The sequence below is a fragment of the Pleurodeles waltl genome, chromosome 3_1 (genome assembly GCF_031143425.1).
Source record: "Pleurodeles waltl isolate 20211129_DDA chromosome 3_1, aPleWal1.hap1.20221129, whole genome shotgun sequence".
NCBI lineage: Eukaryota > Metazoa > Chordata > Amphibia > Caudata > Salamandridae > Pleurodeles > Pleurodeles waltl.
The window spans coordinates 1,954,960,341-1,955,032,429 of NC_090440.1; positions in this window are offsets into that span (position 1 = coordinate 1,954,960,341).

Consider the following 72,089-nt stretch of genomic DNA (forward strand, 5'->3'; position numbering starts at 1 on the left):
CCTCTCCCACCTGCAGTAGCTGTCGACATTACTGTGGCCATGGACTGGGTGGCTGAGGTGCTTGCCTCAGTTCTGATCACCCTGGACCAACGTGAAGGACCGGGGGGAGGAGTAGGGAAGAGGTCAACGGAGGAGAGGAAAAGCTTCTTAGGGACATTTAGACGGGAAGAGGGTGAAGGTTTGGGAGTGGAGGAAGAGGGAGTGGTTGTAGGAGGTGTCTGTCTGCTGATTTTAGGTGCAGGTGCATGGGCTGGATGCTGTTGTGAGGTGGATGGTTGTTGGGTGTCTGAGTGCTTGCGTTTGTGTACTGTGGGGGGACGGGGCACAGACACAGTGGGAGAGGACACAGGGGACGTGTGCATGGATGTGGGGGTGGTGACTGCCAGTGAGGGGTGTGTAGTGATAGGCGTGATGGAGGTAGTGGATGAGGATGTAGTGCATGCAGGTGTGAGTGGAGACGCTACTGGGATGGAGGTGATGGACGAGGAGGAGGGGGACACAGTGGTGGCAGTGGATGTTGGCATGTCTGCATCTGGATGGTGTTTGTGTGAGTGCCTGTGGGATGATGTGTGGTGCTTGTGTTTGCCTGAACCACTCCTGTGTGTTGTCTTGTGTGCATGCTGGTCTGCCTGTGTGCTTGGGATAGTTTGGGGTTGAGTGGAATGGGACTGAGTAGAGGAAGTTGGAGGGGGGGAGGCCAGAGCCTGGATTGATCTCTGTTGGGCCGCCATGCCAGAGTGAATGCCCTCCAGGAATGCATTTGTTTGTTGCAAATGGGCTGCCAGCCCCTGGACGGCATTCACTATGGTTGACTGCCCGACAGAGATGGATCGCAGGAGGTCAATAGCCTCCTCACTCAGGGCAGCAGGGCTAACTGGGGCCGGGCCTGAGGTGTCTGGGGCGAAGGAGATGCCCACCCTCCTGGGTGAGCGGGTGCGAGAAACTCACTGACGGGCTGCTGGGAGGGTGGTGCTGGTACAGGGGTGGCGGCTGCACCTGTAGTTGGGGTGGGAACAGAGGTGTCCACCACCACCAGGGAGCTTCCATCGGAGGAGGTATCACTGTCAGAACTGTCCCCTCCTGTCTCCGCCGTGATGCTCCCCTCGTTCTCCATCCCACTGGTGCCCTCACCGTCGGTGGATTCGGCTTCCTGGGTCCTGTGGGATGCAGCTCCCTCTGTTGCTGGTGCCTCTGCTTCTCCGTCAGATGATGCTAATGCACATAAGGACAGGGTGAGAAAACAAAAAGGGGGGGGAGACAAAGGATACATTTGGTCAATGGCTGATCCAACACCACCGTTGGCGTACACAACACACACACACACACAGGGAACAGACCTACGCATTAGGCAATGCACTACCAGTCACAATGCTAGTCACCAGGCCATGGACAGGAATACCTAACGCCAATAGCAGCATACCTGGCACCCACAGACCCCTGCCCAGTAGTGGATGCCTACTAGCTTGGTAGGAGGTGGTGTTCATCAGCTCCTGGACAACATGGGACCTACCCTGCAACGTAGAGGCACCCACAGGCCCACATCCCCCACCTGGAGACCACCCCACCACGCGCAAGTAGTATATAGGGAAACTCTACTCACCCCATTGTGGCTGCTGTGATGCTCTCAAGCACCCATCTAGCTCTGGATAGGCCACCGCCAGTATGCAGACCATCAGGGGGGTCAGGGTTCGACGGGCACCCCTTTCTTGTTGAGAGGCTATCCCCAGCTGGGCCTCCCACAGTTTGCAACAGTGGGTGCTCTGCCTGCCATAGACCCTCAGAGTCTGCACGTCCTTGGCGATGGCACGCCATATACCCTTTTTTCTGATGGGTACTGACCTGCAGAAAAATAAACATAGGAAAAGGTATCAGTCAGACTGTCTCGCCTGTTACACTCATGGCCCACCATAGCCCTCACATCCCCTTACCGACAGACATTGCCCACCATACATGCATCACGCTGCCCTGAACCCTTCCACCAACCCCCCACACAAGGCCCTCACACACAGCACTCCATGCATTCATGCCCCTTGCATTGTGCTCACAGTGTACTCACCTGTTGGTCTGGAGGCCCAGACAGCATTTGGTACTGGGGTAGTACCCCATCCACCAGTCTCTCCAACTCTGCAGCAGTGAAGGCAGGGGCCCTTTCCCCAGTGACACGAGCCATGGTTGGTTCCAGACACAGGTCACAGCCGCACTTGCAGTGTAGGTCCTCTCGTGTTGAAGGTCAGGTAGCAAGTGAGTGAACAGATAGGAAATGGCAGTCACGTCCACAGCGGTGCGTACCGTCACTGCCAGCGTACATCACCATTGGCCACTGTAACCCATAGGGCCCAATGACAACCAATGAGGAGTTGCACTGCGGTACTCAACCGCTTCCCGCAACTCCACACAACGTCAGCGGCATTACCTCATTTCCACATGTCCATCCACACAGGACATGTGGACGCCATTTTGGGGGGGGCAGGCTATGGCACCTAACTGCATCACAGTACACATAGGCCCCATTGGGCATATCCAACAAAATAGTGTTACAGTCACAACATGGAATGCAATGTAGTGTTTGGAAATGTGGAATACTGACCAGCTGTTCCCCGTCTTTCCCCCTAGATTACAACCGCTGTGAATGAATAGGAGATGGAGACATCCCCCTGTGTACAGACCCCTGGCAACAATGGAGGACAGGCACATTATCCTCACCTATAGACTGGACAGGGTCACAATCACAGAGCTGTGTGCCCATTTGGAGCGAGACATGATATCTGCTATCTGTCAACCCACTGGGATCCCCCCTCTTCTGCAAGTCCTACCTGTGCTCCATTTCTTGGCAACTGGTTCCTTCCAAGTGACAGTGGGCTTGGCAGCAGGAATGTCACAGCCAATGTTCTCAATAGTGCTTACCAGAGTGTTGTCTGCCCTGATTAAACACATGCACAGCTACATTGTTTTTGAAAGAGCTTTCACTCCATGAATGTACAGATAGTGTGCCTGGGGAACCAGTACATCTCCCACATTAATGCAAAGTTTCCTGGGTCTGTGCATGATGCCTTTATCCTGAGGAATAGCAGCATCCCATATGTGATGGCTTAACCCAGAGGCACCGGGTGTGGCTAATAGGTGAGCCCTGGTTCGCACCCAGTGGATGTTGGTGTATGGGTATGATGTTGGGCTTAAGGGTTAGTGTGTGGCTAACAGGGATCCCTCGATAATTGCAGGTGACTCTGGGTACCCCAACCTCTCATGGCTACTGACCCCTGTGAGGAATCCCAGGACAAGAGCAGAAGAACATTACAATGAGGAACATGGGCGAACAAGAAGAATAATAGAAAGGACATTCGGGCTCCTGAAGGCCAGGTTTCGTTGCCTCCATCTAACTGGTGGATCCCTGTACTACTCACCAAAGAAGGTCTGCCAGATAATCGTGGCATGCTGCATGTTGCATAACCTTGCCTTGAGACGCAAGGTGCCTTTTCTACAGGAGGATGAGGCTGGAGATGGGCATGTGGCAGCAGTGGACCCTGTGGACAGTGAAGATGAGAAGGTAGAGGATGAGGACAACAGAACAGCAATCATACAACAGTACTTCCAGTGACACACAGGTAAGACACTGTAACTTTACTTTACACTGACAGTTTTGTGTTTGACATTGTATATGGCAGGCAAATTCTCCAAATTCTATGGCCACTTACTGTACCCTTTGGTATCTCTATTTTCAGATATCTGTGCCCCACTCTGGCACCTGGTGTGTTGACTGCAGCCTACTACAGGTCATTCCAATGTATTTATTCCTGTACAGTTGTATTGCAGTGTTTAAAGCTTGTTAAACTAATACTTTGTTCAATGCTTTGACAGACTCCATACTTGCATTTTTAAATGGTGTTTATTTAAGTGCTAAGAAGTAGAGGGGGTAGTGGAATGGGCTGGGTTGATGGTCGAGGAAAGTCCAGGATAGAGTCCAGTCTATTTGTATCACAGATGCATTGTCCAAGGGGGCATAGGAAGGTGAGCAGAGGCAGTTTAAGGTGGACAGGGTGACAGAATGGGACACAAGGGTGACAATCTGGAGAGTCTTATTTCCTGGTGGGGGACTTGGCAATGTTCTCTGGCTTCTGCCTGGATCACAGGGATCGTTTGTGGGGTGGTTCTCCTTCTGCAGGAGGGGGGCTGGTGGCCTGTTGTTCCTGTGGCAGGGCCTCACTGACCTTTGGGCTGGCGGACTTGTGTGTATGGCTGTATAGTGACGGATTGCTATGTGTGTGTCATAATATGGGTAGCAGTAAACCGCTGTGCCGGTACTATGTTGGCGGCAGTCAGCATGGCGGTAAGTGGGATTTACCGCCAATGTCATGATGGGGGCCAAAGTGTCTGTGTATTTCTTAGGAAATCATTTAGCAGAATAAAAAATACACTCAGGTTTTTTAATCCGGTGCTATGCTGTCTTAATTCCTTTCAGCCAGTCAGTGCTTTATTGTGAGTCATATGTGGGTAGATTCATGTCCCTGTGACTCTCATAATCACATAAAAAATGCCAATAGCTTTAGGGGACCAGCAATGTACTGCTATTGTGCCACTATATAATTTTAAACAAGTGTTTGCACGGAGCATTGATTACAATTTGTCTTTACTTTTTTTCTTTCCTGAAATAGCTACTCCTGCTGGTCCACCACCACCACCACCGACATGGCAAGAGACAGCAGCCAGAAGTCTGTGGCGGCAGAAGTTGGAGTCTACCTGGGCAGAGTATCAACAACTGGAGGAGTAGGAGGGTGAGGCACTTGCCCCGCCCCCAGTTGCTCCAGCAATCCCCTGGTGCCTCCATTCTCCAAGCCACATCAACACCATCACTGCCCACACCTGTACCACCATTGCTGTCCCCCCTCCAGACCGCCTGTTACATCGCTGCATGCTGCCTGAGCTGGTGCTCCTGGGCCCTCGGATGGCACGCCTCGAGACCCAGCTACCAGAACTGCGCACCCTCATATAGAATGCCCCTTTTTTTTTTTTTTTTTTTTTATTGGGAGGGAGTTTTGTTGTGGGTGGGAAGGATGGTAATTGGGCAGGGCAATTTCTTTTGGACTTTATTTTTTACTTTTCCTTGAGCATTTACTTTTGGACATTGGTTAGTGTGATATTATTTGGGGAGAGGGGTGGGCCTGTTGTGGGTGGAGAGGTTGGGTTTACTTTTGTTGGTTGTTGTTGTTGAGTAAAGAGAAAAACTTATATTAAACGTTATGCCTGAATATGTTTTTTTGTGTTTTACTGTAAGTTTGTACTGATGCCTTTTCACACAGCCTGCTTTTTTAAATCCACTGTTCAAAGTGTTTACCAGTTAGTTATAGTTAGTTATAACCTTGTCCTACTGCCCTGTGTAATGATATTAACTATTATGGGGGTATTCTGCCATTCTCTGTATTGCCAACAGCACCCTAGATAAACAATTACTTATCTGCAATAAAAGTTAGTTACTTACTAACTTAACTAGTTCAATTCACTCCATAGTTCTCTTACCTGAATAGATGGCTTCTACCTCCTGAAATCTTCCAAAACTTTACTGGAGGGTTTCCTAAGGTGCCTTCTTAATGGGGGTTGTGGTGTGCTAACAGGAAAGGCATCACAAGCGAGGTCCCACTCCCACCAAGTTGAGCTCCAACTGTAGGATTAATCAAAAGGATTATTCATCACAGTCAACTAAACTAAAAAAAAAACACAGAGTTTAGTGGGTTATACATTTATATCATAGCTTTAGAAAGACTGATACCAGACTATTACGGCCATGACACACAACAAAGAATACCATATATTATATCAAAAACTAGCAATAATAAATTATTCTGAGCAATGGGGAGCCTGGAATTCTTTTTTTTTCCATTTTCTTTACTTTAATTTAATTTTTTCATTTTTTGACACACAGTAGTATACAATTTCATCAAAAAGAAGAATCATAATGAATACATAGGTAAACAGATATCAGTTGCTGATGCTTTCATACAATGGGTAAAGAATTCATTGATCGCTTAGATTTTAGTCTGTCCACTCGGGCCCTGAAGCCATGATAACAGAGTTGCCCAAATTCTAGAGGCTCTTTTTCTGGATGAGGCACTCTTTATCCTATATAAACAATATTCCAAGTGATATACGGATAAAAGCCTTGTCATCCATTGATTCCAGGAAGGGGGCTCAGGTTCCCGCCAATCAGATGCCACACACCCGCGTAGCACAGACATTGCCAAAAACAGAAAGTATTGCGATTGATTCTTGCAAACAGTCTCATCAACCCCCAGCAACACCAGCTGGGGTGTTAGATTAATATCCTGTTTCAGCAGTTTTTTCAAGAATTCCGAAATATCATTAATAAGCCTAGACAATTTCCCACAATTAACAAATATATGGCAGAGATCTGCCTCCGGACTCTCACACCGGGGACAGGTACTGCCCTCTGTCCTACCCCAGCTAGCAATCTTAGAGGTGTATAATATAAGTTATATAAAACCTTATAATGCTGGACTTGCGGTCCCGCTGACAATATGACCCCATGATTAGCCCATTTTATACAATGCCTGTCTTTAAAAATCTCTGGAATCATTGGCGTGTTCCAGAGCGGCGTATAGTAACAAACCCGTCCCATACCCATCTTGCACTTAATCTGCGCTCATATTTTAAAAGCGGCTCTAAGCGTTTTAAATTTGACTTTCTTAAAGTTGTGGGGTTCTAATATTCGTAAAAAAAACCTGTGTCAGCCTCCTTTCCCCAGATCAATGTATAAATAAAGGGAAGGGTATCTTGTGTGGTTCTATCCAAAAAACACAGGGGGTCATTACAACATTGGCGGTAAAAGCCGCTTACCGCCGTGCAGAAGACCTCCAATACACCGCCGCGGCCGCGGAATTCTGCCACAGCTATTATGACACACATCTCGGAATCCGCAGAAATTCAGACACCCACACAAGTCCGCCACACCAAAGGTCAGTGTTAAACTGGCAAAAACAATTCCTCCACGGTCACGCCAACAGAAACACGCCCATGCTATCACGACCCATGAATCCACGCAGCGGTCTTTCAACCGCAGTATTCCATTGGCGGTACACACTGCCGCGCTCAAAATACACACACATCTCCAAAACACCGCCACATTGGACAATTCAAAATACACACACCTGATACACATACAAACACCACTCCCACACACCCAACACAATATAAAACACACACCCACAAACCCCTACAACCAGAAATTTTGAGGAAGCCGAGAGACAGAGAGCACAGCAATTGAGAACCCCACCACACAGAGGCACACAACACCATCACCCATACAACATTCCACGCACAAAACACCACACACCACTACACATCACCTCACACATCAACACATACACCACCCCACACATCACCCACACCACCCCATGTCACGCCAAAGACACCCCAGGTTTTCCGAGGAGGATCTCAGGGTCATGGTGGAGGAAATCCTCCGGGTAGAGCCACAGCTATTTGGCTCACAGGTGCAGCACACATCCATAGCCAGGAAGATGGAGCTATGGCAAAGAATAGTGGACAGGGTCAACGCTGTGGGACAGCATCCAAGAAATCGGGAGGACATCAGGAAGAGGTGGAACGGCTTACGAGGGAAGGTGCTTTCTGTGGTCTCCAGGCACAACATCGCGGTACAACGGACTGGCGGCGGACCCCCACCTCCTCCCCCACAACTAACAACATGGGAGGAGCAAGTCTTGACCATCATGCATCCAGAGGGCCTCGGAGGAGTCGGTGGAGGAATGGACACTGGTACGTCAAATCTTAACTATCATATCCCCCACCCTACCTGCATGCTATCACACACCCCCACCCTCACCCCCTCCCCTATCACTCCAACTCCCCACTAATGTACTAATAACACAAACCACCCATCCCAACACCAAGCCCTGCATGACACAACTAAGCATGGTCACCCCTCACTAAAGCATGCTCACTGCACATACCCATAACAACCCCCTAACCATCATCACACAAACCCCCACACAGGAATGCTTGCACTGGGGTACACGCACACCCACCCATTGCACACCATGACACACACACATGCAATAATCATGCTCTTATACCCCTGCAGGACCACTACGGAACGTCACCACACAGGAGGGTCCAGACATCTCCACTCCACCCACAGAAGAGGCCCACAGTGACGACAGCAGCTCTGGCCAACTGGATCCAGATGACCAGCCCGGACAATCGTGGGCCTCGGGACAGTCGGTTCCCCTCGCACAGGCAGAGCCCAACACTGACCTTCCACCCTCTGGTAATACCAGCACAGCACCCACCCAGCGGGCCCATACCTCCGTCCCCAGGACACGTCAATCAGCGGTGTGTCCACCACTACAGGGAACCCAGGCTAACCCACCACCCCAACAACAACAGGGACCTGGGGGCAGTGGTAGTGGGCACACGGTCCAGGGTATGTAGGCACAGGAACACAGGGGAACTGGGAGGGCTGCTGTGCGACAGGGGGCGGACAGGCCAAGGGAACCCACTCTCCACGAGGCCCTCTCCTCCATCATGGGAGCATACCACCACTCCCAGGAGACGATGGCGACGGTCCTGGCCAAGTTTCAGGAGACCCAGCGCCTGCAGGAGGAGCAGTATTTGGGGTTCAGGGAGGAGCTCAGAACCATCAGCTCCGCCCTGTGCACCATCATAGGGGTGCTGAAGGACATGCAAAAGACCATGAGGGACACCGTGGCGCTCCAAGGGGCCCCTGACACTAGCATGGACGATGAACTGCCCACCACCTCCGCCGGCGCTGGTGGACAGAACGCCCCACCACAGGACCAGCACCCCACCCCCTGAAGATGGAGAACCACCCCGCAAGTGGTCCCTGAGATCCAGGAACAGGACAGAGCAAGATGGCAAGACCCCCGCCAGGAAATGAGACCACCCTGATTGTCCTCCCACTGTCCCACTTTGTTACCCTGTCCAGATTGGAACTGCCCCAGCTCCACTTCCTATGCCCATATGGGCAAAGCACCTGTGAGACGAATAGACTGGACTCTGCCATAGACATTCCTCCACCATCCCCCATCACCATATTACAACCCCCCTCCATTTTTGAGCACTTAAATAAACACCCTTGAAGCACAAAACAATCTGGAGTCAGTCTGTGATTTGGTAAATTTGTATTATCAATGACCGTGTCAAAATGCGTTTCAAAATGCGTTTCCAATTGTAATTGTAATACCTATGTCACACATCACAAGTCCATGAAGGATGCAAGCAGATGACACACGTTGGTAACCACACCTGTGAAACCGAAATGGAAAGGTACAACTCAGTTACCAAATACTGCTACTAAATGACAGACAGGATTGAGGTTGAAGTGTGAAAGTGAATGTAATAGTAAAAAAAAATGTTCTCACCTGTGTGTCACTGGAAATATTGCTGTATGACTGACTCCCTGTTGTCTATGTCTTCTTCCTCAGCTTCCTCCTCATCACTGTCCACAGGCTCCACAGCTGCCACAACACCGCCATCTGAACCATCCTCCTGCAGAAAAGGCACCTGGCGTCGCAAAGCAAGATTGTGAAGCATTGAGCAGGCGATGATGATCTGGCACACCTTCTTTGGTGAGTAGAATAGGGAACCACCTGTCATATGGAGGCACCTGAACCTGGCCTTCAGGAGGCCGAAGGTGCGTTCGATCACCCTCCTAGTCCGCCCATGGGCATCATTGTAGCGTTCCTCTGCCCTGGTCCTGGGATTCCTCACTGGGGTCAATAGCCATGACAGGTTGGGGTAACCAGAGTCCCCTAATAGCCACACCCGGTGCCTCTGGAGTTGACCCATCACATACGGGATACTGCTATTCTGCAGGATGTAGGCGTCATGCACAGAGCCAGGGAACATAGCATTTACCTGGGAGATGTACTGGTCTGCCAAACATACCATCTGTACATTCATGGAATGATAACTCTTCCGGTTCCTGTTCACCTGTTCACTCCTGCGGGGGGGACCAGAGCTACATGGGTCCCATCAATAGCACCTATGATGTTGGGGATATGTCCAAGGGCATAGAAGTCACCTTTCACTGTAGCCAAATCCTCCACCTGAGGGAAAACGATGTAGCTCCTTACGTGTTTCAGCAGGGCAGACAACACTCGGGACAACACGTTGGAAAACATAGGCTTGGACATCCCTGATGCCATGGCCACTGTTGTCTGAAAAGACCCACTTGCAAGGAAATGGAGCACTGATAGCACCTGCACGTCAGGGGGGATTCCTGTGGGATGGCGGATTGGTGAGATCAGGTCTGGCTCCAACTGGATACACAGTTCCTGGATTGTGGCACGGTCAAACCTGTAGGTGATGATTAAATGCCGCTCCTCCATTGTCAACAGGTCCACCCGCGGTCGGTACACTGGAGGATTCCGCCATCTCCTCACACGTCCCAGCTGACGGTGCCTAGGAAGGACAACAGCGACCACAGAGTCAACAAATTCCCAGGTATGTACCCACAGCTACATAGAACACGACACCAAATACAAAACTCTTCCTGTATGTGTGTTGAGTGTAGGCCTAGGTATGTGTGACGCAGTAGTAAATGAAGCCATGTGGGCCCCTGAAATGGCAGCTGCCTGACCTCTAAACTGGGACAATGGGATGTGAGGTATCTGCGCTGGTGTTGTACACCGTTGCGGTAGGCGGTCGTAGACCGCGGTGCAATGCTGCATTGATTAACATTGGACCCTATGGGTCCCAGGAGCCAATGATGAAGTGCGCCGGCGGTGATGATACGCACCGCCGCGGACGTCACCGCCACGGACGTCACCGCCATTTTCTATCTGTTCAATCACTTGATACCTGATCTTCGACAGGAGAGGACCTACACTGCAAGTGCTGCTGTGACCTCGGTCTGGAAGAGACAATGGCTGCTGCGTCTGGGGAAAGGGCCCCTGCCTTCACTGCTCAGGAGTTGGAGAAGCTCGTGGACGGGGTCCTCCACCAGTACATGCTACTCTACGGTCCTCCAGACCAACAGGTAAGTACACAGGGAGCACGTTGTATGGGTTATGCCTGGGTGGAGAGGGCTGGATGTCAATAGGAAGGGGGCAGAGGTCAGGGAACATGAAGGACTGTGAATGTATGTGCCACATGGCAAGGGTAGGGAAGGGGGCCACCCACTTCGACGGTGCTGTTGTTAATGAGTTCTCTTCTTCCCCTGTACATGTCATGTAGGTCAGTGCCCACCAGAAGAAGGACATTTGGCGTGCCATTGCCAAGGACGTCCGGCCCCTGGGGGTCCACCAGAGACGGGGCACCCACTGCCATAAAAGATGGGAGGACATTCGCCGGTGGAGCAAGAAGACGGTGGAGGCTCAGCTGGGGATGGCCTCCCAACGTGGGAGGGGTGCCTGTCGAACCATGACCCCCCTGATGTTCCGGATCCTGCCGGTGGCCTACCCTGAGTTGGATGGGCGCTTGAGGGCATCACAGCAGACACAAGGGGGTGAGTACACTCTCATTCTGCGGACTTTGCGCGCAGTGGAGGGGTCTGGGTGGGGGAGGAGAGCTGTGGGTTTCCCTAGGCCAGGGTGAGTTCCGTAGTGCAGGCCATGTGGCACTCCACCCCACCTCTGTAGAGTGCCAAGTACAGGTATACATGCCCCTGTGTCATCTATGAGTGCAGATGACCACCATAGCCATGTAGGGCAGATCCCAGGAATTGCATCTGTAGAGGCCAAGAGCACGGCGTAGTGCAGGGGGCTGCTGTGTCTGTATTGTCCACCAACGGTAGCGGTAAGCCATGCACTCAACCTGTCTTTCTTCTGTCGCCCCCCCCCCTTTTTGTGCTCTCCCTGTTCTTGTGTGCATCAGCATCATCAGGCGGAGGTACAGTGGCACCGGAGCACGAGGGAGCTGCATCCCACATGGCCATGGAGGGCCACACCACAGACTCTGAATACACCAGTGGGACGGAGGGCAAGGGGAGCTTTACGTCGGTCACCGGATCACCAAACAGCGACACGGACTCGTCCGCCGATGGGAGCTCCCTTGTGGTGGTGGCACCATCTGTGCCCCCCACTTCTACAGGTACAGCCGCCACCTCCCCTACCAGCACCGCCCTCCCAGCAGCCCCTCAGTGTTCGCCCCGTGCCCGCTCACCCAGGAGGGTGGGCATCACCTTCGCCCCAGGCACCTCAGCCCCTGCCCCGTCACCCCTGCTGCCCTCAGTGAGGAGGCCATTGACCTCCTCAGGTCACTCACTGTTGGGCAGTCTACCATTGTGAATGCCATCCAGGGTGTAGAAAGGGATTTGCAACATGGTAATGCATTCCTGGAGGGCATTCATTCTGGTCAGGCTGCCCTTCATCGAACCCTGCAATCTCTGGCCTCAGCACTGATGGCAGTCATTGTCCCTGTGTCTAGCCTCCCCCCTCCAACTTCCTCCACCCAGACCCAGTCCCCTGTACTCCAGCCTATCCCAAGCACACCATCAGACAAGCATGCGTACACCTCAACACACAAAAGTAGCTCAGGCAAACATAAGCACCACAAAACCCACAGGCACTCAAACAAGCATCACCCACATACAGACACAACAACATCCACTGCCTCCACTGTGTCCCCCTCGTCGTCGTCTCCCTCCTCCCGCCTAGTGTCGTCTACACTCTCACCTGCATGCACTACATCTACAGGCACCAGGACTCGCACCAGAACACCCAGCACCACACCCCGCTCACCTGCACTCTCTACCCCCACTACCATTTACACATCCCCTGTGTCCACTCCCAGTGTGTCTGTGACGCCCCCTCCCAAAGTACACAAACGCGGGCACCCACACACCCAACATCCATCCACCTCACGACAGCCTCCAGTACCTGCACCTGCACCCAAATCACCTAAAGTTACACCTCCTACAACTACTTCCTCTTCCTCCACTCCCAGACCCCCTCCAGCTACCCATCCCAGTCTTCGTCAGCAACTCTTCCTCAGCAACGTTGACCTCTTTGCCACCACCCCCATCCCTCCAATTCATAGGTCCCGTAATAGTAGCACCTAAGCCAAAAAAAGTCCAGTACCAGTGGTGCGTGTTAAAGGTGTGTGGAGTGCACCGGCCACCAGGGCAGCCAGTGTGACATGGAGCCAAAGCACTGCCATTCCACCCCCTGTAAAGCACCTTAAGTTGGAAAGTGGCCGACGGGACAGGGTGAAGACTCCTGGCGGCAAAACTGCTCACAAGGGTCCCAGGGGGAGTGCTGAGTCAGCTGTGACTCCTCCAAAGGTGGTGAAGGGCCAGAAGAAGTCTGCACAGTCTGGGAAGAGCAGCACGGCGGAGAAGGGAGCCATCCTCCCTGGCGGCCGGGACGCCACCGCCAGCACTGTCGTCACTGGTCCGGAGACCACCGCCTGAGTCAGTGCCCAGGAGGGCAGCACAATCGTCACTGGTCCGGATACCACCGCTATAGTCAGTGCCCAGGAGGGCAGCACAATCGTCACTGGTCAGGAGACCACCGCCAGAGTCATTGCCCAGGAGGGCAGCACAATCGTCACTGGTCCGGAGACCACCGCCAGAGTCAGTGCCCAGGAGGGCAGCACAATCGTCACTGGTCAGGAGACCACCGCCAGAGTCAGCGCACAGGAGGGCAGCACAATCGTCACTGGTCCGGAGACCACTGCCAGAGTCAGTGCCCTGGAGGGCAGCACTGTAGTCACTGGTCCGGAGAGCACCGCCAGCGTCAGTGCCCTGGAGGGCCCCGGCAGCCACTGCCCCGCTGGGCAATGAGGGACCGTCATGCCACACACCAATGCACAGGTCAGACAGCAAAGGCAAGCACTGCTGAACAGGTCAGAGACCGCCATGGTGAAGACCGCTGAACAGGGCAAAGCACCGCTGTACAGGGCAAAGACCGACATGGCAAAGCACCGCTGAACAGGTCAGAGACCGCCATGGTGAAGACCGCTGAACTGGGCAAAGCACCGCTGAACAGGTCAGAAACTGCAAAGTCAAGCACCGCTGAACAGGGCACAGACCGCCATGGCAAAGCACCGCTGAACAGGGAAGAGACCGCCATGGTGAAGACCGCTGAACAGGGCAAAGCACCACTGAACAGGTCAGAAACTGCAAAGTCAAGCACCGCTGAACAGGGCACAGACCGCCATGGCAAAGCACCGCTGAACAGGGAAAAGACCGCCATGGTGAAGACCGCTGAACAGGGCAAAGCACCGCTGAACAGGTCAGAAACTGCAAAGTCAAGCACCGCTGAACAGGGCACAGACCGCCATGGCAATGCACCGCTGAACAGGGAAAAGACCGCCATGGTGAAGACCGCTGAACAGGGCAAAGCACCGCTGAACAGGGCAAAGACCGACATGGCAAAGCAGCGCTGGACAGGGAAAAGACCGCCAAATCAAGCATCGTTAGCCGATGTGCAGCTGGGACAGTGACGGGACAGGAACCGTCACGGGGAGCCTGATGCAGTCTGGGCACCAGTCCCCCTCCAGAACCAGTGGAGACTGTTATCCACTTGAGAGACTGTGGCTTTGAACTCCCCAGGATGGTACAGTGGGCAACCCACCCACTGTAGAGACTTGAGAGACTGTGGCTTTGCACTCCCCAGGATGGTACAGTGGGCAACCCACCCACTGTAGAGACTTGAGAGACTGTGGCTTTGCACTCCCCAGGATAATGCAGTGGGCAACCCACCCACTGTAGAGACTTGAGAGACTGTGGCTTTGCACTCCCCAGGATACATCAATGGGCATGGAGCCCCGTTGTGGATCTGGAGTGGTGCTGTAATCCGGCTGAGGTGCACCCCCCTTCCCTTCCCCCTGAGGTGACTGTTGTGTTTCTGTCTGATGCCCCTGAAGTGTTCTCTCCGTTTGTGGACAGGTATCTAGTGTGGGCCTCGCCCATGCATTTTGGGCCCAGTGGTGCACGGACATTGATATGTGCATACCTGCACTACTAATCGTAATGTATCAATTCTGGAATGTGTATATATATATCTGTATATATTAGCTTACTGTATTTTGTTACATTACAATGTTTGAACTGATTTCCTTTTGTCTTTGCATTCTTCTGGGGGGGAGGGTTGTTACTGTGCTGTTTGGACATGCATTGGTGTGTGTGTTGTAGTGGGTGAGGGTCGGGTTGGGGGTGGGGGTGTTGCGTGTGTGTCCCCCTGACTTTTGCCTCCCCCCTCCACTATGTCATAGGTGCAGTACTCACCGTTGTCTTCGGCGCCTACATAGATGGTGATCGTAGAGGAGCAGAAAGACAAGCACAGGGAGTATATGTAGTTCGGACTCCATGGTGGCCTCCTTCCTCGTGGAGTGTGTTAAGGTGAGCGTGTTCCCATTGCAAAAGCTGTTTCCGCCGTGTTTTTATCCACAGTGAATCCGCCCCGGAAAAGGTGGCAGATTGGCGGGTTGTGATACTGTGGGTGGTACATTGTCTTCCGCCTGTTTGTTGGCGGTGACCGCCGCGCTGCTTGTCTGTACCGCCGTGGCAGTCGGAGTGTTAAATTGGCTGTTTATGTTGGCGGTTTCCGCCACGGTCATAATTCCCTTTTTTTCCGCCGGCATGTTTGCAGTATTACCGCACCTTTAACACCGTCCGCCAGGGTTGTAATGACCACCATAATGTCTGTGCATATTGTAATACTGCCACCAAGTAGTGTAGTTTAAAGCAAGGGAACGCTCACCCCCCTCTCTTCCTTGGGAGTATTAAATAGCGGAGAGCCCGGCGTGTTTTAGTATAAGACCATATAAAACTGCTGGTCAATCCCTCCATTTGTTTAAACTAATCCTGTCCTTTTTCTAACGGTATAGTCCTAAAAAAGTACAGCACTTTGGGTAGGAAGGTCATTTTAATCACGTTGCAGTGCCCCACCAAAGAGAGTTTTAAGTTACTAATGCGCCACAGTTCCTTCTTAGCGTTCGCTAAAACCGGAGCAAGGTTAATTTCCACTATCTCATCCAGATTCGATGTCAGCTTGACCCCTAAATACTGAACTTCAATTACCTTGCGCTTATCCTCAATAGTTGTCCAGTCATTGGCTAATATTTGACATTTGGTCTTATTCAGCAGATATCCAGACACCCTTCCAAATCGTACCTCATGTTCTATCTCCTTTAGAGCAACCACAGGGTCAGTTGTAACAACCACGATATCAGCAGCATAAGCCAGTATTTTAGTGCTGCCCCCTATCAATTCCAATGGCCTAATTCATCTTTTACTTAATAATTTTCTAATCAATGGATCGATATATGGAGCAAACAGCAGAGGCGAGCACGGACATCCCTGTCTTGTACCTCTCTGGATGATAATAGGGACTGATTTTAACCCAGTCACTTGCATGGTGGCAATAGGGTTATGATATAGCTGCTGAACAGCCTTAATGAACCCGGGGCCAATGTTATTTTTGCGTAAAATTGCCCATAAAAAGGACCACTGCACCCGATCAAAGGCTTTCTCCGTGTCAAGCAGTATTAATGCCATCGAGAGCTTAGCCACTTCCCTGGCATCCAATAATGTAATTACCCGTCTGATATGATCGGCCGTGCCTTCCCAGGGATAAACCTGTGCTGCCATGGAGAAACTAAGTTGGCAATCACTAAGTTTAGTCGACTAGCAAGCACCTTACCATAAATGTTGGCATCGCTGTTGATTAAAGAAATCGGGCGGTATGAGCCCAGTAGGTGCAGTTCCTTGCCTTTTTAAATTTGCCTCTGCCCATGAGACCGGCATTTGGGACCCCGCCTGTACCTCCAAAAATAAGCTAAGAAGTTCCTTCCTTAGCTCTAAGAAAAAAGTTTTCTAAAATTCAAGGGGGATCTGATCTGCGCCTGCTGCTCTCCCACTTGCGAGAGCACTGACCACTACACCAATTTCCTTATCCAGCAAAGGGGCTTTCAACTCACTTTTATCCCCCTGCTGCAGCTGCCCCACCAAGATGTTAACCATATACTGGGATATTTCCCCCTCCTGGGGATATGCTTCTTGTGAATAGAGTTTTTGATAAAACCCTCTAAACAATTTCAGGGTAGCCTCTAGCTAACTGCCCATCTTCATCCTCAAGTACACTAATATTACCATGGGTTATCTTCTGCCTTATTTTTAAAGCCAGCTGCTTACCAACTTTCTCGCTATATTCGTAACATTCCTGGCGGTGTGACAGAAAGTTGGCCGCAGCCGTTTCCATATATATTTTTACAGCCTCTGCTTTTGTAACAGTTATTTCATTTAAAATATCCAACATCTTATTCACTACTGCCTCCTCCAGCCATTGCTTGGCTACAGTCACATTTCTCTGTATTAGCTCTAACTGTTCAATACGCAATCTCTCTTTTCTCACTGTGAACCTCAGCGTCTCTCCTCTGATGGCAGCTTTAAACGTGTCCCATACTACATGGCTGGGGGCAGTGCCCCGGTTTATCTAAAAAAAAAAACTACGGGGTCCACCACCCTTATTTGTTGCACGTACACTGGGTCGGCTAACAGTGCTCTCTCAAACGACAAGATCTAGCCTGGAAGCCTTCCTTTCCTAGACCCACTTCCAAGGCCAGCGGGTTATGGCCCGACATTATCCTAGGATATCTCTCAATCCTTAGCCCCTCTTGCAGAGATGCTGACACAAAAAAATAGTCCAGCCTTACTGATTTGTGGGAAAGAAAAAAATGTATGGCCTAATTCTAACGGCCTGCACCTCTGCCTGAAGGCATCAATCAAACCATAGTTTAATATTAATGTCTGGTGTGCCGAAAAAACTTTGGTTTTCCTCCCCTGGTATGTTGTTTGCTCTTGAATAGGGGTTTCATTATCCAAATGTATATTAAGATCACCACATATTACTATCAGGGTCGCCCAAGACGCAAGCTCCCTATTAACTAAGTCCAGGACCTCCAGATCGCCTACATTTGACCCATAGATTGAGCAGGTTGTAAATTTTGACCCTCTGGCCAAAAACTCCAGCAGCGCCACTCGACCAGTTTTATCCATAAATTGTTTTAAAACCACCAAAGACCTAATACACGTAAGTATAGCGTAAGTATAGCTACCCCTCTAGTAGTTGTATTCTGACTTGTACACGCCACCAACCTCCATCCAGGAAATTCCATTAAATGTTTATGCACACCGGCAATATGTGTCTCTTACATACAAACAATGGCCCTCATTACAACCCTGGCGGACGGGGGAGAAGTGGCGGTAATGCCGCCAACAGGCAGGTGGAAAAAATAATGGAATTATGACCATGGCGGTTACCGCCATGGTCATCCGCCACTTCTCCACTCCGACCGCCAGGGCGGGGACGACCGCTGGGCTGGAGACTTCGGTCTCCAGCCCGGCGGCTGTCACCAGACCGCTGGCGGTATCACGACCCTGCATACCACCATGGATTTTGGGTGGTTTCCCTGGCACAGACAGGGGTCTCCCCCAACCCCTCCCCTACCCCTGAGTCCTTCCCCCACACCCCTGCCCCCCAGCCACCCCCAAAGGTGGCAGGACCCCACTCCCCACCCCTACCCCTAACATGCACATACACACACCCCCTCCCCACCTCCACCCCAACATACACAGACACACACCCCAACACGCACACATACACTGCAACAACACATACCCACACACATACAACAGACATGCACACAGACCGACCCGCACACATTCCCATACACACAACACACCCCCACATGCATACACGCACTCACACACCACTCTACATACTCACACGCACAGCCCCATGCACGCATACAACACCCCCCACCCCCTTCCCCTAACGGACGATCAACTTACCTTGTCCGTTGATCCTCCGGGAGGGGACGGGATCCATGGGGGCTGCTCCGCCGCCAGCTCCCCGTCACCAGAACACCCCCACACCGAATCATGGAACGTGATTTGGTGGGTGGTGTTCTGATGACGGGGCGGTGGAGGTGGAGCAACCTCTGCTTCCGCACCGACCGCCAGTATGGCTGCTGGCGGCTCTCCATCCAAAAAAGGACGGAGGGCTGCCAGCAGTCATAATACGCCACACGGCAAACCACCTGCACTGTAGGTCTTCAGCACGGCGGTTCCTCAGCGGTCTTTGAAAAAGACCGCTGAGGTCGTAATGAGGCCCAATATTGGCCTAAAAGGCCTTAAGACCTTCCCTTACCATTTGTCGTTTTTTACCATCATTGAGACTGCAAACATTCACTGTTGCTATACGTACTTTACTTTCCTGACCCATATTATCAGTCTTCTTCTGTACCCTAGTTGTACCTACCACCTAGATTTTCCAGGTTCTGCACCCACAAAAAATCCACCATTTCTACTATCCTCCCCACTGTGTGCCCCCTTGCACCCTCTCCCCCACACCCTGAGCAAACCCCCCACAAAAGAGAAAAACCCCAGCCCCAGCCCACCCTCGTACCCCTACCCTAGCAATCGTGATCGGCAGGCCGCTTGGCCCATAAGATGGAAGTCGTCCAACCCCTCAGCCCAGCTCGCCGTAAAACTATCCTATAAAACAAATTAACTCGGGCTCATAGCCACTACGGCTGCCCCCACCAACCGCAAACAGCAAAAATAAAGAAAAAGAAGACACAAAAAAGGAGGAAACCCCTAGTGGGCCAGAAGGGGAGAACACCGAGCTACACCTAGCCTTTGATCTCTCCCTCTCTAGTGTCAAAAGTCCATAGTTCAGTTTAATTCTCTGCCACTTTTACTGTCTCTCAGTTGTCGCAGGTATTCCCCAGCTTTAATTTCAGACATAAAGGTCCGTGTTGCAGATTTGTATATAACTTTTAAGCGAGCAGGGCTTAGGAGATATGCCTCAGCCCCTACCTCCTGAAAAGACACAATCATCTGCCTCAGCCACCATCGTCTCACTACAGTAGCATGTGCAAAGTCTGGTCTTGAGAAGAAAGATACCCCATCCACATTTATCCTTGAATTGGGGCGAGTCTTTTCAAACACTGCTTGCCGAAGCAGGAAGTTGACAAAATATATAATGATAGCCCTAGGGAAATTCTGGCCACCATTAACGTCCACCACTTGTCTTTTCTTAAAAAGTGGAAATCGGTGTGATTTCTGAATCTCTGTCTTCCAATTCCACCCAGAAAGGTCATGGAAGGCTCTCTTAAATAACAACACTAGGGGGTTATTCTAACTTTGGAGGAGTGTTAATCCGTCCCAAAAGTGACGGTAAAGTGACGGATATACCACCAGCCGTATTACGAGTTCCATAGGATATAATGGACTCGTAATACGGCTGGTGGTAAATCCGTCACTTTTCCGTCACTTTTGGGACGGATTAACACCTCCTCCAAAGTTAGAATAACCCCCTATATAAGCCCTAGTGTCTTGCCCCTCCAGACCCTCTGCTATGCCCAAAATCCGGAGATTATTCCGTCGCTGACAGTTCTTTGCATCTTCTGATTTCCACTGCATGTCCAAAATCTGCTGCTCCTCTGCAGCTGTAACCTTAACTTCTGTATCCAGTCTCCATTGTAGTGATACGTGTGCTTATGTCATGACAAGATTTCACCACTCTATTTATAGAGGACTGTATTTGTTTATTCGCAATTTTGGCCTTCCTGCTATCTTTTTGTGCTTGATCGTGGTTATGTACCATAGTGCGATAAATAAGTTCCCGCGAAGGAATCCCAACCTGTTCTGAAGGCCCAATCATTGAACCTGCAGGGGAATCATCAACAATACCAATTTTTGAAAATGCCTGCTGGATTACCGTATAGTCCCACTGAAGCTCCCCTGCCCCTTCTTGGTCATTCGGCTGCTATCCCCTATACATTGTCCCCTGGTTACCACCATTGCTAAATTGATCAATTGGATTCCTTCTACAGGTCAACTTATTCGACCCCCAGATGCTAGCAACAGAGCTGCATTCTGAATCAATGTCTATTAATGAGGCTTCTTCATCTGATTCCTTTGACTGGTCGGAGAGAGAGAAGAAGCTTTCTGCAGTATCCACTTGTCCAATATCACCAGTAGCCCCCAGTAGTTTATCCTCCTTCCTCCTCGATGATTCCACATTAGATATTGGGGGGGTCTCCCCCCCATCAATAATCTCTTGCAGTGCCTCGTGTTGGTTTAAACCACAAATCCCTGTTCCCCTGGCAGCCCCCCCAAGTCAGAATTCCCCTCCACCAACTGCAAGGGGTCTGTTACGTTAACATCCAGCAGGGGTCCAATTCACTAGGCCGCAAGCCCCCATGTGTTAGAATCATACCTGTTCTATCCTGACTGTATACTGCCCCGGTCACAGTCCCTGTGGAGTCCTCCAAGTCTGCGTTGCATACTGAGGGCTAAGCTCCTTCATTACCAGGTTTTTGAGGGGGCTTGTCTTCATAGATTGTTTAAACATCGCAGGGATCTGTGCAGCATTATCCTGTAGTTTCTCCATCGTCGGGGCACTCTGCTGTGCTCCTTTTCAATGTGCACTGACTCGATCTTTGGGGGGCAGCGGAGTGTTTCTTGTCTCTCCTCCCTGCGTTAATCTCCAGATTGGGCTTCCCCCATACCACTCTGGGTGTCCTCAAGATCTTAGGTGCCATCAGGAACCAGCCAAGCACCTCCACAAATCCAGCGTGAGTGCTGACGCTGGCACCAAAAAAAAACAGCAACCGCCGCAGCATGGCTGGAGTAGCCGCAGGCCAGTTCAAGCTGTTCACAGCGCCCCTGCATGTGCTCCTGCGGCTCTGCCTTCCAAGACGCCATGCCGTACAGAGCCAGGAGAGCGCGATTGCGGTGCCGCCTTCAGTCATACCCCGATACGCAACTAGCCAAAGGCGGGGCTGCCGTGGTGTCGGCGGACAGCGAGCCGGGTCTGGAAAGCTGGTCCAAATCAGCCGGTTCTACCGGCCGCCATTTTGGATCTGGGGGAGCATGGAATTCAATGAAAACTAACTAAAGTTACAAAATCCTTGAGTCAGGAAAAGTGTACTCAAAGTCTGGAGTGACAAGGCTAAGCATTTATGCAACACAAGGCCTGAATGATGATGTTGATCAATTATGTTCTTTTACATTTAAAATATATGGATCCCTTTTATGCGTGGTTGGGTAAGTGGAGCTGGTGTTGGCTGTTGCTCAGGTAATAGAAGATCCTGCAATGAATGGTGTTGCATTTAACATCCACCCCACCAAGTGTGTGATTCATTTGGTGTAAATTAAGTCACAGCTCAATAGATCACACAGCCTTGGGGAGGAGAGTTAGGCGTTTTATGAATGTATGAGAAAAGGGATATGGGGAAAGGTGTGACAAAGGCAAACACTTCACAACACAACAACAATATTCATCAGGGCGATGAGCAGCACATCATCATCAACCTGCTGTGGAAGGAAATGAAGGGATGAGTATGACACAGTTAAGTTAATTGCATTGCAAACAGTCCTTCAGCCCTGTAGACCCAAGTTATTATTAGATATCTAAATATTCTGTCATCTAGGTTTGAAAAATACAAATTATGGAGGAATTAAGTGAACCCCTCCAGTTCTAAAAATGATCATTGTTAAAACACAAATGATACTGTATTGCCAAATTGGGCGGTGCATCTGTATTCTTCTCGAAATGTCCGTCACTCTTGGGTGCCTGGTTGAACTGGTCAGGTAAGTAAGCAGGAGTGTTGAGCTTTGGCCTTCCATACATGCAGGACAGAAGAAGGCCTGCAGATTATAAAACAGAAACTGTATTGCAGAGTTAAGGAGAATGACAGAGAGAAGGTAAGCTCCATGAGACATATACCAGGAAGGCTCAGAGGCAGAGCAAAAACAAGAGGAGATTCGCATTTGCCAGCAGATGTAGCACACACACTCAGCATTTCCCAAATCAACGTACCTCTCTCCATTCCACAGAGCTGGGTACTAGGCCTCACAGTTATCTTCATCACGGTTTCCCTTTGAAATTGATAACTTCCTTCTTCTGGTTGTTGAGGTAGTCCCACCCTGAGTCTTTCCATCCTCCTCCTGACTCTTAGTAACTCCGTCCCACTCCCGACCCGAGTGTGATAGACGTGTAGTGCAGTGCTGTTGAAGAATAAGTAGAGAAACCGAATTGGATTATTTTGTGTAGATTTGTGTTTGTTAACTAACAGGACTGATCTTGTCTCTGAAGAACCCGGAAAAAAGAGTGGACCTTGCAGTTGCATTTTGCTAAGTTTGAAAGGGCAAATCACCATCAGGAAAAATGATTACCCATCAGGCCCAAAACATTGGAAATCATTGAAATCTAGTTTATGAATTAGTTGAACACCCTCACTGTCTGCAAATCATCAATCAGCACTCACAATCACTCAACAATACATCATCACTCATTAGTGCAAAAATTACTTCCAATCCAAGCAAGGCGGTAGGTACACAACTGGAGCTCCTCTTTGATGTAAGCAACACATTGGAATCTGGCAATCTTGTAAATCACTGATCTTCTGGGGGGGGCCTGCTAAGTGATGACAAAAAAAGGATAAGAATGGGAGGGAGGCAGGCATTGCCTCCAGCGTCCTGAAGGGATGGGGAGGCTACTTTACTTACTCCAATCTGGATATACATGTGACTAAAATGGTGAAGCAGCATAAAATAGACACAAACATAATGTCCCACTAGCTGTGTCTTTTCTTGGAAAAGAAAGAAGTTTGACGATAAATAATTAAAAACTACTATGGGGGCATATCCAGTCAGGGAAGTAGAGTTTGTCCTCAAACTCAAGTGGTTCACCCAGATGTTGGTCAGCTAACACACGTGAGTCTGACCAATCATCCTCCTCCTCCTCCGCCTACTCCCCTTCAGAAACAAAATGAAAGTGGACAGAATTTGCAACTTGTAATAGGTTGAGTTCCAATGTGTTGGCACCTCCTATATGAGGGCTTTAAATTGTACTCTGTTAGCATGCTGAATAATCCTCAACTGCTTCCAGGCTTTAAAAGAATGGCTGAAATGAGTGCAGATGTTTCTGCAGGTGGTCAGTTTGTTGATGACTATGGCCCTCGTTACAACATTGGCGGTAAATCCCACTTACCGCCGCGCAGAAGACCGCCAACACACCGCTGCGGTGGCAGAATTCCGCTACAGCTATTACGACCCACAGGCCGGAATCTGCCAAAATCCAGACACCCACACAAGTCCGCCACACCAAAGGTCAGTGATAAACTGGCAATAACAAAACCGACACCGTCACGGCAACAGGAATACGTCCACACTATCAGGACCCAAGAATCCATGCAGCGGTCTTTCAACCGCGGTATTCCATTGGTGGTACACACCGCCACGCTCAAAATACACACACATTTATAAAACACAACTACATTGGACAATTTGAAATACACACACCTGATACACATACACACACCACTCCCACACACTCAATACAATATAAAACACACACCCACATCACCCACAAACCCCTACGACAAAAATTGAGAAAGAAGCACAAAGAGAGACACCACCATCAACAATACTAGCATCCACAGGCACACAACACCATCACTCGCACAACATCCACGCACCTCAGACAACACACACAAACACATCCCCTCACACATCACAACACACACCACACCACACATCACCCACACCAATCCATGGCACCACAAAGACACCCCAGGTTCTCTGAGGAGGAGTTCAGGGTCATGGCGGAGGAAATCATCTGGGTAGAGCCACAGCTATTCGGATCACAGGTGCAGCACACCTCCATAGCTAGGAAGATGGAGCTATGGTGCAGAATCGTAGACAGGGTCAAAGCAGTGGGACAGCATCCAAGAACACTGGATGACATCAGGAAGAGGTGGAACGACCTACGGGGGAAGGTGCGTTCCGTGGTCTCAAGACACCAGATTGCAGTTCAGAGAACTGGCGGCGGACCCCCACCTCCTCCGCCACAACTAACAACATGGGAGGAGCAGGTCTTGGCTATACTGCATCCTGAGGGCCTCGCAGGAGTAGCAGGAGGAATGGACTCTGGTAAGTCAAATCTTAACTATTACATCCCCCACCCTACCTGCATGCTATCACATACCCCACTCTCACCCCATCACTCCAACACCTCACATATGCCCCACTATCACAACCCACACATCCCAATACCAAGCCCTGCATGCAACAAGAAAGCATGGACACCCATCACCAAAGCATGTCCACTACAGATACCCACACAGACCCCAAACCAAATATCACACAAGGACCAAGACAAGAATGCAAGCACTGGAGTACAGGATCACCCACCAATTGCACGCAATGGCACACACAGATGCAATAATCATGCCTTTACACCCCTGCAGGACCCCTACCCAACGTCACCGGACAGGAGGTTCCAGACATGTCCACTCCCCCCACAGAAGAGGCCCACAGTGATGACAGCAGCTCTGTCCAACTGGATCAAGATGGCCAGCCCGGTCCATCTGGGACCTCGGGACAGTCGGTTCCCCTCACACTGGCACATGCCACCACAGAGCCTCCCCCCTCAGGAAACACCAGCACAGCACCCACCCAGTGGGCCCATCCCTCTGTCCCCAGGACATGTCAAGCAGCAGTGTGTCCACCACTAAAGGGAACCCAGGCAAACCCACCAACCCAAGAAAATCAGGGACCTGGGGGCATTGGCAGTGGGCACACGGTTGAGGGGACAGGGGAACTGGAAGGACTGCTGTGCGACAGGGGGAGGACAGGCCCAGGGAACCCACTCTCCATGAGGCCCTCTCCAACATCATGGGAGCGTACCATCATTCCCAGGATATGATGGCAACGGTACTGGCCAAGTTTCAGGAGACCCAGCGGCTGCAGGAGGAACAGTATCTGGGGATCAGGGAGGAACTTCAGTCCATCAACACCACCCTGGTCACCATTGTAGGGGTGCTGAAGGACCTTGTGAACACCAGGAGGGACACTGTGGCACAACAAGGGGCTCCTGACACTAGCCTGGATGATGAACAGCCCTCCACCTTCGCCGGCGCTAGTGGACAGGATGCACCGCCACAGGACCACGACACCAACACCCCACCCCCTGCAGATGGAGAACCACCCCGCAAACAGTACCTGAGATCCGGGACAAAGACAGAGAACAATGCCAAGACCCCTGCCAGGAAATGAGACCACCCTGAATGTCATCCTTCTGTCCCACTTCGTCACCCTGTCCATCCATCAACTGCCCTAGCTCCACTTCCTAAGCCCCTTTGGACACTGCACCTGTGAAACAAATAGACTGGACTCTGCCATGGAAAATCCTCCACCATCACCGCTGCCCATTTTACAACCCCCCCCCCACTAATTTGCACTGAAATAAACACCATTAAATCACAAAACAATCTGGAGTTAGTCTGTGCTTTCACAAATGTGTATTTGCAATAACTAAGGAAAATAGCAATGTCGATTGTATTGTCAACATACCTATAGCACACAGCTCTAGTCCATGAGGTAATATAGCAGAGGTCACACAGTGGGACCCACATCTGTGAAATGGAAAGGCAAAGTGGCAAGTCAGGGTCCATACACTGGGTGAAAGTGACAGACATATGAAAGGTCTTACAATTATATGAGATGTGTGAGCCAGTGACATCTTCTTACCTGTGTCTCACTGGAAGTATTGCTGGATAACGTTGTTTCTGTTGTCGATATCCTCTTCTTCTGCCTCCTCTTCTTCACTGTCCACAGGCTCCACAGCTGCCACAAGACCTCCTTCTGGACCATCCTCCTGCAGAAAAGGCACCTGTCGTCACAAAGCCAGGTTGTGCAGCATACAGCAGGCCACAATGATCTGGCACACATTCTTTGGTGAGTAGTAGAGAGAACCACCTGTCATATGGAGGCACCGGAACCTGGCCTTCAGGAGGCCGAAGGTCCTTTCAATCACTCTCCTAGTTCAACCATGTGCCTCATTGTAGCCCTTTTCCTGGGATTTCCCACTGGGGTCAGTAGCCATGACAGGTTGGGGTACCCAGAGTCACCTGCAAATGTCGAGGGACAACTGTTAGACACACACTAACCCTTAGGGACAACCCCAGACCCAGACAACTATTCACATGGTATAGGGTCCTTGTCCTCACCTATTAGCCACACACGGTGCCTCTGGAATTGCCCCATCACATAAGGGATGCTGCTATTCCCCAAAATGTAAGCATCATGCACTGAGCCTGGAAACTTGGCATTCACATAGGAGATGTACTGGTCGGCCAAACACACCATCTGCACATTCATTGAATGGTAGCTCTTCTGGTTTCTGTACACCTGTTCACTCCTGTGGGGGGGTACCAATGCCACATGTGTCCCATCAATGGCACCTATGATGTTGGGGATATGTCCCAGGGCATAGAAGTCACCTTTCACTGTGGGCAAATCCTCCACCTGAGGGAAAACGATGTAGCTGCGCATGTGTTTCAGCAGGGCAGACAACACTCTGGACAACACGTTAGAGAACATAGGCTGGGACATCCCTGATGCAATGGCCACTGTAGTTTGAAAAGACCCACTTGCCAGGAAATGGAGTACTGACAGGACCTGCACTAGAGGGGGGATTCCTGTGGGATGGCGGATAGCTGACATCAGGTCTGGCTCCAGCTGGGCACACAGTTCATGGATTGTTGCACGATCAAGACTGTAGGTGACTATTACGTGTCTCTCTTCCATTGTCGATAGGTCATGCCCTATGGACGAGAACAGCGAGCAGAGAGTCAGCCAACACTGAGGTATTAAAAAAAATGATTATTGCACACATTTGTCAATCCACAATGTGCCTGTCACTGTGTGTATGCAAGGCCTAGATAGGTGTGACACATTTAAAATTAATGCCATGTGGCCCCCTGAAATGGTGGCTGCCTGACCTGTAAGGTGGGACAACGGGATATGAGGTCACTGCGCTGGCATTGTACACCGTCATGGTAGGCGGTCGAAGACCGCGGCGCAATCCTGCATTGGTTAACATTGGACCCTATGGGTCCCAGGAGCCAATGACAATGTACGCCGGCGGTGACGGTACGCACCGCCGCGGACGTGACCGCCATTTTCTGTCTGTTCACTCACTTGATACCTGACCTTCGACAGAAGAGGACCTACACTGCAAGTGCTGCTGTGACCTCAGTCTGGAAGCGACAATGGCTCATGTGTCTGGGGAAAGGGCCTCTGCCTTCACTTCAGAGGAGTTGGAGAAGTTAGTGGATGGGGTCCTCCCCCAGTACACGCTACTCTACGGTCCTCCAGACAAACAGGTGAGTACACTGTGAGCATGCTGTATGGGCAATGGCTGTTTGGAGTGGTGTGGATGGAAGATACAGGGGGGACTGAGGCCTGCATGAGCGGACGGTGAGTGTATGTGCGTCAGGGCAAGGGTGGGAACGTGGGTCAATGACTGTGATGGTCCGGACGGTTAAAGATTTTCCTTTTCCCCTGTAATATTCCTCTAGGTCAGCGCCTAGAAGGATATTTGGCGTGCTATCGCCAAGGACGTCTGGACCCTGGGGGTCCACCACAGACGGAGCACCCACTGCCGTAAAAGATGGGAGGACATTCAACGCTAGAGCAAGAAGATGGCGGAGACCCAGCTGGGGATGGCCTCCCAACGTGGGAGGGGTGCTCGTCACACCATGACCCCCATGATGTTCCGGATCCTGGCGGTGGCCTATCCGGAGTTTGATGGGTGCTTGAGGGCATCACAGCAGCCACAAGGGGGTGAGTACTGTCACATCCATCTGACTCTGCGTGCATTACGAGGTGTCTGGGTGGGGGAGGTGGCTGTAGGTTCCCCTAGGCCAGGGCGAGTTTTGTAGGCAAGGTCTCTTCGTGAGGCAGGCTATGTGGCACCCCAACCCGACCAGTGGTAAGAGCCAACTACACTTAGTCAGGCTCCTGTGACTTCCATGTTTGCAGCAATCGAGCATAGGCCTTGTACCCCATGTCCCTGTGATTAACTAGGGAACTCTAAGTGCATGGCGTAGTGCAGCGGGCTGCTGTGTCTGTAGTGTCCGCCAACGGTAGTGGTATTACATGCACTGAACATGTCTTTCTTCTTTCTCCCCCCCCTTTTTTGTGGTCTCCCTGTTCTTTTGTGCAATAGCATCATCAGGCGGAGGAGTAGTGGCACCTGAGCAGGAGGGAGCTGCATCCCACTTGGCCCTGGAGGGCAAAACAATGGAGTCTGAAGCCACCAGTGGGACGGAGGGCGAGGGGAGCTCCACGGTGGGGACAGGAGTAGACAGCAGTGACAGCGACTCCTCCTCTGATGGGAGCTCCCTTGCGGTGGGGGGCCCCTCTGTGCCCCCCGCATCAACAGGTACAGCCACCACCTCCCCTACCAGCACCACCCTCCCAGCAGCCCCTCAGTGTGTGCCCCGTGCCCGCTCACCCAGGAGGGTGGGCATCTCCTTCGCCCCAGGCACCTCAAGCCCTGCCCCAGTCAGCCCTGCTGCCCTCAGTGACAAGGCTATTGACCTCCTGAGATCCCTCAATGTTGGGCAGTCTACCATTCTGAATGCCATCCAGGGTGTTGAGAGGCATTTGCAACAAACAAATGCATCCCTGGAGGGCATTCATTATGGCCAGGCAGCGCAACAGAGAGCATTTCAGGCTCTGGCCTCAGCACAGATGGCAGCCATTGTCCCTGTGTCCAGCCTCCCCCCTCCAACTTACTCCACCCAGACCCAATCCCCTGTACCTCAGCCTATCCCAAGCACACCATCAGACCAGCATGCACACACCTCAACACACAAGGGAGGCTCTGGAAAACATAAGCACCACACACCCTACAGGCACTCACACAAGCATCATACCCATGCACACATACCAACATCCACCGCCTCCACTGTGTCCCCCTCCTCCACGTCTCCCTCCTCCGTCCTTGTCTTGTCTCCACTCACACCTGCATGCACTACATCTTCAGCCACTACCTCCATCACCAGCATGCCCATCACCACACACCGCTCATGTGCACTCACCACCCCCACTACAATTCACACATCCCCTGTGTCCTCTACCAGTGTGTCTGTGAGCCCTCCTACCAAACTACACAAACGCAGCCATCCACCTCACAACAGCCTCCAGCCCATGCACCTTCACCCAAAGTCAGCAAACGTCTACAACCACTACCTCTTCCGCCACTCCCAAACCCCTTCCATCTACCCATCCCAGTGTGTCTCAAAAGCTTTTCCTGTCTAATATTGACCTTTTCCCTACACCTCCCACCCCGTCCGTCCCCTAGGGCCCGCCTTTCTAGGTCCCAACCCAGCACCTAAGCCACCACATCACCGGGCACAGTGGTGCCAGCAAGTGCGGGCTTTTGGAGTGCGCCATGCAACATGGCAGCCAGTGTTCCACAGAGCGAGGGCAAGGACATTCCGCCAGCTCCAAAAGTAAAATAGTTGCCCACATCCCAGAGGGAGAAGGCAAAAACACCTGCCACCAAGGGCTCAGGCAAAACAAAAGTAGATAGTGGCAAGACAGCTGCGCCACCATCCAAGGTGGGGAAGGGCCAGGAAAACAAGGGCAGGTCCACGTCGACACCAACCAACACGGCGGACAAGACCGCCACCTGCACCGCCGCCACAGAGCCCGCCGTCAGCACCGATGCCACAGACTCTGCCGCAAGCACCGATGCCACTGACACCGCCGCCAACGGGCCTGCGACATCCTGAGCCAGTGGCACCACCGCAGACATAGCTGCCATCCCCAGTGGTCAGTCGTACGAGGCTGGTGGTCAGTTCCAGGAGCCTGGGCAGCTTGCATGTTGCACCACCGTCAGTGGAGTATCACGTCCACTACCTCAGTCCTTGGCAGGATGAAGCACTCTGGGCACCAAGCCCCCTCCAGAACCAGTGGAGAGATACACCCACTACCTCTGTCCTTGGCAGGATGAAGCACTCTGGGGACAAAGCCCCCTCCAGAACCAGTGGAGAAAGACATCCACTACCTCAGTCCTTGACAGGATGAAGTAGTCTGGGCACAAAGCCCCCTCCAGAACCAGTGGAGAAAGACATCCACTACCTCAGTCCTTTGCAGGATGAAGCACTCTGGGCACAAAGCCCCCTCCAGAACCAGTGGAGAGATACATCCACTACCTCTGTCCTTGGCAGGATGAAGCACCCTGGGCACAAAGCCCCCTCCAGAACCAGTGGAGAGATAAATCTACTACCTCAGTCCTTGGCAGGATGAAGCACTCTGGGCACAAAGCCCCCTTCAGAACCAGTGGAGACTGTTATCCACTTGAGAGGCTGTGGCTTTGCACTCCCCAGGACAGAGCAGTGGGCAACCCACCCACTTGAGAGACTGGAGAGACTGTGGCTTTGCACTCCCCAGGATAGAGCAGTGGGCAACCCACCCACTGGAGAGACTTGAGAGACTGTGGCTTTACACTCCCCAGGATAGAGCAGTGGGCAACCCACCCACTTGAGAGACTTGAGAGACTGTGGCTTTCCACTCCCCAGTATAGAGCAGTGGGCAACCCACCCACTTGAGAGACTTCTGAGACTGTGGCTTTGCACTCCCCAGGATACAGCAGTGGGCAACCCACCCACTTGAGAGACTTGAGAGACTGTGGCTTTGCACTCCCCAGGTTAGAGCATTGGGCAACCCACCCACTTGAGAGACTTGAGAGACTCATCAGGCTGAGGTGCCCCCACTTCCCTTTCCCCTGAGGTGCCTGTTCCATTTCGATCTGATGCCCCTGCAGTGTTCTCTCTGTTTGGAGTGTGGTATCGAGTGTGGGCCTCGCCCATGCATTTTGGGCCCACTGGTCCACGGACTATGAATGGTGAACTATCTGGACTTGTGTAGTTGGTGTACATAATTGTTTATACTGTATTTCAAGTTTTGACTAATGGATTTTTTTATTACAACCGTTCAACCCATTTCCTTTTGTCCTTGCATTCTTGAAGGGGGTGGGGGATGTTAATGTAATTTTGCAGCATGTATTTGTGTATATGTTGTTGTGGGTGAGGGTGGGGGTGGGGGTGTTGCATGTTGCGTGTGTGTGTCACTCTCTTTTCCCTCCCCCTCCCCTGTGTTGTAGGTACAGTACTCACCGTGGTCGTCGCCGCCGTCTTTCGTGCTCGTGGTAGAGGAGCAGGAATACCATCGCAGGGAGGATTTGGAGTTCTGGATCCATGACGTCCTGGTTCCTCGTGGAATGTGTAGAGGTGAGTGTTTTCCCTTCCAAGTCCTGTTTCCGCCGTGTTTTTGTTTGCGTTGGTTCCGCCACGGAAAAGGTGGCGGATTGGCCTCTCATAATAGTGTGGACAGTACATTGTCTTCCGCCTATTGTGAAGAAAAGGGGGGAAAATTATAGGGATAGGCGCTAACAGAATATCACCAAAACATTTCTTTAACAATAGATAGTAAATACGGTGCTCCAGAACGGAGGGTCCTCCCAGCACCTCCAGTGATTCTCCAATAGGAAAAAACAAACTGATTCAAAAGGCCAGGGCACTCGTATGAAATAAGATAAGAGTCTGTCCAGTTAGGTTCTTGGTCTTCGGAGAATCAATGTATAATCCAAACAGAGTTAAAGTTCAGTGTCTTTATTCTTGTGCAAGGTTTTCATACATGTTCATCACATCAGAAAGTTTCTCTATGTGGTCATCACAACAACATCCAACAGCCAACACGTGTTTCGTCTCCGAGAAATTAATCTCATTGACTTCCTCAGGGCTGTAAGAAACATAATAATGAGCTTGGTCATAATCTGTAGTTATACATGATTATGGAAAATTAATACCTGGCACTAAAATCATGGCCAAGTCCTTCACCAGTATCGCGTGAGTGTCTAAAATCATCAAGTGACATTACCAAACGGAGCCACAGAGAAAAAACTGTGATTACAGTTTACCACAAGTGATAAACTTGTTATTATTATAAATATCACCAAAAGTTTGATGTGCACGTGAAACGAAGTAGAAATTGAGAATTAGAAATAGGGATAAAGACTCCCACTAGATATGTGGCGATGAGAAACAGAAACTAAGGTTGAGAAATGTACTCTTAATGACAGGGTGTCATTAGGAAGAAAGGAAACAGAAAGGCGTCATAACACCTAAGAAATTGGTGAGTGAGTGTGCTAAATTAAGCATTTGCAAGTGTGTCTGAATAAAGAAAAACGTACCAAAGTATTAGTAAGGTGTTAACATGAATAAATGGCTTATCCTAATCAAGTAAAACTCTTCAAGATAATGTACGATCTGAAATAAAATAATTGTAAGTCATTAGGAGGAAGATAATGAGTAAGCTGAATTTAAAAGGAACTAACAAAAGGACTATCACGTACCAATAGAGAAAGAGTAGTGGGAATCACGTGACGGGGCAAAACACTATTATCCCCGAGGCTTTGTGAGGGAGTACTCATAAGTCAGCACGTATGGATCCAAAATCTTTTACGGTGCGATCTAGAAGAGAAGATCGCTATACTAAAGAAGTAGTGACAAGCATAAGCAATATGGCATAATTCTAAAAGTAAAAGGTCACGTACCTATAAACAAAACAGTTCTTTTGGGTAAATTATTGTGTTGGGGGCGTTGTGTCTTGCTCCCCAATAATTAAGCTGGCGTGTATGTAGAGAAAAAGGACGTGTAAGCCCTCCGTCTCATCTAAAACCGATGTAACAAAGATTATAATCATATGTTGCTTCTAAGTTGAGCAGCCAGACTCAGCCCCCTCAAAATAAAGTGCAAAATACATAAGTTAACATTAATGTCACCTACCTAGAAGTATAAGGTATAGAAGAGACACAGAGTAAGGTCTCAGGAGTGTGTGTGAAACTCCTCGGCATGACGGGCAGTATGTTTGTTTGGTCCTTCTTTTATTCAATGATGAGAATCATCGGCTAGTCCGAAATAGAAAAAGGACAGAGTGTTGAAAGAAAAAGTGGGCGCCATCTTGGAGTGTGAAAAACACAACTAAAAGACAGTGTCCAACTGGGTGGATGAAATTGCTAAGCATTATCTAATGTGAATAATCTTAGGCACTTACACAAATTGATAGAAAGACACCGAATAAGGTCTTACACGACACAGAGTAAGGTCTCAGGAGTGAGTATAAAATTCTTCAGCATGACAGGCAGTATGTTTATTTGGTCCTTCTTTTAATCGATGAGGAGAATAATGTAACTTAGAAGTAATTTGTTCGAAGGGTCCCGAGAATAAGAGATGATACAAAATATTGAAAACAAAGTGTAATCAGCCAAGTAATCCTAAGTAGTCAACGTCCTAATTATTCGTTTCACGTGATCATCAAAGATTGGTGATACTTACCAATAAAGTGTGAATTCATATGCAATGTAAATACTGTATGTAAGGAAATGCCTCCTTGGCATGGCTACCACCTGACTTTTTGCCTTTGCTGATGCTATGTTTTGAATTGAAAGTGTGCTGAGGCCTGCTAACCAGGCCCAGCACCAGTGTTCTTTCCCTAACCTGTACTTTTGTTTTCACAATTGACACACCCTGGCATCCAGGTAAGTCCCTTGTAACTGGTACCCCTGGTACCAAGGGCCCTGATGCCAGGGAAGGTCTCTAAGGGCTGCAGCATATCTTATGCCACCCTGGGGACCCCTCACTCAGCACAGACACACTGCTTGCCAGCTTGTGTGTGCTGGTGAGGACAAAACGAGTAAGTCGACATGGCACCCCCCTCAGGGTGCCATGCCAACCTCACACTGCCTATGCAGTATAGATAAGTCACCCCTCTAGCAGGCCTTACAGCCCTAAGGCAGGGTGCACTATACCATAGGTGAGGGCACCAGTGCATGAGCACTGTGCCCCTACAGTGTCTAAGCAAAACCTTAGACATTGTAAGTGCAGGGTAGCCATAAGAGTATATGGTCTGGGAGTCTGTCAAACACGAACTCCACAGCACCATAATGACTACACTGAAAACTGGGAAGTTTGGTATCAAACTTCTCAGCACAATAAATGCACACTGATGCCAGTGTACATTTTATTGTAAAATACACCCCAGAGGGCACCTTAGAGGTGCCCCCTGAAACCTTAACCAAACTACCCGTGTAGGCTGACTGGTTTTAGCAGCCTGCCACACTCGAGACATGTTGCTGGCCACATGGGGAGAGTGCCTTTGTCACTCTGTGGCTAGTAACAAAGCCTGCACTGGGTGGAGATGCTATCACCTCCCCCAGGCAGGAGCTGTGACACCTGGCGGTGAGCCTCAAAGGCTCACCCCCTTTGTTCCAGCACCACAGGGCACTCCAGCTAGTGGAGTTACCCGCCCCCTCCGGCCATGGCCCCACTTTTGGCGGCAAGGCCGGAGGAAATAATGAGAATAACAAGGAGGAGTCACTGGCCAGTCAGGACAGCCCCTAAGGTGTCCTGAGCTGAGGTGACTCTAACTTTTAGGAATCCTCCATCTTGCAGATGGAGGATTCCCCCAATAGGGATAGGAATGTGACCCCCTCCCCTTGGGAGGAGGCACAAAGAGGGTGTACCCACCCTCAGGGCTAGTAGCCATTGGCTACTAACCCCCCAGACCTAAACACGCCCTTAAATTTAGTATTTAAGGGCTCCCCTGAACCTAGGAACTCAGATTCCTGCAACCTAAGAAGAAGAGGACTGCTAAGCTGACAAAACCTGCAGAGAAGACGGAGACACCAACTGCTTTGGCCCCAGCTCTACCAGCCTGTCTCCCCCTTCGAAAGAAAACTGCTCCAAAGTGCACCTAAAAGCAAACAAGCAAGAAAAACATTTAGTGAAACGTGGCATTGTTGCAGTTTGTATTAGTACAGACAAAAACAATATAGTTTAGTGTTGTTGATTACTTAAGTTATTATCCTAAATAATTAACAACAATATATCCAACCATTTTAAAGTCAAACCACACAACCATAACATAAAATTTAATTTCCAATCAGGATAACAAAATATATGTAACTCTTTGCTTTTTGTGCATCTTTTCTAAAGGAGACACCTGTGGCATCAGGAAGGAGCCTGGAAAAATTTAATAACCCTTAAACAATTAAGGCTGGTGTGTGCCTATGGCAGACAGGGGGTCCAGGGAGAAATGGAATAATACCTAAAGAAAAAGAATACTGTTGTGCCACTGTGCGCCTATAGCAATCAGGGATGGAGGCAAAATGCAACAAAAAAAATTGAAAACAATAACAAAACAAAAAAAACAAAAAAAACATGGAAATAAAATAAATAAAATTTGAAAAATATAATAAAAATTAAAAAAAATTAATGAATTGCTGATGTCTGTACTACGGGAGTAAGAGAAACCCATTGGGAGGCAACGATGTTCAGGTGAAAAATGCAAAACAAATGCATGTTATATAAAGCACTGTTCACAATACTCATATTCGTGATATACATATACCCAAATGATCCTCAAGCATATTATTAAACTGATATCAAGGAAAAGTAAAAGAATGAACAAAAGCAAAAAAACATAGCCCTCTCCTATAAATCTCCCTAGAAAATGGCTTTGAAAAATGAAATAAACAAAGGGTGGCTGCACAAAACGGCTTCCGGCCACTGGTCAACCAACCATGGAGAGCAAAGAACACATGCAAGCTTATGGCAAAGCAGACTGGCTGGCTACACAAAAAGGCCTTTAGCCACGTGGTCAAACCAACAACAGCAAGCAAGGAGGCATGGAGAGCAAAGAACACATGCACGCCTATGGCAAAAACCTACAAGCTGGCTGCAAAAATGGTCCTCGGCCACATGGTCAAAACAACAACAGCAAGCTAGGAGACATGGATAACCAAGAACACATGCAAGCTTGTGACAAAAACACTCTGACTGGCTGCACAAAATGTCCACCAGCCACATGGTCAAACAGCAACGGGGATCAAGGAGGCTTGGAGAACAAAGAACACATACAAGCCTATGGCAAAGCAGTGTACTCTGGCTGGCTACACAAAATAGCCTCCGTCCACATGGTCAAACCAACAACAGTGAAGAAGGAGGCATAGAGAACAAAGAACACATGCAAGCCTCTGGCAGAAGCACACTGGCTGACCACACAAAATGGCCACATGGTGAACCAACAAGCAAGGAGGCATAGAAAACAAAGAACACATTACAGGACTATGAACATAGACTATAGAAAATGCCCCTGGCCACATGGCATGGAGAACAAAGACAAATTGTGACCTATGGCAAACACATTCACACACACAGGCCAGACAAAGGAGGCATGGTAACACTCAAGAAAACACTACCATTAATTCAGCAATGCCAAACACGAAAATTAACTGAGCTTTAAACATTTTACTACAACACACATCCTCCTATGGTATCAAATATGACTGCACATTAACACTTTTTGTTGAAGAAATGTGAAATACAAATAATAACCCACATTTTTAATTTAATCAATGCACTCACTACCCTAAATTATGTTTTAATTAAAATAACGTATACCACAGAAACAGTTCTTTCGTGCAATGATGACCAGTACTGGGCCTACTGGCTGGGAGGCCCATTGGCAGACTAGGCCGCATAGCAAAACAAATGAATATTGCAAATGTAATAAGCAAGGAGAAAAGGCACTGAACTGTGCAACATTTTTCCTTTATAAAATGCAAATAAATAACTATGCCCCTCCTAAAACTCCATGCCCCCACCACAATGAAATTTAAAAATCAAATAAAAGTACAAAGAAATACTGGTGCATGCCCAAACAACACCCTTATACAAAAGTTTTTTAACTTACTTGTGATATCACAAAAACAAAGTTCTTATATCCAATAGTATATAAGCAGCAGTGAAAGACAGTGGTCCTTCCACCTCGAAATCCAAGTGAAAAGTGACCAGGAGATGGACAAAGCACTGGGAGGAGCCTGCCGGACAGAAACAGGAACAGGAAGTTGTAGTCTCTGGGGCACTTCCTTCCTGTTGGGAGACAAACGTGAAGGCTTCTTATACTAAGAAACAACAAATGTGTTTTCAAGTAGATTTAGCTGCTTCTTGAGTCGAGAATCTGCTGGAGGTTCAGCTGCGGTACTCGCACTTGCCAAAGGCACTATAAAGGCGCATTCGCAGCCGGAAGCCGGAATATCGGGTGCAAAAGCTCATGCACACTCGCAGGTGGCCTACAAGTACTATGGCCCTCACCAGCACATGCCAAAAACAAGTCTTGCATGCGTTAATGGAGAAAACGTTTGCCACGTGCCAGGTGGCGGAATTTAGGGAACTCCATTTTACTCCACCTAGCGTAGAGTGCCCAAATTCTGCAAAATCCATGACCGGAGTGAATTTTTCCGCCCATCCCTTGTTTTGGGCAGGGAAGAAATTATAACTTTTTAATTCCTAAGGTTTATGAGGTTTACGTTCTTTTTGTATTAAAGTAATAAATTAAGTTTTCCTAAGTATAACTTATCTTCAATCTTTGTTTTTTATTGATTTTATATATATACATATATACTCCAATTCAAACGGAAAAGTGGGCACTCGTTAAATGCTCATAAGCTAGTGCAGTTTATGTAAAAAAAAGTGATTTTTGCTGCCATCCACAATAAACGGCACTGGCTCGTGAGATTTTTTACAAGTGCCCACATTCTTTGTTCCTTTTTTATTTCTAACAACAGGAGAATGCATTTAGACCCTCCCACCTGAGACAAGGAGTCAGAGGTGGCTCCCCCATCCTCCCATGCCTCCTACACGTTTTTTCAGGACTCTTTGGCCAGGTCAGCACTTCCTGTATTGGCAGCTGCAACATTTTTATTCAGGCTGCGGTCAGCCAGATACCTTTGGGTCAGTGAATCCACATTTTGGATCTGCAGACACAAAATAGACGATGGAAGAAAAGGTTCCCCTGTCAATCCTATTTATATTCTTCCATTTGGGTCCACAAATGATCTATGAATCTGGTTTTGCACAATTTTGGAGAGAGAGTAGTAGACTCTCCCAATATCCTAGATTTTCGCCACAATATCAGGCACAGAAATTGTGATCCACTGGGATCCCTCATTACTTTCAGGCAGCAGACACCAGAAGAGAGTGAACCTATATTGAAGATCTTCCCAAAAAAGTACATGGGCTCTTATTCATCGAAGTGACAAGCGTTACAATTGAGCCCCTTCTTCGCTGTGGTGACATCAGATTATATACAGTGGACTTACCCTGGAGCTTCCTTAGGTAAGTATAGTATTTTGTTTTTTGTGCTTTATGTTAAGAAATGCGGACCGTACGGCGACACCTGTGGCCAGTAGACATAATAGATCAGCACCGGTTCCAGCCAGGTGGTCTGCTTAGGGCACATTAATAATTATTAATGAAAAGAATCATCACAAGGATATAGTACCAGGCTAAGTGTAGTCATATTTTCTTCTGACCCCTATAAACGGACAGATTGACAGAGGAAAAGGCTAGCTGAGGACTGCTTTCTTAATCCTAACTAATGCCCCAGTAGTCTACGGGCCATGACTCAGAGGGCAGAAACATTGATGGCATGGTCCAGAGATCTGCATTGCACAGCCCTTCTAGCAATAGTGTTTTAACCAAGTGATAAGCGGAATAAAATTTTAAAAACTGCCTTAGCTATTCTGCACATTCTGACACATTTTCAACCAGTCCTCATTTTTTACAAAAAGTGCAAAAAATGCAAATAATTTCTTTGCTTAAATGAGCCCAATGGATCCCACAGAGCGAGACCGGATGTCACCACGGTGAGGAATGGGCCAATGATAACGCATGCCATGTTGGTGAGTAGGAACCCCTGTCCTTTTTAGAGAAATATTACATTTAGTGCCACCCTCTTCTAGCGCCAACCTCCTAAATCTAATAAGGGATCCTAGTAGATCACAAGTTCTGTGCCAGTTATTGAGGCCCAGCTTGAGGCCTACGAATAGCTTTTTTCCTGAACACATTTGCACTAAATCAGGCAAATGCACTTCCTTGAGTATTGTTCTAGTTTCCTAGCAAGATTGTTGAAATTGCGTTAGGCTGTTTTTTTAATAACATTTTTTGGGGGCAGGAGGTTAGCTTGAAAAAAGCTGTTTTGCTAAAAGTACAGCTCACAATTGGCACTTAATAACAGAATGTTTAAGTTTTGTGCACTATTCATTAATAAAACAATTTATAAAACAATGGACTGTGCTGTGTGTCAGGGGAATCATGCATTTCAATGGATGCAGCATTTACCGTTTAATTATGAATTTACTGTATTTGCCACATAATTAATATTATTTATAGCATTTGCAAAATGTTGTTTTCAAGTCAAATGAATGAAGGGAATGGTACAATGGGAAGTGCCACATAATTTGCCATTTTTGCCACATAATTTTGATGACCATGACACATAGGTGCCTCATTATGACCCTAGCGGCCAAAGTGGCAGTCTGACCGCGACATTATGACCTGCAGCCTAGCAGTCCCGGAGGTTGTAATCCACGAGGGCAGCGCTGCAAGCAGCACTGACCTGGGATTATGAGTCCCCATCTGCCAGCCTGTCCACGGCAGTTTACACCACCATGGAAAGGCTGGCGGAATGGGGGACTCAGGGTGCCCATGCACTTGGTATGGCAGTGCAGGGGCCCCATGCACAGCCACGTCGCGCATTCCACTGCCCGAATTATGGGCAGTGGAATGCTTGACGGGTGCTGGTGCACCCATCGCACCACCACATTGCAGCTGGCTCCATTAGTACCAGGTGCAATGTTAAGGTCCTGTTCACTGCAAGGCTGACGGGCGGAAACTCTGTTTCCACCCACCAGCCCTGCGGTGAACGCCTAATAGGGCCGGCGGGGTTCAGGCTGCACAGGGGGCCTGATGGCAGGAAGAGATTGGCAGGCGGCCTCTGCCGCCCGCCAAACTCATAATGAGGCCCATAATTTGGACCTACACACTGCATAATCCTAAGAGTCCTGTAGAAAATGAATTCATCAATTTTATATTCACACAATGAATTACACTCATAGTATGTGCCATAGAAGATACTGATTCAACGTTGTTGCTTTTTTGTGAGCAAATGCAGCAGGTTTTTGATTTTTTTTCAGACCTGTTAATATGTATTTTGTTTCATAGAGTTCTTTGATATGAGCGAGAGTGTGTGTTGAATGACAGAGGTCTTTTAATTTTTGCTTTGGGAGAGGCAAGAAGGCAAGTAGAATGAATTTGCAATATATTTATACATTTATAAATTCAACATGTTTCAATCATTATTTATGGCATTCTTTTTTGATATTGTAATTATATATTATGTTGAATGACCAAAAAAATCTTTTTATTTAAAATTACATGAGTATTCTTATACAGTAGTGGGCCCCATTCTAATTGTGATTGTAAGCATTTTCAAGCTTACTTAATGTATGTAACTGTATAGCACACATTTATTAGTGAGGTAAGGTGGGTTATTTTCCTTTGCTAATCCTAGGAGTCCTGATATTTGTAAAGCTCTGCAGTGTGGTTTGCATCTGTCAATATGATACTAAACCCGACATTTCACGATCCTGTATAAAATATGGGTTTTTATACCACTGCATTTTGTGCAAACAAATCTATAAACATGCAGTGTTTCGTGATCAAGGCTAGAGTCATGATGCTCCCCCTCCCTGGAGGGGAGACAGTAGGCACATTATATGCCTAGAGCCTGATGCCAGCCTACCCTTAGCCCTGAGTGGACCCTTGCAGAAACGAGAAAGGTTTGTCCTTGCTTGCTACTACCCCTCTTTCTACTATTTTTTAAAACCTCAGGAGTCCACGAACCTTACAGTTTACAAAAACTTTGCAAGTTTGCATGTCTACTTTCCATAGTACAAGGTCAATATTCGGATGCAAATAATTTGCAACTATAGCAACAAGTGTTATATCAGTTTTGTAGACATTGGCCCTCATTCTGACCCTGGCGGTCAAAGACCGCCAGGGCGGAGGACCGCGGGAGCACCGCCGACAGGCCGGCGGTGCTCCAATGGGGATTCCGACCGCGGCGGTAAAGCCGCGGTCGGACCGGCACCACTGGCGGGCTCCCGCCAGTGTACCGCCGCCCCATTGAATCCTCCACGGCGGCGCAGCTTGCTGCACCGCCGCGGGGATTCCGACCCCCCCTACCGCCATCCAGATCCCGGCGGTCCGACCGCCGGGATCCGGATGGCGGTAGGGGGGGTCGCGGGGCCCCTGGGGGCCCCTGCAGTGCCCATGCCACTGGCATGGGCATTGCAGGGGCCTCCGTAAGAGGGCCCCTACATGTATTTCACTGTCTGCTGCGCAGACAGTGAAATACGCGACGGGTGCAACTGCACCCGTCGCACAGCTTCCACTCCGCCGGCTCGATTCCGAGCCGGCTTCATCGTGGAAGCCTCTTTCCCGCTGGGCTGGCGGGCGGTCTGAAGGCGACCGCCCGCCAGCCCAGCGGGAAAGTCAGAATTACCGCCGCGGTCTTTCGACCGCGGAACGGTAACCTGACGGCGGGACTTTGGCGGGCGGCCTCCGCCGCCCGCCAAGGGCAGAATGAGGGCCATTGTCTTGGACCAATAAAAATGTTCTTTGCCTAGAGCACAATTAACACTTTTTGGACCCACATGGATACACACAACTTTTTGATCTACACCTCTTTGAAAGAAACTGTTGTGTGGAAGGCCATAGTCCCTTTTCATAGGCTTGGCCACTAGAATTATGTGGCAGGGTTGACAAAATTTAGGGGCTAAGAAATGGTAAATTATGCCTTATAATGTGGCACGTTTTGTGATAGTATTACTTCTTTATTTTGTCATTTGTACACAGGTTACCACTGTCTGGGTGCTTATTTCACCTCATTAGCATAATGTAACACCAAATATGGCAATAACAATAGAAAATGGACCTGTCATCTGTGCAAAGGACCTTCCACTGAGCAGCAATACATGTCACTACATTTTCAGTAATTTTTGATCCGTTTGGGCTATCAACAAATTTCTTTTGTTTAAATCCGCAGATTATGCAGCAGATACTGGGTTAAATGGCAAATGTGGGTGAATCCATAACTATACGCAAAATACTGCAGCTGCAAAATTGCATAATTCCATTTACCATGTTATAGGAAAAGCTGGACACCAGGACCATTGTACTGCGACAACTGGCATGAAGGCGCGTTTGTCTAGTTACTTTGTTAGGTCAAAGCCTATTGGATAGCGCAGCTATCTGATTGCTAATGACTTCTTGGCGACATTCTGAAAGCTTCCCTGGGAATGCATTCCACCCATTGCTTACCATTGGCTTTGTGGTTTGTAATTCATATTTCCTTACTTTCTGTTTGTTGGCTTTATTTGTTTTAGGCTGCCCAGCATGTCTTTTTCCCTCCTGTGGAGCATAACCTGTTTACTGTATTCTTCCACAAGTGATCGCTTTCTATAAACAGGCATTTAAATTTTGTTCTTGTCACATTTGCTGTGCATTCAAAGACAGAGGTCCAATGTCAGGATCTGTCTTCAGAGGGAGGTTGGTGTTTACTTTCTTTCTCTAACTTCAAAGTGAGATGATTTATCTGACAATCTGGGGTATGAAAATAAGGTTTTTCTTCTAGCACACAACAAAATTCAAATGTCTGTAAATGAACTGTGCAAATATTTCAGATTATATCAGAATTAGAAAAGCACAATTTAAGCACTTTTTTGTAATTTTGAGGTGTGCTGGAAACATATTTGAATACAATCAAAACAAATCAGTACACTAGATGATGCCCTTTCCACACATTATTGTTCGTGCACTGTACAGTTTTATGGGTAAAACTGTATCGGTGAAAATAGTCATTTCAATAAAAAATGTGTTATCTGTAATGTTAGTGCACAACCACACCATGCATACTCCACTCTATGCCATTCTACTCCACTACACTTCAGGTCCTTCCACTCTAAGCCCCATTGCTCTATAATACTCTACCCAACAACACTCTATTCCAGTCTTTGTTCCCCCACTCTGACATTTTACTCGCCTCCACTTCACACCTCTCCATTCTCTCCAATCCACTCTATTCTCTCCCTTTTATGACCACCCACTCTACACCCCTCCACACCACTCTCCGACACTACATCACAGTACAACACTCAACGCCACTACACTCTATGACACTCCATGCCGCTCTAGGCACTCTAATCTACTCCAAGCTACCCCACTCCACTTTATGACACTGTACTCCACTCTATGACACTTTACTTAACTGAACACTATGCCACACCACTGTATTCTGCCACTGTACTCTACTCCACTACACTGTACACCACTCTACTCAACGTTATGACACTTTACTTGACTCTACAACACTTAACTCAACATTTTGCCAAACCACTCTACACTACTCCACACTACTCCACTCTACTCCACTCTATGCCACTCCTCTTTATGATGCTACATTTTATGACACTCCACTCTGACTCTCGTTTTCACTCCACTCCCTCTCTCTCCACTCTGACACTCCACTCTACGACAATCTACTCCCCTCTCCTCTCTCCTCTACAACATTCTGACTCTCCACTCTACAGCAACTTTATTCCCCTCCACTTTTAGCTTTTCTTTCCTATGTCCCTCCATTCTACTCCCCTTCACATCAGTCTGATACCACATCACTCTACACTACTCCACTTGATGCCACTCCACTCTACCACACTTTATGCCACTCCACTCTAACACACTCTACACCACTCGACTCTACACCACTCTACTTCACTTTGTGACACTTCACTCCACTCTATGCCACTTTACTCTACCCTATGCTACACCACTCTAGGACACTTCACTCTATGACACTTCACTCTATTCCCACTCCAAGACACTCTACTCTACACCAGTCCAGGCTAGGACACTCCAGTCCACTCTATGACACCCCACACTACAACAGTCCACTCTAATACATTCAAGGACACTCTACTTCACTCTATGCCATGGCCATGACACTCTACAGCACTCCACCCAACAAGACTCTATTCCACTAAATGCACCTCTACTCCACCCTGCTGTATTCAACTCAATGCCACCCTACTTCACTTTATTCCACTCCACTCTGCCACTTTACTCCACTCCACTCTACTCCACTTCATTCTACGTCACTGTACTCCACTCTATCCCACCCTAAGCCACTCCACTCCACGCCACTCCATCCTACTCCACTCCATGACACTCTATGACCCTCCTCTCTATGACACTATCCCCTATGGCCCTCCACTCTACAGCCCTCCACCCTATGGCCTTCCACTCTATGACCTTTCACTCCACTCTACAACACTTTACTCTACAACACTACACTCTACACCACTACACTCTACTACACTCTACTCCACTCTATGTGACTAATTCTACTCCACTCCATGCTGCTTTACTCCATTCTATGCCACTACACTCTACACCACTCTGCCCTACAACACTCTACTCCACTACTCAACACAACTGCAGTCTATGCTACCCACTATGTGACAATCTATGGCACTCTAGTTCACTCTGCTCAACTCGTTGTCCCTCCACTCTATGCTACTCTACACCACTCCCCACCATTCTACTTCACTCTACACCACTGTATTCAACTACACTTTAACAAACAACACTCCATGACACTCCACTCTACGACACTCAGCTTTTCTCCACGACACTCTACTCTGCTCCACAATACTCTCTTCTATGACACGCCTCTCTACGACACTCCACACCACAACCCTCCTCTCCTCGCCAATCCACTCAATGCCACTCTCCTCTAGGCCACTGCTGAACAGCAACCATGTTGGTGTACAACATGGTTAAAACACATTGTCAAAGCTAATTGTTCTTGCATTGGAGAGACTTATCGGCATTGTCAATGCTTGTATTAGCATAGCCACCTGACTAGTGATGCTGGGAATGACTGGTATGGGTAAGTGTAGAGGACAGTGTTCTTCGGTAGTGGGGAATTCTGTGGCATGTCCTCGGACACTGCACCACTAATCCACTGCCCGAAAGAACTGAAAGCAGGTGCTGTTGGAAGGCAGTTCTTGCTAACAGTGCAGAATTCAGCCTATTAGGTAAAAGCAAAAATAGTGACAGAAAGAGATGAGAGCTCCACACTTAACGTCAGGGCGATAGCAAGAAGCCTTGCGTGGTAACCATAGCGATGAATGCACATTGTTGGTGATGCACACATGCAGAGAGCCCGACCTTGACTTGCTGCTGAGTGTAAGGCTGCAGCTGAAGAGATTCGGGAGGCAGAAATTCTGTCATCCCTGGGAGGTGGGAGAGTGAGAGGCACTGGCCCCACTAACTGGAACAGCGCCAGTACCAAAAAGGCCATGTTACAGGTACAGCCTGTTTTAGGTCAAAATCGAAGTAGTCAAAGAGGATTTTACTCTTTTTCCAATGGTTTCACTCAACAATCTTTATTTTGACAATTCTAGCTTTCAAGGTACGCGGTCATGCGCTGACGTAATCAGGGGTCCTTACGAAGCCTGTTTACGCACCAGCCAGGTGACATACCTCAAGACAACAAAACAAGAGAAGCATTTGAGATGTTTATGTTATGTTGTCACTTTACTAGCTTTTATATAGCGCCTTCAGTCATTTGCATGGCAATCGAGTACTTAATTTATCTGGGCGCCTTTTCTTATGGCTCTGGGATTTTCCATCAAAAGGTTTGTGTGGTTGTATTTTGTTAGTAGACATTTGTTTCTTCATAGTTTGGTTTTTAGTTTACTAATGGTTTGTCAGTTAATTTGGGAGTAAAATGAGTTCGTGCCAGATAAAACCCCTTGTAGCGTGTTTAGCGCAAGGATTGGTGTGCTGAAGTACCTTTGCATTTTTTGTTTTGACAGGCATCACCGGCCATTGTATAGCTGTGACTCCTGAGGGGCACTGTTTAATCTACATCTACATGAATGGCTCCAAAGACCCATGTTGGTGAGAGGAGGGGAAGAGTATTCTTGAGGTAGCCTGTTCGGTTTGAGAAAGGTGAATAAATGTGAAACTGCAGCATAAGTGTTTAGTGCTGCGGCACAAGTAGGAGAAACTCTCCCGCCAGCCCTTCGGCAAATAGAATGCCCAGACGGCTTAGGTGACCTGAGCTCGCAGCAGTTGGTGGAATGGGCAGCCTACAGGAGTCGTTTTCGGGTCCTCCGCCTTGATCAGAGAAGGGAATAACGATAGGTTGCTCTTAGATCATAAACAAGATGGAAACTTTCGTAGGATGACCAGACACACCAGTGATAACAGACTTAACTCGTGTTATATTTTGTACTCCAGCTTGTATGACTGGAATAACATCCTTCAAACTGATAACAGTAAAGATTGTGTATATATATTAATCAACAGGTATGAAAAACAATGCTAATTGTGGAACCATATGTGCATGTATTTACAGTCACTCACGAGGAACCTTATAGAAAGTACAGCATTGCACAAGTAAAATAATCAATGTCTGCCAGCCTTTGGTCTCAGAGGAAGGCCACCCTCATTTAAAACTTTGTTGCATGGCGAAACGTCCTTTCATAAATTTTACTTCAATCCTTTACCTGAATTCTGTGGAAGATTTAGGGCAATCATCCGAGGCCCTCATTACAAGTGTCCCAGTAGATTGTGGTCCCTGTGGAAACACCAGTGTGACAGTGGTCCCAGTATACCTTTGTCAGAGTTTACTACACGCAGTGATTCTTGGGTGCGATAAAGTCAAACCCCGAGAGGTAGATTTTGGCTGGTCGCTCATGCTGAAATTTAACTTCTCAAAAATGCCCGCTTTGAAGATTTTGGTGCAGCTCCTGGGTGCACATGTTATGTCCAATTCTACATGGATCGATTCAGAATAGAAGCCAGTTATTGCATCTGTTAAATTCTAATCCTGGGAGCATTGTATTTAAACAGGTGCAATAACAGGCCTCCCCCACTGGACCACTCATATTGAGGCGTTAATACTCGAGGCACAGCGATGCCTGGTAAGTTCTGGTTAATTTCCAATAACAGCTGAGGTTCCATTAGTGATAGAGAAGTTGGGTCTTGGTTTTATACCCTGGCCTTCAGCCTCGTGGCATCCAGTTATTAACAATTATTAATGAGACAGGGAATGGTTTCCTTCAGCAAAAACTCTCTAGTCATATTCGATTTTCTGTTACAGATGCACTTGTTTTTCATTCACCCTCAGGGTGTGCAGATACAGCTGACTTGCAATGCAGTCCAGCTGAGCTGCTCTCTGTATCCTTAACATCAATTTGTATCTGATATGAGAATAGTGAATATTCAACTGCACATTTGCTAATTTATAAAAAATAAAGCAGTTGAAAGTCTTTGAAGAGCCGTGAAACACATGAACTGCAAATAAGGCTTTAGATCTACTCAGAGCATTTAACATGCTTATCTGAGCAATTGTTCTTCTGACCAGTGGCATTGAAAAAGCTTGGAAGATGTATGAGACTCAAAGTGAAATGATGGGTGAGGTCTACTTCCTAGGGCTCTTGCATGAATTCTGAAATGATCATCCTATCTTACTTAAGGTATCCAAAGCTGATGGATAAAAAGCATTCATGAGTACAGGAATTGGCTGGACGACTGCGCCAACACCCTGGCTACACTTAGAAAATCCCCAAACAACCACACAAGTGCCAAGGTCATATGGTTCACCGCTGACCTTCAGTCCTCCAAGCGAGAATGCCAGAAAATCGAGAAGTGGCGCCACGAACCAACAGAGAGCAACTACGCCGCCCTCAAGACAGCCACCCGCAAACACCACCAGCTCATCCAAACCACCAAAAGATCCTTCTACAAAGACCCCATCGACAACAACGCCCACAACAGCAAAGAACTCTTCAGCATCATCAAAAAACTCACCAACCCCAGGTCATGCTCCATCGACCCCCCTCCTTCGCAAGACCTCTGTGACTCCCTCGCCACCTTTTTCCATCGCAAGATCACGGAATTCCACAACAGCTTCAACTCTTCACCCCCCAACACCACCACGGCCACCAACAACCCTGACGCTCCCAGCCACACCAACCTCTTGCTCTCCTGAACCCACATCAACGACGAGGACACCATCAAAACCATGAGCACCATCCACTCTGGCTCTCCCTCTGACCCCTGCCCCCACCATGTCTTCACCAAAGCGAACCCCATCACTGCCCCCCAACTCTGTATGATCATCAATAGCTCCTTCGAGACCGCCACCTTCCCAGAGAGCTGGAAGCACACAGAAGTCAACGCCCTTCTAAAGAATCCCAAAGCGGAACCCGAAGACCTCAAGAATTACTGACCCATCTCCCTCCTCCCCTTCCCGGCAAAGGTCATCGAGAAGATCGTCAACGGCCAACTGACCCGCTTCCTGAAAGACAACTCGCTGGACATCTCCCAATCAGGATTTCGTAAGAACCACAGCACCGAGACCGCCCTCATCGCCGCAACCGACAACATCAGGACCATGCTCGACAAGGGTGAGGCCACGGCCCTCATCCTCTTGGACCTCTCAGCTGCTTTTGACACCGTCTGCCACCACACCCTATGCACTCGCCTCTACGATGCAGGGATCCACCACAAAGCTCTTGACTGGATCACGTCCTTCTCTCCGGCTGAACGCAGAGAGTCAGCCTTCATCCCTTCGTGTTTGGGGCCACCAAAACCATCTGCGGCGTTTCCCAAGGATCTTCTCTCAGCCCAACTCTTTTTAACATCTACATGGCACCGCTCGCCAATATCGTCCGATCCCACAACCTCAACATCGTCTCCTACGCCGGCGATACCCAGCTGATCCTCTCACTCACCAAGGACCTCGCCATCACCAAAACCAACCACCACGACGGACTGCAAGCCATCGCCACCTGGAAGGAGAAGAGCCACCTCAAACTTAACTTGGACAAGACAGAGGTCCTCATCCTCAGCTCCAACCACTCCGCATGGGACGACTCATGGTGGCCAGCCACCCTAGGAACCGCACCAACACCCACGACCCACGCACACAACCTAGGCTTCATCCTAGACTCATTGCTCACCATGACCAAGCAAGTCAACGCCGTCTCATCTTCCTGCTTTAACACCCTCCACATGCTTTACAAGATCTTCAGATGGATCCCCACAGAAACAAGAAGGACGGTCACCCAAGCTCTCGTCAGCAGCAGACTGGACTACGGCAACGCGTTCTACGCAGGGATCACAGCCAAGCTCCAGAAGAAACTACAACGGATACTGAACGCCTCCGCACGCCTCATCCTCAACATCCCTCGCCACAACCACATCTCAGCCCACCTCAGAGACCTGCACTGGCTCCCTGTCACCAAGAGGATCACCTTCAAACTCCTCATCCACGCTCACAAAGCACTTCACAACACAGGCCTGGCCTACCTCAACGAGCGACTCACCTTCCACACTCCCACCCCTCAACTCCACTCCACCAACCTTGCCCTCGCCGCCGTCCCTTGCATCCACCGAACTACAGCCGGTGGCAGATCCTTCTCCCACCTCGCCGCCAAGACCTGGAACACCCGCCCACCTTCGACAGACCAAGGACCTCCTGACCTTCCGAAAACGCCTCAAGACCTTTTTAATCGAGCAGAAGCAATCCTTCCACCCCCCCCCATCAGCGCCTTGAGACCCTATCGGGTGAGTAGCGCGCTTTACAAATGTTTGATTGATTGAGTACTATAGGAGTACTCTTTTATGCACTCTTACATGTCTTTGTAAATCAGGCCCAAAACGTTCAATGGGAATGTAAAATGGATCACCCCCAAATTGGGAAGGGTTTTTTCACAGGAAAACTAGAATGAAAAATAAATGTCCACTCCCACTATGCCAGGTTCTCTGCCCAGAAGAACGTCCTACAGTGGGAATGTATTCCCAGCATGAAAAACACACGCTTTCCTGAGGATTCCACAAATAAATCTACTCCAGGCATAGTTTTCAGTGCAGATGCCTCGAAGAAGTTGTAAATTCAAAAACATAGAAACTCAACACTTGGATTTAACTGTAAATGTAAGAATGTCTTTCTATTTATGAACTGGCTTGACAGCGCATCTGTAACCAGACTATTATATGAGCATAATTAGAGAGGGCTTTGGCGCCAGCCACATGTTGGGAGCCAGGAGTACATGTTTTGATTGGACAGAAGTCATGTGCTTCCACAATAAAAGTGCTTACCCTCCATGCAGCTTTTATCATTTTGTTTATTTATCAAGCTGCTTAAGCTTCAGGAGCACACATATGACACTGGAATTGTATTAAAGTGTCTTAGATAAGTAGATAATTTATGTTGTTTGCAGTCATTCACTTACATGGATCTTTAGGTCTGGCTTGATGATGCAACTTTTACCTGACCTACACTCATATTTTTCTACAGTTCTGTGCTTTCAAAGAAATACATATCTATACCCATGCTATTTACGTTTTTGCGAGTAAGGCCCTTAGAGTGGAGAGATTTGTAAGTAATGCAAGCCAATTTCAAAGTACTCTATACTTCGATTGGGTACCAGTTCAAGGATATTAGGGCAAAAGTGATATGATCAACTTTTCTGGTGGCAGTGAACAGTCTTGCAGCTGAAACAAGAGCAGCTTTCAGTAGGGCAGGATGACGTTTTGGTATGCCTCTTAGCAAGGAGTTACTGGAGTCAAATTTGGATAGAACTAATAACTCCCAGTTATGATGTCTTCTGTTGGCAGCTCTTGAAGGTCCTCTTTAATGGCAAATGCAACACAGGATACAGAGTGCCTAATTTACAGTTTGGTGACCCGACTTCTTGTTGCTGTTTTTATAGACACGTCCCCTTCATCATATCAGTAGCAGCCTGACTGCCAAATCTAGGGTTCCCCACCATTTTCGCAGAACATTTTCACCAGAATAGCTTTCACATGTGAGCAGGAGCCACTTCAGAGGATAGAAAACATGCCGGAAGTTCCAGCATTCCAAAGCGACTTGGTGTAATTGCCATTGTATGTGTGCTGTGGGGTAAGGGGTGGTAAAGCAGCAGGACACACGTAACCGTGGTGACGTGGTTTCAATGTCCCTTGTGAATAGAAGGTCCGCTAGCAGAATTGAAATTGGTTCGTCCACCCTAAATTGGGTGGCCCTTGCCACACCAGTTCCACTGGAGTCTGGACCACTAAGAGGATGAGCCGATGCTGGAGCTGGCAGGAACACTACCTTCCCCCATACTCTAATTTAGGCAAGGGAACACCCATGTGGGCGGACGTGATGTCAGCTGATTTTTTGGCCAGTAAGCCATTACCACCTCATTGAACTACAGCCCAAATTAGAGTACATCAATTCATTTAGTTTTCAATGGAAATATATGCTGTCAGCAGGCGACTCAAGGCTGAGAATAATGTCAGGTAAGTGGTGGGAACAAATAAATCTATCATTTTGTCCTCTGGAATTCCTTAGATGTCCAATCATGCCCTGTCTGGTTTTCACCCATGGGTGGAAGAAGTGGGAAAATGTCCCAGCATTTTGACTGGTGAGAAAATGCTGGGTATTCAGCCCCCTACAGTTTAGTAATTTGTCTTTGTTTTAAAGATACCAAACTATCATCATTCACCTGTAGGAGTATCTCCAAAAATGTCTGAAGAAGCTATAATAAAGATTGGGTCCAGTGCTGGCACTGAGTATCAGTTCAATTCTGATTTCAACTGCTATTCTCAGGCTGGAACTATGTCTGGACTTTGGGTATCACCTTGATTGTATTTTGGTGCAGAAGCTGTGGCATGCCAGGCAGCAGGTACTTTAACTGGATTGCATTTTTTCCCCATCCTTTTGTCCTAGTTGTGTGCTGGCTTGGTGCACACGACAGGAGTTGCACTGTGCTATCTGACTCAGCAGCCCATCTCGGAAAATGAAAAAACATGGTTTGATTTAGAGTTTGGTGGATGGTTACAACTGTTACAAATATGACAGATACCCCGCCCTTCGTATTTCAAGTGCCACTGGATACAATGCACTTATAATAAGGTGGACAGGATATCTATCCCGTTTGTGGTGTAGTCTGCATGTCATTTCACAGGTTGGCTAAGAGATCAAATGATAAATGAGTGTGGTACTTTGGGATTTCTGAACATCTGAACATGTGAAGGCAGGTTGGTCAATGCTGTGTGTTGTAGGTATGTAGATCTATGCAAAAATGACAATATTGCACACAGTGCAAAAGATTATTTTTGGCGCCTAATAATTTGTATATGTATTTGTAGTAATTGAAGTAATAGGAGAATTTCGACATGAAATGCTGTACATAGCAACAAAATAGTAGTACATAATCCAATGTCTTTTGAGAAGGTTGGGTAGTTAGTAGGATGACAAAACCACGGACAATGCATACTACTAGAAGCCACAATATTGTACATATTTTCTTTTCTCACTTTGTAGGAAAATGAGGAACTCTTCTGAGGTGATTAAGAAGTTATTAACTGTTGTGGAATTCTAGAAAGTGGGTGTTTTGAATATGTAGGGTCAGCAGATGTCTCAAAGGTCAGATGGAAGACAGTTGCAGCAGAGGGGCCCCAATAAGATGCAAGAGATTTTGAAAGCTTACCATATGTTGAGGCTACTTACATGATAAGTGCAAATTTGAAAGTTATAGACAGAGAAGTGCCCTTGCTAGCTATGCATGCTAAGATCAGCCATTGAAATAGATGCCAACTGTTGGCTGGAAGCAAACTAGCCTGACTGCAACAGGATACAAATAAAAAGGGGTTTGTCCAGGGAGACTGTACAGCATTTTTATGCCGAATTTTTAAACCTTCTCAGTGGGAAAAGTAGCATGAGAGGCCGGCCCCTAAGTAGTTACAAAAATGTAAATTTGCATAGTTTTCTGAGTACATGTGCAGTACTTAAAGGTGTTTTGAAGCAATTTACTTGTGTTAAAAACCTAATTCCTGGCTACCAAGGCAACTGTTGTTATGAATGACCACTAGCATATTTTGGGGTTAAAATCCATACTACAGTTCAGAACTTTCCAGTGATGAGTCCAAAAGTCAAAGATCTGCAAATGATGGTGAGGGATTGTGGCTGGAGAAGCATATGGAGGATAGAAAAGCAAAGAAGAGTTCATGATATCACCAAAGGAGGTGGTGTAAAAGGAGAACAAGAGTAGACCCAGGACTACTGAGCCTTTATGGACACCAGTGTGTAGAGTATTTGGCAAGAAAAGTGAGGAGTAGATGTTAATTCCTAACCAGCTCAATAGTAGCCATACAACCAATGCAGAAGAATGAAAGTTTGAGTTAAAGTCGCACACTGTGTAAATGTATACCCTGCAACCTACCTGCATTTTTTATAGTGGACACACACCTCACTAAGCTAGTTTCCCATGAATGGAACTTTCTAGTTACAGGTGGTTCTTTTTAACAACACAGTAACTCCAAGCTATTTTATGACATTTCAAACCTGTGACCAATAGATTATACTCATGTGAGTGCAGCAGCTGCATTAAGAACGTTAACTATCACACCAGTATAATACCCAGAAAAATATGGCTACACATATATCTTTGCAGCAGCCACCTTAATACCCAAGCATCCTATGTAGTGATTTGTTTTTGACCAATAAAGTACATCAGAACAACTTTTTTCTTGTCAATTTCTTTGGTGGCAGTTTCTAAATACAATGGATGTGCACTGGTCGACTGGTATGACTCTGCCCTTCCTGACCCTAGCCCCAGTCTGGAAACTGCTCCTCTCCCGTATAGAGACTTGGATAAATGTTGTTCTTTTCATCAAATGGCTGGGTGGAAGAGAAGAAATCAGGAGTGGCGACCACTCTGGTTGACTGACTGAAGTTGCTTTTAAGGCATTAGGTGGATCAAGGATGGTCATAATTTCCTATTATTTAGGTCATGTGAAGATAATGTTACAAATTAGGGATTCGTTTGAAATGGGGGGAGGCCCAGAAGTGAGACAGAGAACAGACTCTTTGATGTGCATGATCATTTAACACCAGTCTCTGCCATTACAAACAGAATTAAGTGACACACAAGGAATGCCAGGGCCACATAGTCTGCCCATGTCTTGCTGGCTTTAGCTGCACAAACCCTTCGTGGTCTCGCAGATTACCTTTGGTCACTTGCACCCTAATTACAGGTGTGTGCAACTCTTAGTGTAAAATGCACACCCTTAAAAAACGGTGCCTGGTGGTAAGGTATTTTGGATTCAGAATGGGTATAACTTTCCAGTGGTGCATGTTTTCTCTTGTTCTGAGGTGCGCCAACCCAGATTTGATTTTGTGTAGTTTGCCCACTAAAGATTTTACCTGACAAACTCATGAGGCAGAACTGTCAACTTCAGAAATATCTTCACTATGTGAGCAAGAAGTTGGGACCATAGAGGGGACGGGTTATTATTGAGTGAAAGCAGAACTCGGAGACCTTCAAAGGCATGGAGGATCACTGGAGTTGTGGGACCTGGTGGGGAGGGCTGGGATATGCCTGGCCTTGCTTCTCGCTATCATCCCCAAAGAACAGCAAAAAGGCTTAATGAAGCCACCCCTCCTGCATGAGGGAGGTTTCAAAGTTCATAATTGATTTCGGAAGTGCAGCATCAGCCAGCGGGCTGGAAGTCTAGGCTGAGTAGGTGTTTTCACTTCACATAGAGGTCACATAGATGTCACTGTGTGGTATCAGCTCCTCGCGGAGAGCCGGGAGTTGATATCGTGTGAAACATTGTGGCAACTTTGTGTTAGCAGGTCAAATGTGGGAAAACAACTAAAGGTGCGAAATCAGTTTCAATTTGCGCCCGACTCGAGATTTGTGGATTAGTAGTTATGAGGCCCCTGTACGTACAATTCTTACCCTTCCTCTTTTATGACTCTGGCTTTTTTCAGTTCGAAAATTATCGTCTCTTTCTGTTTTGAAACACTAGTGTTAGGGTTCCGTTTCATGTATTCACTACCCTTTCCGTGAACAATATTCACAGCCGGCTAGCTAAGTGGAATCATTTTAGGCTCCCACGATTACGCTCCAGTTTCAGAGCACGTCACGTGGCCCCCTTTCTCCAGAGCTATGTGAGAGAGTTTTGCTTCCGAGCCACGCCCAGGAGACGGTCCCTTACAGAGACGGGACTGTTGGCACCACTGAAAAGGAAAAGGCGTAGCTGCGGTGGATGTAAACTGTTGGGCTGAGCACGGCGTGACTGAACAAGCTGCTGGGGCTAACTTTTGCCACAAAATGGCTGCATGTCCCCGAGCAATCCCTCAAGGGCAGCAAAGATTCACTTATTTGTGTCTGAGGGACCCAGTGCTTTAAATGGGCCGGTACTCTCCGGTACTGAGTACCGGCACTTTTTTTTTTTGAGAGGGAGAGAGTACCGGCATATCTCAAGAAAAACGTAGGGGCATATTTATACTCTGTTTGCGTCGGAATTGCGTGGTTTTTTTTTACGCAAAACTAACTCCATATTTATACTTTGGCGTTAGACGCGTCTAGCGCCAAAGTCCATGGAGTTTGCGTCATTTTTTAGCGTGGACACCTACTTTGCGTTAATGATATGCAAGGTAGGCGTTCCCGTCTAAAAAATTGACTCCGAGGCATATGCGCCGTATTTACACTCCCGGGCAAAATTCACGCCCGGGAGTGGGCAGGTCAAAAAAAATGACGTCCAGCCGCTTTTGCGCCGTTTTTTGGCGCCTGGACAAGGCAGGCGTTAAGGGACCTGTGGGCTCGGAAGGAGCCCAGAGGTGCCCTCCCATGCCCCCAGGGACACCCCCTGTCACCCTTGCCCACCCCAGGAGGACACCCAAGGCTGGAGGGACCCATCCCAGGGACATTAAGGTAAGTTCAGGTAAGTATTTTTTTTAATTTTTTTTGTGGCATAGGGGGGCCTGATTTGTGCCCCCCTACATGCCACTATGCCCAATGACCATGCCCAGGGGACAGAAGTCCCCTGGGCATGGCCATTGGGCAAGGGGGCATGACTCCTGTCTTTGCTAAGACAGGAGTCATTTCAATGGGGGTTGGGAGTTGAAAAAAATGGCGCAAATCGGGTTGAGGCGAAAAATTTGCCTCAGCCTGACTTGCCCCATTTTTTGGCGCCCAAGCTCCATATCCCCCTACGCCGGCGCTGCCTGGTGTACGTCGTTTTTTTTCACGCACACCAGGCAGCGCCGGCGGCTAACGCCGGCTAACGTCATTGATTAAATACAGCGCCCGCTTGGCGCTTCAGAATGGCGTTAGCCGGCGCTAATTTTTTTGACGCAAAACTGCGTTAGCGCAGTTTTGCGTCAAAAAGTATAAATATGGCCCGTAATGCTTTTAATTGGAGAGTACCCTCACTTCTCAGAAACAAGCAGGTACTCTATTACAGAGTACCTGCACTTCTATTTTTCCATTTAAAGCACTGCCTATACCTGATGCCGGTTCACTTGGCCGTTGTCCTAATGTGACGTTAGCTTAGCGCTCTCCAATACCTTAGTTTCTCTCAAGGACAAGAACAGATCAGGGAACTAGATCCTTGTAATTTTGAATCCCAGTGAAAAGAAGAAACAAGTGACCTCACTTCAGTTATAGTTTGAAAGCTACGTTGCCTTAAAAAGCGGATGCGTTAAGGAGCACAAAAAAACATTGTGTAGACCACAAATACCGCTCAAATAAAGAGTTTGAGAGATGGAAGAGATATTACTGAGATTACAAAAATATAAGCATACTAACAAAAACGCAATCGTTTTTGATGAAAATGTCCGGAACTCAAGCATCACCAAGGCAATTTGTCCAGTCTGAAAATAATTCAGCTGCAAACCAGGCCTTGTTGCAAGGGAAGGTGTAACTACAAAATAATGCTTATTATGTTGTAAACAAAAATAATGAACCACAAAAGAGCTAATGGCATGAGGGCAAGCGGCGAAGAAGAAACAAGACCATGAAGAAAGAAGACAGAAAACGACATGCGGGAAAGAAGACAGCAAAGAAAGACAGAAGACTGCATGCAGTAAAGAAGAAGGAAGCCAGCGACGAAAGAAGACAGAAGACGGCATGTGGTAAAGAAGACAGCGAAGAAAGAAGACAGAAGATGGCATGTGGGAAAGAAGACAGCGAATAAAGAAGACGGCATGTGGTAAAGAAGAGACCGAAGAAAGAAGACAGAAGATGGCATGTGGGAAAGAAGACAGCAAAGAAAGAAGATAGAAGACGGCATGCAGAAAGAAAAAAGAAGACGGCAACCAAGAAAGAAAAAAGACGGCAACCAAGAAAGAAGGGAGAGAAGACGTCAGAGAAGAAAGAAGATGGCATACAGAAAGAAAAAATAAGTACCTTCAGCGTCGTGCGGCAGGCAACAGTGGAAGAAAGGAGGGCCGGAGGCGACAAACAACAACCTAGACAACAAGGGAGGGAGGATGGGGGCAAGCAGCACAGACATGGGAGGGCAAGTGGTGTCAAAGAACAGAGGGAGGGAGGGCCGGTTGGGGGGGGGCAAGCAATATTGACATGGGAGGAAGGGAGGAACATAGAAGGAGGAGAAGTATAAGAGGGAACAAGCTGGTAGAGTGCTGGAACACCCAAAAATAACACCAAAAAATGAGCATTGGAAGAACACAAGTAGTGCATCCATGTTCCAGGGGAGGAACAAATAAATAAAAAGGAAAGCAACCTGTGGCAGCTGACCAGCAAGAAAAAAGAAAATGACAATGAAGCCAAACAATAGTACTAATATACAAGAGTACACTGTTTCAAGACAAAGAAAACAAAAATCCATAGAGTACTCCTTAACTAGGAGCAAATGCCCTCACACATCCAATCAGATGTGACCGCAACTGAGACCTTGCATCGAGCAGCAATGGTGGCTGGACGAGACGTGTAGGAGATCGCGCCGCATTGAACCGAACGGCGAATGGCAGAACATTCGGTGATGTCCCCCCTTTCCCCTCCCTAGCTCTGACGGCTTTCGGAGAGGAGATTCCTCAGAGGAATTGGAGTTTCCCAAAGACGCCTGAGGAATACACTTCAGCGTGCTATGTGAGCTCTGGACTGCCTCTTCTTAACGACCGCAACTGTCCAGGAAAGCAGCCCCCTGTTTACCGCTCAGCTAAATTATTCAAGAGTTCGCAAGCAAGGTGGGGACGAGCGGAGGTGAGAGGAGAGGAGACAGGAGGGAGACGAAACTTCAAATTTGTCTTTCACACAGTAAGTGGAGGATTGGAGTTTTGGAGTATTTGCGTGCAGGACAATATCTTTCGGGCGGAGGGGGGTGGGAGCGTAGGAACTTGTAAGAGGCTGGTGTGAGGAGGTGGCTGTTGTGGCGATATACCTGGCATTGAAGTAAGGAGTAATAACAACAACAACAAAAGAGAACACTGTAAGAGAGGCAGCGTGAATAAGTGGATCCTGGCAGAAGGGAGGGGGTAAAGGAGGCCGGCAGGGGCATAGCACAAACTAGTCACTACTATGCTTTTTCAATCAGGATGACCCCTATAAATCAATAACGTTGAAAGCTTTCAGCAGCAAGTCTGTTCGGGAAGGGGTTAAAAAAAAAAAGAAGAAGCTTTTAATTTCTGCAAGGACGCTGGCTATTTCAATCAGTGGATAGAGCTGGAGCTCAGCCGGGCCCATTGCACAGGGATCTAAGGAGCGCATCGGAAAGGTTTATGTGCATGCGGCTGCTCTCCCCTGGGGGTTTCCCTGCCACCCCGCTGTCACTCACTTTACTTGGCTTCTATATCCTAAACTAAGGGCGTCCAGCTATTTATTCAGCTGCCCCCCTCTATAGCCCTATCGGTCGCCCCTTTTAGCCTCACCCAACTTCAGTCGCGCTTGGCCTTATTTTTACCATAGGGCCTCTCTCAGCTATCATGAAATGTATGACCCGGGACGGAGGTTCAAAACACGAGTAGCACCAAAGAATCAGAAAGGAGCAAAATCTAAGACTCCGACTCCGGCCTTTGGCAGATATAGACATAGCTCTCAACAGCTAGATGGAATAGGCTCCTTTACATTCTCCACTGTGAACCAGGACTTTGCACCTTCTCTACTAGGCCTCTCTGGTATGCTTGGGCCCGGCACGGTGGATGACTCCGCACAAGCAGCGGCGTGGTCTGCTGATTTGCATTCTCAAGATGATTCAACAGAAGCGATTCCCTCTCCACCACCATCTCTAGCAGCACCAGACGTTCCCCTCCTCCTCGCTCAACATTATCCCCTGAACACAAGGGAAAATTATTTCCGTTACTTTCCTACCCGCTTTTTTCAAATACTACCAGCAATGTGAAAGAATCACTTAAAGCGACTGAAGGTGGTTCATTAAAAGGGGGAGGACTTGAGAAAATTACTCTGCCAGGAGAAGGAACTGTAAATAAGATTGCAACACCTCCGGTCAGTGCTCCTGTTAGGGTGTCGAGTGGTCTAACAGTACTTAATCTAACCGCAGAGAGCCTACCAGCCAATAGTACGCCATCCAGTTCCTTGCAAAGCCCCCTCATTTCAGTGAATAAAGCCGCTACAAATATCGCTGCAACAATGGAGGAGGTAATGGCACAGATCTTAGTGGAACTTCGAGCCATAAAACTTTCTCAGGAAGAAACCCGTAGGGAGACAAAAGATCAGCTGAGTCAACTTAATACTCATTTAACTCTTCTCTCGACTAGAGTATCACAGGTCGAACAGAGGGTCTCGGATTTAGAGGATGTTAAAAATCAAGTCGACAACATCTAAGCTTCAACCTGAATTAGAAAATCTTCAAATGAAGTTGGATGCGATGGAAAACAGATAACGCCATTCCAACCTTAGATTTGTAGGGGTTCCGGAGGAGATGGAAGCGGGCTCATCGGTAACCAAGGTGGGGTCTGAACTTATTTGTAAAAATATTCTTCCGGACTGGGCAAATTCAGAAGGGGATTTATCTATCATGAGGGCCCATAGGATACCCTTTGTCCGTCCTGCTAATACAAAGTATCCACGTACCATTTTGGTGAATTTCGGTGACTTTAGAATAAAGGAACAAATTCTTTCTCAAGCCAGGAAAGTACGTGAATTTAAGCTGGATGATACCGCGAGCCTTACCTTTCGGGTGTTTTCAGACATGTCAGTGGCAGCAGCCCACCGGCGTAGGGAGTTTGTCAGACTAATCGATGGTTTCAAGAGCTTGGAGGCCCCTGCTGGTATAGTGCAACTGGCAAAACTGAAAGTACTCTATAAGGGTCAAGCAAAAGTTTTCCAAAATGTCCAGGAAGCAAGGAACTTTGTGGAGTATGTAAAAAGACAAGTAGCTGGGTAATAAGAGGAGAAGGTCCTACGTTTACTTTGCTAGACCATATCTAGAGGACTATAGCATTCTTTGTACATTATGTGCTGTTATTCAGGCGATTTGTTATTGTATGTTTGCGCATTTACATTTCATGGTCTAGCAGAAATTTTTATCCTTATGTTTTCAGAGAACCTAGGGCAGAAGGAAAAAGACCTCGAAAGAGGTCCGGGAGTATGAAATGCATAGAAGTGAGGGGGAGGCAAGGGGAGGCGGAGAAGGGAAGAAGTAATAATGCTGCTTGATGTATTTATCGATTAGGGGAGATTAGTATTTGTTTCTCGGTGTCAGTGCTGTTCCTCCGCCTTGCTGCTCTTGGTGGTTAAGGTATTAGGGGTGCCACGTCAATACACTCCATTGTTGGGTTCTTTGGGTATGGGGAGGAGGGTGGTATAGTGTCTGACGTGTTCATGACGGGTTGGATCAGTCAGGCAGGGGGGACCTTGGGGGGGGTTCTTTAGAGGGGAGGGGGGTTTAGGAGGGAGTTAGAACAAAAAATGCAGGTGATAGCTATTCAACTTAATTATTTGAGGACAGCAGAAGTTTAATTAATCTAGCAGGACAAAGGCGATGGGGTATGGCAGGAAGGATCAGCATCTTGTGTAAGGATGGGATCTAATTTAAGAGTAGCCTCCTGTAATTTGAACGGGGCTAATAATAATATGAAATTTCGTGCTGCGATTAGGTGGCTGGGAACAGCTCAGGTTCAAGTGCTTCTGTTACAGGAGACACATTTGAAGCTCAACTCCAAGTTACCTAGACTTCCGCCATACATTGCCAATTCCTTTTATGCTTCAGCAGATGCTGCAGTACGTGGTGTGGCAATCTTGTTTTCGAGAACATTTGCAGGGAAAACTGATAGAGTTGTCCGCGACCCACAGGCAAGATGGATTATAGTCTCCACTACAATGGAAAATAAAGAGTGCCATTTTGGGAGCTATTATGGCCCGATAGAGAATGATATAAAGCCAATGCAGACACTATATACGCATCTTTCCCTTCTTCGAGGGTATTTTATAGTAGGTGGGGACTTTAACGTTATGTTAAATACCCTATGGGATCCATCACGGAAGATCAAAGCACAGAAGAAACCAAAAACTTCTCAATTTCTTGCAAAACTAATTCAAGAGTTAGCCTTAGTAGATGTATGGCGGGCTGACCATCTTGATGCCAAAGAGTATACGCGTTACTCCAAAAGGTATAATACGGCGACAAGAATTGATTTAATTCTAGTCTCATTTACATTAAAATGACATCGAACAGGAATACTTGCAAATTCATTTTAGACCACGCCGTCCCTTGGGTCGACCTTGACGACCTTAAAGACTCAGCTAATCAGCATTGCCATTCACAATGGCGCCTGGATAGATCTCTTTTGGTAGAGGAAGACTGGGTAACTAGCCTTAAAGTGTTAGTGACTGATTTTCTGAGAATAAATAAGGGATCCACCCCTGCTTTTTTATTTGGGGGGCCACTAAGGCCTTCATACGAGGGGAGGCAATCTCCTTCAAAGCCCATTTAGGAAAAATAGCTTGTGAGAAAAGCTTTAAACTGCAACATGAGCTAGAGCAGGCACTTAGAAAAAAGCAATTATCTCCTAGTTTGGAGACATCACAAGGGTTAGCAAGGGCCCAGGCTAATCTAAGAGATTTTTTTAATCTAAGGAAATACTCAATAGCCATACAAGTTATCAATGTCAATACGAAGAAAGTGAGCATGCAGGAAGATTTTTAGCCTGGTCAATTAAAAAGCGGGCTAGGACTAGCTTAATAAAAGCCATCTTCGATGAAGAACAGGCTAAGATGGTCACACATTCCGAAGAGATTGAAAAAGTATATATTTTTTACATTATTCCAAATTATATACGGCGAAAGTACAAGTAAATGATCTACAAATCCATCAATATCTAGATACAGTTTCTTTACCAAGGCTGCACATAGAGGCACAGAATTTATTATTGTCCCCAATTACTTCCCAAGAAGTTAGTAAAGTAATAAGGGATGCTTCCAATGGTAAAGCTTCAGGTGAAGATGGCCTTCCCGCAGAAGTTTACAAAATTCCGAAAGACCAAATAGTTGATATATTAACTAATTTATTCAATGCAATACTGGAAGGAGCAGAGGTTCCTTCTGAATTTTCTAGCGCAACAGTGGTTAGTTTTATTAAAAAAGACAAACCACTGGAATATCCTGGCTCATATCGTCCAATTAGCTTGTTAAATCAGGACTACACATTTTTTACTAAGATCCTGGCAGCTCGTGTTGCGCAGGTAGCTCTGATATTGGTACATGAGTACTAGTGTGGATTTCTGGCAGGTAGGCTATTGTCCACAAATACGAATTTTCTAGTACAGGCCATAGATTCTCTTTCACATAGCTCTCATCCGGCTGTAATTATCATGCTCGACGCCGAAAAGGCATTTGACATAGTTCAATGGCAAGTGTCATTTTCGGTGCTCACAAAGTTTGGCTTTCCAGGGAAATTCATTCAGATTATACAGACTCTGTATAAAGGGGCTCAAGCAAAAATTTCAGTTAATGCTCAGGTAGTAGGTTCAGTACAAATTACATGAGGCACGCAACACGGCTGTCCCCTCTCTCCAGTTTTATTTGCTCTGTTTATTCAGCCTTTAGCTGCAGCGATTCGTCAAGATTTAAATATCAAACCCCCTCTACCATTAGCGGCCAAAGAAAAATTATTTGCGGACTATATGATATTGTATCTTAGGGCAGAACAACAGAATATCGACAGAGCATTTGCAAAGATTAGGGCATTCTCCAAGCTAGGGGGCTACAAAATGAATCAAGCTAATTCAGAGGCTTTGCTGTACAAAGCTGAGTTATCGGTTCTGCCGCAGGGTGTTCGTGTTGCATCTTCAGCCTCCCATCCCATTAGATACCTTGGCATATATGTATCTCCGAGGTCGGCAGATTTGTTTCAGCTGAATCACATGAATGTATTAAAAAAAATTCAAGGGTTGCTATGTAAATGGCAGGAGACTCCTATGACTATTATAGGAAGGACCGCTTTGGTTAAAATGTTGATCCTTCCTCTACTATTATTTGTTTTTTCAAGTGTAATTCTGCGAGTTCCGAAAAAGTTTTTTGACAATCTAGACGTATTGATTAGACAATTCATCTCGAATCAGAAGAAGCCGTGGATCCCATTGGCCAAGCTATCCTTGGCAGTGGAAGATGGAGGATTAGCTCTCCCTAATATGCTAGCTTACTATGAAGCAGTTGTATCTGATTGGGTGTCGAGAGTAGTGCAAAAGTTAAAATGTAATATCTATTTCAATCAGATGATGCTAGAAATTAATGTTCATCCTGTACGTTTTTTAAAATTCCCTTGCCTACCAAAAAGGGTCAGGTACAAACTACCGGTTATGATTCAAGCAACTATAGTACAGTTAAAGCGTGAATACCAAATTGATAAGGCATTTTCATTCCTACGAGTGAGGGATATTGGGTGTTTAGGAGTAGAAATAAGTCGAAGCAATATACTGCACGGCTTCACGACTTTAGAGGATTTTCTTTTAGCGGATCATTTGAAATCATGGGCACAGTGCGTAGTGGGTGTAATTGATATTCCAGAGAATTTAAAACTTTCATATTGTCAAATTCAACACTCCTTGCGTTTAGTGCAACGACCATTGAACTGCGTGAATAAACCCATCGCCCACGACTTTATGATAACCAATTCGGCATTGGAAAATTTTATAATTTACTTCAGGATGCAGGGGCAACTAAGCTAATTACCAAACTTTTGGCCCGAATTGATAACATGACAGGATGCAAGACAGAAATACAGCAGTGGAGAAAATATAACGAGGCGTCGTACAAAGCACTTAGAGGGGCCAATTTTAAAAGGATCACTTTATTTTCAAAGTGGCTGTTGTATTATACTCTCATTGTAATAAGAGACATGCATCCTGAGACATCAGGTGCCTGTCCAGGCTGTCAAAATTCTAAGGGAGATTGGATGCATATGTGCTTTTCTTGTATATTGCTGGCTAGATACTGGGAGCAGATTTTCCAGAGGCTTAGCTCCTGGATAGGCTATGTGATTACCCCTAACCCAGTGGTGGCACTTTGGGGGTATTATGCAGAACACAAATCTTACCACCGCATCCAGACAAATGATTTTCGTAGGCTCGGTGATAGCTTTATTGCTTATCCTACAAGCATGGAAATCACCAATTCCTCCGACTTATGCATCATGGGAGGTGAAAATGGAGATTACAAGAGTTAGAGAAAAATTGTACGCTCAGCGAATAGGAGCCATGCAAAGATATCATGCAATCTGGGCCAAAATGAGTAATGCACCGGAAGATTAGGTGGAGGCAAGCAAAAGTAGAGGAAGTAGATTTAACCAATTTAATTTTGGGGAAAAAATTGGAAAATTCAATTCTATGCTTTAAGTAGATTTCTTTAAATACCAATGCATAAGGCAATGTTGTAAATTGAAGTTACATGTATGTAATGTAAGTATCACCTGCTGTATAAAAATAATAAAAAAATACAAATAAAAATAAATCAGGTCGACGGCGAATTAAACAAGATGTCTATCAAATAGGAAGAGCTTGAGGTCTTTTTTGAAGGTTGCTAGACAGGTAGTTAGACGGAGTGTGGGAGGCAGAGAGTTCCAGATTCTAGTGGGGCTGCCAGAGAAGGACTGATTCATATATCATTCTCGCCTGAAGATGAGGGGTTCCAGGAGCAGGGATTGGGCATTTCAAGAACCCCTATTTGCTCCAGAGATTTTCATTTTCTCAATGGGATAGGAGCGCGAGGAGGAGTGCAGCAATCTGTGGGTGATACAAGCGATTTTGAACTGGGCCTGCACTTCAATGGGGAGTCTTTGGAAGGTTAGCAAGGCAGGAGAAATGTGGCTCATTTCTTTAGACCTATGACGAAGCGTGCTCCAGCATATAGTATTGCTCTCAGTGGGCCTAGGTGAACTTTGGGAATGCCAGAGAGAAGGGCAATGACATAGTCTAGTCTAAAGAGAACGAGAGACTGAACCACGGTTTTGAGGTTCTGCACCAGAATCCTTTGTCTGATGCCACAAAGCTGCTTAAGTTGGCGTTGTGCGCAGTTGGCCATGGATGCTATGTGGCTATGAAGATTAAGATGACTGTTCAAGGTGATTCTGAGTGATCTGCCACTTGTGACAATGGCAGGGGGGCCTACAAAGGCGGGAAAGTTGGTTATCCATTCTTGTACATTCGTTTTTGCTTTCTGAGGTGAGATAAAAAAATATCTGTTTTAGTTGGGTTGAGTTTTAAATGGTGGTAAGGCATCCAGTTTTGAATCATTGAGAGTTTATTTGAAAGCAGGGTAACGTTGTCTGGGGATGAGATTTTCAAGTATATTTGGGTATCGTCAGCAAAGAGGTGGAAGAGAATCCCAGAGTTTCTGAGAATCACACATAGTGGTTCTAGGTAGAGGTTGAAGAGGGTTGGGGAGAGGATCGAACCTTGGGGGACACCTTGGTGATCGCTGACTGGTCTCAAGAATGAATTGCCCATTTTCATAATTTTGGAACGGTTGGATAGGTAAGAAGGAAACCAGTTGAGGACCGTTCCCCCACATCCCATGCGTAGTTCAAGAATACGAAGGAGGTCATGATGGTTGACAGTGTTGAATGCGATGCATAAATCCAGGGAGACAAAGAGGTAGGAGTTGCCTGAGTTGAGGATTCTAAGGGAATCATCAACTATTTGGAGGATTGCAGTTTCTGTACTGTAACCCTGGTGGAAACCTGACTGGAGAGTGTATTAGAGGTTGTTCGTTTTGATGTGTGAGGCTAGTTGGGACGCTATGCAGCTTTTGATGACTTTGCCTAAGAATTGAAGTGTGGAGACCGGGCGGTAGTTGTTCACGTTCTCTGGATCAAGAGTTTGTTTTTTTAAGCACGGAGTGATTTGAACCATTTTTAGTTGTTCGGAGAAGAGGCCCTGATTAAGAGAGGAATTGACTGAGGTGCGCCATATGGGAAGTAGGTGTGTGGCAAGAGATTTGCTGATAGATCCTGGAATAACATCCGGGTGGTTAAATGGTGTTACTTTATAGATAGTGTGTAGTAGGTCCTGCTCAGATATTGGAGAGAAAGATGACTATGGTTGTATTGATTTGCATGGTAGAGATGCAGCCGTTTCAAGGGAGTCATTGATGGGAAACAAAATGTGGATGTCTCTAACTTTTTTATCAAAGAAATCCACAAAGTCATTGCAACAGGACATGGATGGCTTGGGAGCCGAAGTGACAGCAAGGTTAGAAGACTGGGCAATAACCTCAAATAGGCACTTTGATCTATTCTTTGTGGAATTCACAAGGGCTCTAAAATGGGAGGATTTTGCTCTGATGATTTGGTATTTGTATTGTTTTCTCGCTATGCCAAGCTTAGTCATACTCGGGAAGAATGGTGCTTTTCTCCATTCTTTCTTGTATTTTATGATAAGCTTTCGTTCTTCATAAAGCTCTTTAGAGAAACAGGGTCTAGAGGGTTTTGGTCTGGATAATTTGCATTTCACTGGTGCCCATTTGTCAATAAGGGATTCCATGCAGGAGTTGAACTTGTTGGTGGCCTTGTTGATGTCAATGGGGTGTGATCGCAATTAGGATGGGAAGGGCAGTGATGGCCATGGCTTCTGTTCATGAAGGCTGGCACTTTTGGATCACAATATGGACTTTTAGGGGTAAGTTAAAGGTTTAGATTTAGAAGTTTATACATTTTGAAGAATTGAGTGTGTCTCACTGAAAACCGGGCGGTCACTGAGTAGTAGCAGTAATATAATTTAAGAGTCACCCACAACTTGGACTGTTGCGGCCCCTCATCAACAGAGGAAATAAACAGTTTAATTTCACTACAGGGTAACCCATTCACTTCAATGAGCTAATACAGCGTAAAAGCACTGACCTAGGCAATTCTGCAGACAGAAAGTATCATAGCAAGGATATTGTGTTTGTGAGATCGCCTAATGTGTTAACTGTTGTAGAGTTGCCTTAGTGGCCTTTCCAAGTGCAAAGCAGAATTTTCCAGCATATCGTGGAGGAAGAAACTCTGAATATCCACGAACAATCTATAGGACATGATTGGCTGAATTTTGCAACAAGAAAGAGCAAAATATTAGACATATTAAGTGATAAAATCAAATTATGGAGCACATGATGAGACATTATCACCTGGAAAGTATGACATTTTACGGTATATTGGTGACCGTATAAAACGGATATCAGTATTTAAAATACAGACGTTTCTCTTTTATGTCTAGCATTCACAAAACATTTCAAGGTTGCATCTATAAACCTGTGTTAGATGCAGCTTTTCAGATGTAATAGTGAAAAAGCTTGTGACTTCCTGTTTCACATGTGAAAATGTACATACATATATATTTCCCATGTTAAACAGTTATTTGCAAACAAACTGGCTATTTTTTTCATTATTTTATCTCTTAGGGGGGAATATATTTTTTCCTGCACATGAACCCTTTTCCCTACACATTCGTCAATTATATTGGGAGGGATGGGGATGCTCACTTCCCCTCCGTTCCTTGACAGGCGTAAATCTTCAGGGGTGAGAGGGAGTCAGAAAATAGTTTGTGAATTCCTACAAATATGTGTTTGTGCACATTTGTGGATATACAAACACTTTTAGGATATCCCTCCTTGGAACACCCACTCTCCACCCACAGGATGCGTTTTTCTCATATGTAAGCATCCATATGAGTAGATCCTTTTACAAGTTATCCTTTTACACTTATCTGAATTCCAAAATTAGTTTTGCTTTTATGCACACATTTAAAAGGCTATGTACATGCACAATTGAGACTCAAATACACAAATAGCTTTGTGAACAAAGCCCAAAGTTATCAGCTGATTGCAGACGTCTACTACTATCCAGCCACGACCCCCGCTGTAACACAGGCTACCTGTCTGATTTCACATATATTTCTTTCTACAGTGATTAGTTGGGACTTTCTGTTCTTTCAACAGCACGTTTCTTGTGCATATTTTGATCAGGCCTGGTTCAGCCTTGCTTTGATGCCTTTCCAAGTTGAGGGTGCACCTTTTTAGGTCCACTTAGCTTGCAATTGTGTTTACCTATCGGTAATTCTCTCTCATCTTATATTTAATCCGTGCCAGCACGTCCAATACCTGGTACATGGGTCTGTTAATTTTTTTTTTTTTCTGATCACTCAAGCTTCCAAGTGGCACGCTCGGGTAGCCACCATCTTTTATTTTGCAGGGTCTTTGCTTCCAGAAATGAGGCTGAGCCAGATGATTTTGTCTTCTCAATAGAGTACACGGATAACACAAGTAGCTTCGCTTGCAGAAAAGATGTCCTCAAATTTGTAGATGGGCTCCTGTTGTGGAAGAAGAGCCACATTTTATAGAGGGCGTGCAGGCAGAGAAGTGATGTCCCGTCCAACTCCCCTCAATGCCCACTACCCAATTAAATGATTTCTTCTTAAGAGAAAAACACGACACAGATTCAGCAGATGCTATTCAAATGTTATTTACCAGCAAATAATTTGTCTTGCATGGAAGAAAAGAAACAGTTTATTATTATTAATACTGTCTCCTCTCCCTACCAGACTTAAATAGTTTCTAGCAAACGTATATAATGTTGCACTCAGCAGAGCTCAAACATGCATGTATCCATTATTGTAATAAGATATGTCACTGTCTCATTCTGAGCATTCAAAATCATTGTTTGTTTCTGGCTTCTGGAAGCTCACCTCTCCAAAAAAGGAAAACAAGGCTGTATCTTCCATTAAATATTTAACATGCCAGTGTTTCACAAGCATGCATTTTTATTACTTAAGACATCAGACCGTATCAATTGATACAGAATGTTTAGGCCTTTTTTTAAACTCTAAGCTACCATAATAAAGAACTGCTGTTTTAGAAACTGTAGTATAAACATATTTGCAATCGACAACAAAATAAAATATTGCCATGCATTTTCCCTCCATTTGATATATGTTTTAATTATTGGAGTGTTTGTTTCCCACTGTGAACAAAACACTTTTCTCAATACATCCGCTATTTATAGTAACATCTTCTGTGTCAAATGTTCACCTGTTGTGTGTCTGAATACAGAAATCAACACCTGAAAGGTAACCAGCTGAGTCTGACAAAGTGTCAAGGGCTGAATCGAATTCCAGATGTAGCGTTCTTAGTAATGTTTGTATTTTATGGACGTTTTATTTGAAATCTGCAAATAATACAGCAGATGGTAGCACAAGTGGCAACTGTGTGAAATCCAAGATTAGGCAGTAAACTCGGGCACAGAATCACTTAATTCCAGTGGCCTGGTTTCACGCACATTTATTTAGTGGAGGGCAACATTAGGATACTTACTTGCACGTTTTGCATTATGCGGGTAGAACTGGAGAAGCAAGAGTAGCAGGTAATTTTCCCGTTTCAATCCTTTTAATGTATTTCCCACGCGACAGGTATGTTATCGAAGATAGAAGGGGAGATTAGGTACTCTAGAAGCAATGCCCTCAATGCAAGTCAGTACCAGGTCTACTAAATATTCAATATAGTCACTATGCACCTTGTCTAAACGAAGTTTAGGGTGCAGGGCCTCTGCAGTTCACACCTGCACTGATCTCCTGGATCCTTCTCTAGGCTGTAGAGTTTGCTTTCCATTGGAGCCCTGGGGGCTCAGACACCCTGGATGCTCCTATCCTGGACCTCTTGGCCATTTCCCTGCAGCTGAGCTGACTAGCAGTCATGTAATGATGGCTTAAGTTGAGGTGCAGTAAAGCTGATGGTACCCACTTTTCTCTTGAGTTCTTGCAACTCCCTCTGAAAACCCATTGTGTGGGCTGAAATGTTCCTGTCTTCTATGCTTAGTCTGGCATAGTTTCTGCATGATTGCGTGGTTGATAGGGATATTCATTTTGGTTTCTTTGTGGTAGAAGCTCTGTGAAGCTCAGCGGGTTTGCCTTCCTCTCTTCCAGCTGTTGTCATAAGAGTGGAAGGATGTGGGCTTCTGTTGCCTCATGCAGGTGGGCGCTGCCTAGTTCCATAGTTAATATGTCATGTTTGCTGCAAGCCAACCACAAAATAACCTCTATATGAGTGACATACACAGAGAGCCTCTCTTCTCCATTTGGTGCCTTGTGCTGTAGTGCAGTAGCCCTTTCTGTCTCTACAGTACTACACAGCCCTCCCAGCTTGACAATATTGACATATCTGGCTTCGATATTTTAAGGGCAGCAACAGCCTTTGTAGCTGTTTCTCTCAAAGACTTTAGAACCTTTGGGGCATGTTTATGATGCCCCAAGTACCACCTTGCGCCACATTTACATCATTGTTTTACGCAAATGTGGCATTAAGGTGACATTTCCCACATGCCATATTTACAAAGTGGCGTAACATTCTGTCTGCTCCAGGCATAGTGTATGCAAGGGGGGGCATTACCAGGTAGGGAGGCCCAGAAAAATGACGCCGTGAAATTTACTAGATTTCACTGCACCATTTTTAGCATCATTATTAATGCGTGCCTAAGGCAAGTGTTACAATGACACTCCCATTGAAAACAGTGGGCCTCCCTGTGCTTTGCTGAATTAGCACCATAATTTATGGTGCTAATCCAACAAAGCGCCACATTAGCACCATAAATTATGATGCTAATGTGGAGACGCCTGCCATGGTGTGCCGTATTGTAAATACAGCACCCACATAGGGGGTCATTATGACCCTGGCTTTTGGTGTAATGGTGGCCGTAGTACCGCCAACAGGCTGGCGGTACATACCACCACTATTATGACATTGGCGGTTTGGCCAAAGCCAAACGCCAAGTTAACACACCGACCGCCACAGCGGTAACGACTGCCGGGCTGGAGACTACAGTCTCCAGCCTGGCAGCCTTCACTAGGCCACCCATAGAATTTTGACCCCGCCCACCGCCATGGTTTCTGTACTGCCACGAAAACCATGGTAGTAGGCACTATCAGTGCCAGAGAATTCCTTCCTTGGCACTGATAGGGGTCTCCCCCGCCCCCATCCCCAAAGTCCTCCCCCAGCCTCCCCCCACATATACACACATACACGCACATA